General features: G+C 39.5%; 2 protein-coding genes across 3 annotated transcripts; one reads left to right on the plus strand and one right to left on the minus strand.

Annotated features, from left to right (window-relative positions):
• The first annotated feature begins 4,018 nt into the window (after positions 1-4,018).
• On the plus strand, positions 4,019-7,479 carry DNAJC19 (DnaJ heat shock protein family (Hsp40) member C19). The gene is made up of 6 exons (XM_069864793.1): positions 4,019-4,107; positions 4,291-4,342; positions 4,624-4,697; positions 5,058-5,134; positions 5,429-5,499; positions 6,778-7,479. Exons 1-6 carry the CDS (start codon positions 4,105-4,107, stop codon positions 6,846-6,848), a joined length of 348 nt encoding a protein of 115 aa, XP_069720894.1. The 5' UTR covers positions 4,019-4,104; the 3' UTR covers positions 6,849-7,479.
• An 841-nt stretch (positions 7,480-8,320) lies between these two features.
• Positions 8,321-44,617, minus strand: FXR1 (FMR1 autosomal homolog 1). 2 transcript variants are annotated; one of them, XM_069864790.1, is made up of 17 exons: positions 44,480-44,617; positions 34,824-34,876; positions 30,958-31,051; positions 29,626-29,697; positions 27,785-27,933; positions 27,237-27,330; positions 26,243-26,359; positions 25,976-26,146; positions 20,935-21,013; positions 18,147-18,256; positions 17,119-17,205; positions 16,179-16,386; positions 14,468-14,671; positions 13,590-13,790; positions 12,768-12,848; positions 10,171-10,262; positions 8,321-9,338 (listed from the first exon to the last, which is right to left on the minus strand). In XM_069864790.1, the coding sequence occupies exons 1-17, from the start codon at positions 44,528-44,530 to the stop codon at positions 9,168-9,170; spliced, it is 2,034 nt and encodes a 677-aa protein (XP_069720891.1). In that variant the 5' UTR covers positions 44,531-44,617; the 3' UTR covers positions 8,321-9,167. The 2 variants fall into 2 exon arrangements, with proteins under 2 accessions (XP_069720891.1, XP_069720892.1); XM_069864791.1 differs by lacking the exon at positions 12,768-12,848 and having other exon boundaries at positions 44,480-44,616.
• Between the last annotated feature and the right edge of the window lie 27,472 nt (positions 44,618-72,089).

Genomic DNA, 72,089 nt, shown 5'->3' on the forward strand with positions numbered 1-72,089 from the left:
TCCTCTTCCTTCATTCCATTTTCCTAAAGAGAAGGAAAACAGGTCTTGCAAACTCACTCTATAATATTGCTAATTCCTAATATGCTAATATCTCACATCAGCATTTCAATGGGTTTGCCTTTTTTTAATGTGAGGGAAGCAAGTCATGCTTTAGAGGCGCGAAAGTGAGGACAGCGGTTACCTGTGCCCTAGCGCAGCTGCAAATACTCTCTAGGCCTTGGTGTGTGCCTTCAATTAAAATGCATGTGCCTTGCTCAGATGGAAACTGAGGGATTCCCTGAAGGGATGTCACAGTCGGGACCTGAAGGAACGTTTCAGGCAGCATTAGAAGGCAAACCCAGATTACACCCCTAAAAATGCAGTGACTTTCTCATTTCACAAACAGGTCGCTGCTAAAAGGCACTGAAATGGAAGGGGTTTGCATGTCAGAGTGACGTCCCTAACCAGCCAGTAGAATTTCAGTGTGAATTTGCAGCTTGCCAGACCACTTGTTATGCACAGTTTTGGTGTCATATTCATTTGACAGATTTCCTATTAATATCAGGCTGTGTAGGCTCCTACATGATCCTCACAGGGACCAATTTCATAGGGACAATGAAGTCATAAAAGGGATACTTGAGCCAAAAGTTCACCAGCAATAAAGCTGAGAAGGATAGAGATTTCCTTACCCTTGAGTTGAAGACCAAAATCTATCTGTTTCTTAACCATCCCTCATTAGCAGTACCTTTAAGCACAAATTCAAAGAAGGAAAAATAAAAACAACCCACCCAAAACTTGCACCACATATTCTGTCATGAAGTATTACATTATGCTCTGTCACACAATCATTATTTTTCCATCATGGAGGGACAAATTCTGGTTTATGTATGACAGGCAGAGATTAATCAACCTGTGCATAGGATACAGTGAGATGTCCCAGGGTGAGGCTGATGAAATTAGTCAGCGATGAGGGAAATGCATTCTCTGACATTTCAAATAATTTAGAAGTATTTACTGGAATGAAGAAACAAGCCTCTGTCTCTCCCACAAGCCAGTGGCTAGAGCTTTTATCTGGAACACAGGGGACCACCACACAGGCTTTATTTATATGGATTTATAGAAATTAGCAACAATCCTTAATAAAAGAACAGAAGATAACTGTGCCAGTGTCAAATACTCTGAGAAATAGTGTGTTTGCTGAAGATCTGAGACACCAGCAGCAAGTTTTCTGATTTTGTGTTATTTCTCCTGCTATTGGTGACCACACTTACTACTAAGTTTTCTTAAATACTTGATTCTGCTTGCAAAGAATGGTCTGGTAAGGCCCCACCTCCCCAATGTCCATACTGTAAGGAGAGATTTAGAGGTGTCCCTAATCCTTTTCTCTCCTTCCCAAATGAGGTGTTCCAGAAGACCTAGACTACCCTTTAGGCTTCTCCCAGAAAAAAAGCCAGTTGATGTGCTGATCTCATCTTGCTCCCTTTCCACTTGATGGCTGCATGTCACTACTGAAGTGACAGCAGGATGTGCTTCACTGTTCAGCAGTCCATCAGAGAGCAGGTTTCTTCCTAAGTGAAATCCAGATAAGCTTGCATGTTTCAAGAAAAAAAACAAACCAAAAGCAACAACAAAGCCACAACTGAAAAACTTACAATACTGCAGACACATATCCTCTGTTCCACATATACCAGTCTCTCAGCAACACTTTTATTCAATAGTCCTAACAAAACAAAGCCGTGAAAAGGTTTACACACAAATTATTTCTTGTCGGCTATGTATTTAGAAGGTAATGTTTTTCCTGCTTGGTTTCAGTTAATTAAATAGCTGTTTGGGTTGAAACAGTCTCTGCTTAGTCCCTAGGAAGTTCTCCTTCTTACCATTTAAAAGTCTGACTGTACGCCTCCTAATCCTTTCAACAGTATCCACACTTGAGCAAAAGAATGCCTGTTCTTTGCTGAGGCCTTTTCATTTCTTTCATGCTCTGCCTACAGTCTTGAGTCTTCTCTCCCAAAGCCAGTCAGCTGCTCTTTAAAGAAAAGGAGCAATCTCCCCCTCCCTCTTGAGGGTTCTATGTAATCCAGCGATTCTTGTTAATGCAATGTAACAAGCAAACCAAGAGCAACATGCAAGCCCAACAGTGCCTATTACAGCTTCCGTCATCAACCTGCACATTGCAATTTGAACTTTCAACCTTAACATCACCAACAAACCTGCAAAACTCTCTGCTCTTGCCTCAGAAAAACAATATCTAGAGAAAGCTCCCTATAAACTCATGACTGAAGAACACCAATAAAGCTTTCTTCTAGGCCTGTAGCTTTCTTTTTCCTGCTCCTGCCCCACCTTCTGCTCTCTGCTCTGCTCAAATTTTCCTTGCTGGCTGACAATGTTGACATTTCAGTTGTATTCTTTAGGTAGAAGAGAAGCAGGTTCTGTTGCAAATCTGAACCTATGTTATATGAAGGAACCAGAGCATACCTGATAGCTGATTCAGGACTTGATCCTGTGATGATCTTCATGTGGGGAAACCTAAGAATCAGGACCATCATTCTGGAGAATTACTCCTCAGTACAATTAATTGTCAGCGCACTCTTTCCAATTTCTTTGCTACAACTACCACAAGCTTGTTTTCCTAATAACAGACTTTCACAGCAGGGACATGCAAGTTTCAGCACCACATCAGGCAGAATGTCAATTTCAGAAATGAAGACTCAAGAGTAATAATAACATAATAGCCCTACTGAATCAAACATGTCAGCATTATCTCCTTTTTTTTCCCTCAAATAAGAAGCATAACTCAGGACAAGACAGGTAAAAGATGGTAAGTATCAAACAACTTCAGAAATCATTGAGAGAGAATGTATTCACATCTAAATTCTGTATTTCTTAGTTAATTTCCAGGGACTTTGTGACTAATTTACTAGCAATTAAACACCATGCCTCTCCATCACTTTCCAACAATCATACCTGTTTTTTAAATGAGCTAGGAAGTCAAATAATGCCCACTGCGAGTCAGACAGATTCTCTTGTGATTGTCATGAGCATGGATATGCTACCTGCCACACACACACACTTCACACCTTGTGTCAAATGACAGTGAAATCTTGCTTTTTTTCATAAAAAAAAAATCCACAACCATTCTTACCAAGTGAGAGAATCTCAGTTTATAATTAGTGTCATCCACACTATGGTCAAATAATTATGATTATCGATTTAACGACACAGTGATGCTACATATACCATGGTAATTTAGCCACAGGTAAGAAAGCGTGGCATTGAATGCTGACACGATCTACAGGCATGGAGCATGACCCTAGAGCTTTTCACTTCTGCAAACTGAATACTAGTCAGAGCTTTGAGTTGTGACCATAGGGCGAATCACTGCCATGGTCTCACTGCCGCGATTTTCCATTTCCAAAACTGTGACTTCAGACTGGAACCACAGTCAGACAGACGGACACTCGACACTGCATTATTAACAAACGACACTGTTATTGATACTATTCAAACCCAAGTGCCAGGTGTGTAATTCTCCCTGATTTTTGTAGTAAACTTAAGCAATTAAATAACTGGGCTTGTCCATCTGGAAGCAGTGCCTGGCACCCCATCATCTCCCCAGGCCGCCCGGAGGCTCCGTCAGCGCCGAACCCTTGGGAGCGGCGGGCAGGGCCTGGGGACAGGAGGGAGGCCGCCAGGGAAACGGGACGCTCAGAGAGGGGGACGCAAATTACGATGGGTCTTTTCCAACCTGGTGATTCTATGATTCTATCCTTCTATGAAAGACAAAAAAAAGGGGGGATGGAAGAAAACCTTCTTTTTCTAAAAATTTAATCCGGTGGGCGAGAAGGCTCTAGATGAGGGACAGAACCGCACAGCAAGAATGAGCTCCGCACCATCACCTCTGAGGCGCCCCGGCCCCACGGTTGCGGCCCCTCCTCTGCGCTCTGACCCTGTCCCCCCACCACCCCGCCAGCTCTGCCCCGGGCTCTGCCCCCTCCCCGCTGCCCGCCCTGCCCCGTCCCCTCCCGCCGCGGGGCGGTGCCCGCCGCTCCCTCCCCGTTTTACGACAGCCGGCGGCAGCTTTGCGGCAGGCCCGGTTGCCGTACGGCGCGCGGGGCCGGCGCGGCCATGGTGAGCGCGGGCCGGGGCCGTCGGGTCCCGAGCCCTTCCCGGGCCGAGGAGCGCGGCTCGGGGGTCCCCCGGCGCTTCTTCCCCCCAGCCGCACCGAGCCCCGCGTGTCCGCTGTCGGAGACCGCCGCGGGGGCTTTTTACCTTTTCCTTTGGTAAATAAATGCTTCTGTCTCCCCCCCGCAGGCCAGCACGATGGTGGCGGTCGGGCTGACCATCGCGGCGGCTGGATTTGCAGGTTTGTGGGCGGTGGGAGGACGCTGGAGGCTCGGCTGGTCCCGGCGGTGCCCGCTGCGGCGCTGAGGGCTCTCAGGGCAGTTCAGCAGCTGATAGAGGACGCTCTTGGCAGGGCCTGTGTTAAGAAGTGTGGCTGTAATGATAGAAAAGGTCAAAGTTATTACTTTTTTATGTCCCCGGCAAGTTTATTCTGCATCCTAATCCAGAAGTTACCAGTTGCACTGGGTTGCTAAATCGTTATTATAACTTGACTTGGCCCTGTTCAACACTGTTTCCTTCAAGGTCGCTATGCCCTAAAAGCTATGAAGCAAATGGAGCCACAAGTAAAACAGGCGCTTCAGAATCTACCAAAACCTGTAAGTTTTTGTTTTATCAGTAGCACCTTTTTATTTAAAAGATTACTTGGTGAATTGACTACACGCCATTGTCTCTGTATGGCTTTGCTGTATTTTCTTCTAATCCTCAACATAATTTTGTTTGTAATAACAGAATGAAGCTCAGCAATTCTGGTGGTGGTTGACAAACAGAGAACTTGTTTTGACAAGTTTACATACTCATGTAATGATACTACAACTGAATTTCTTAAAGTGCGAAAAAAGCTTTGTGGTATTCTTACAGACTAAAAGCTGAGTGGCTACTAGGGCCATAGTGAGTTGTTTTAACTGATGAAGTTAAACGTGAAAGTGATTTTTAAACGAACAAGTTTTTTCTTTCAGACCTTCAGTGGTTATTACAGAGGAGGATTTGAACCCAAAATGACTAAACGAGAAGCAGCTTTAATACTAGGAGTGAGGTAAGAAATGTATTAGAAATCAAAGCTAAAAGGGAGGCTAAGGTGTTACCTTGGTTTTGGCCTGGTTTAAAAAGGAAGTAATTCTCAGTGCTTAAGACTGTCCCATGCCCAACTTCCCCTGGGAGCGTCATTGCCAAGTCCAGAAATACGAAGCAGCCTTTCAGGATTTTCTGTGCTTGCTTGGGATTCCTTGCTTCCAACTCTTATCTGGACTTGCATACATCTTGCAAATTGCAAGCAGATTCCAGACCTGCATACAGGTTCCTTTAAGTCAGGATTTTCTCTCTTTTAAAGCCCTACAGCCAACAGAAGTAAAATCAGAGAAGCTCATAGACGTATCATGCTTCTGAATCATCCAGACAAAGGTATGTAAATTGGCACTGATTAATTGTACATGTTTATAACACAGATTACTAGAACTCTGTAGGGGAGAAGTGACTGGTATTTCCTCAGCTACTAAAGAAACCCCAGAAAACACTAAGTGAAAACATGTCAGAGTACCATAATCCTTGTAGCTTTGGAGCATATTTTTGTATTTGAATGCTCTAAAGCAGGCAGGCAGATTCAGCAGGTTAGCTTGTTACTTGCTCTATTTTCCCTGTATATAAAATAAGATTTGTTAAAATGAGATTTAAAATTGTCTTGATTTTAGATGAAAGGCCAGCGTATGTTTGTGCACTTTATGTACGAGTATGAGTTTGCCTTTGTTTAAACAAGTGCGTTGGGAGTCCACCATCAGTGCAGGTCTTGAGCCATCTGTGCCTGCTGAAGACACTGAACTACAAAATATTTGTTTGTGATACTTGGGAAGCTCAGAATCTCATGCTTTAAGTTAATAACTTAAGGCATTTGTACCCGTTCTAAAGTCTGTTAACTTCTTTTGAGTCAAAATCATGTGTTAGTGCTTGGCATTTAACTTTTTAATCCTCACTTAAAGGCAGAATGGCTGTTGAACTTCCTTACTTTTATGCCCCAAAATCATCCTTGGGATATGGCTTTAATAGGTAACATCTAGTGGAAGTTAACTGCAAAACTAACTTTATTGAATATGCAGAACCTTAAAGACTGCTAGGAGGATTTCACGTTTTACATGATCTAAATAAGTTAAATTAAGCTTCAAGTAAATAGAATAATTCTAGTACTAGTAGAGAGTTTACATGTTACAGATCTCTGCACCTCATGGCCAGTTACGGGTTCTGTTCCAGTATCTTCACAAGTCATTTGTGTGCAGTGTGAAAACTGAACCAGCCCACTGGTACAGCACAGTTCACATGTTGGCCTTGAACTAGGGGGGGGGAAGATTCCTCTGCAGGCAGGCTGGTTAGTTTAATGCTTTTCTCTTCACAGCAAACTGTGCCAAGTCATTAGCAACCAATTCACTTATGAGTGATAAAAGTGGAGGAGAAAAAACATGCCAATATGCCAATAAACAAAGGTAACAGAACGGGAATGAGCTGACTGCACATGTAACAACTGCAGTGACTGTATGTGTAAACTTATGTAGCCTCAGCCATAATGCAGTTAGTTCTGAATAACTTTCAGACCATACTCTCACTTTTCTCCTGTGTATAGTGGCATTATTAACAACACATCAGATGAAAAAAATATTTTCTTTCTGTGATGTGAGCTTATCTTTCTTCTAGGTGGTTCTCCATATGTAGCAGCCAAAATCAATGAAGCTAAAGATTTACTGGAAGACCAAGCTAAAAAATGAGAAAATCAAGAGTGTTTGTTCATGCAAATGATTAGTTTTTTATAAATTGCTTAAGAAAAGTTCTAATGTCAATCTTTGACTTACTGTAAATGAAGCTGGGAATGTGAATTCAGGGGAGGTCTTTCCCTCCCCACTCAGTCACTTTTTGGAGAAATGTGTGAAGGAGTGAGGCTTAAAGGTTTTATTTTCCATAGCTGATCTTTATTAAGCAGCAAAATCTGCCACTGCTGTTTTCAGCATAAGAGAGCAGTAAAATGGTTTGACCACTGCATGTTATCAGATACAGGTAGACTTAGGTGCCATTACCTTATTTTTGTTAAGCTATCTGTGTTTAAAGCTCACACTGCTTTATGCCAGAGTTAGCATGATGACCCAGGCTGGGGAAAGGGTGGAAAAAAACCAAGAGGATTGATTTGATGGGAAGGACTGGGACAGATGTGTGGTTGTCTCTGAAGAAATAAAGTATAGGAAACAACGCATTCGAATGTCTTTGCCTTGTGAAAAACAAGGTTGATTGAGTTTCTTAAGTGTTACTGATGGGTCTGGAATGGCCCAGATTTTTTAGTACCTTTCAGTTTAAAAACTGAAATGGATTTCATAGCATTTAATAAATTGCAAGTTTGTAATACAAGTGCTGTAGTTTTATACATCATTTTACACTACAAAGTTAGAATTTGCATCCAAAGGTTTGCAGTGATAGTGATTAGGAAACAGGAACTCTTTACACAGACAACTGATGATCCCTGAGCTGGATTTACCATGCTGCGCGAAGCCTGATCTACCCCAGCAGCTGCCCTGGTAAGCCCAGGAGCTCTGCTAGACCCCAAGAATCTTGCGCCTCTTTCTGCAGCTATGACAACTGCTCTGCAGCACATGGCAATGTTAGTGCCCATCCTTCAGCATAGTGTGAGCACTGGGTGCCAGCACTTCAGTCAACTTAGGCACTTGCATACCCTTAAGTGAAATACATACATAGCCCTAGCAGGCACAGCTCTACTGCAGTTGCAGTCAGACTGGTTCACAATACCTGGTTTTTGTCCTTACTTTTGACAAAATCAGGCAAGACAGCTTTTTCCTTTTCCAAGGCAGCACAACTTCACTCCCCCTTTGCTTTGACTTCTCACAGCTCCCTCCTCCCAGCTGTTTTTCAATACCTGTATTTCTGGCTGCATTGCTCCTGCTCACAGGCCTGAAGAGATGAGTTAGCAGGTCATGCTTCTACTTCTCCATCAACAACTACATGTGGTTAACTCCCATGGATGTTAGTCCAGGTTAGGTGATAAATAGTCTGTTTTAGACTTGTTAACTGATGTTTTACACCATTACCTTAAAGAATGGAAGATTAGCATGTTATAAGACTCTAGGGTTAAAGGTTCAAGCTGCCTCACAAGTGTTTCAATTGTTAAGTGCTGACAGCTTGAAAACCTTAAAGTCAATCGTATTTTATATTTCTTATAGAAACAGTCAACAGATGGAAGATCAAAGTTTATTTTCTTTTACTACCAGCATACAAAAAAACATATTGCACATCAAACAACCAAAACAAAAATAAAAATACTCTACTAAGGACTAACATATGTAGTTTATACAGAATAAACTTTCTGGAAATTGATCTTTTCAGTAGTTCAGGTTATGTCTTAATGGACATGACTAATTCAGCTTAGTGTTAACTAAAGCTATGTTTGATTTTTAAATACTGTACAGTTTAATAAATAAACCAAACAAAGCCTCAATGTAGAACAGTCACTGCCAATGTCACCCAGTATCCCTGCAGATTATGAGATTTAACAAATGTATTCCAGTGGTCTGCAGATTTTTTCCTCTACATACAGCATTTAAAAAACATGTATTAAAACAGACCAGTTTCCAGACTAAACTAATGGAGAAATTACATTTCAGTGCAAAATATTTTAGACTGCATTTCTTTCTAGTATTCCTCAGGTGAAGAAGTGGTTGCATATTATTAAAAATGTAACAAAAGCAGCTAATGCTTTCATAAAGAGTATTATGTTAGGGATCCCCCTCACATCTTTGCCATATTTTGAAAACAAAATAACATTTCCTCTAGCCAGCAATTTTGTTTATTTAAATGTTACATATACTATCTCAAGGCACATCTGATGATATATTTATAACACAGTAGGTGTCAAAGTATGTTTAACATATGATTTCTTCAGGATCCCTCCCCTTTCTGTATTCCAAAATGGAGGAACTGAAAGTGCGGTGTCAAGACTGGCGATCCATATTCTATCTTTGGCAAGCTTATACAAGCACTATTTTAAATGTAATGTAAAAGAACTGTAAACTAGGAACATCGGTTTATGAAACACCATTCAGCACTGCTTCTTCCTGATTATTTCCATCCTCTTGAACAGTAACTTTCTTTTCATCAGGACTGTGCTGTAGTTTAGAAGGCTCATCCCCAGAAGCTGTAGCAGGACCATTAACGGCCTTTTCGGAAGGGCTGTTCTCATCAATCGCATCTTTTGCCTTGCAAAACCAAAAAGAAGATAATAGTAAAAATTCCGTGAAAACATAGCGTGTAATCTGAATTTTGCTCTGGCTCACACAGCAACATTGCAACAGGAAACATCTCTTGTCTGTCTGTGCCAGTATCCCATCGTCTACAGCATCCTATTACTTAGCTTGTCATTTATACGGTACTTCTGTATTGGGTGTTTCCAAGGAAACCATGCCCAGGTAACTCTCAGACAGTATACCCAGAGCAATTTATTTCTATTTTTCTAAGCCAATGCCATTCAAAGTCTATACGAAGACTAGATTTTGTTTATTTTATAGCAATGGATCTTTCTTATTTTGCTAAACTCTGACAATGTGGCAGTAAGTTCAATGTTACTCTAGAAGTAAAAGAATTCTGCTCTATTTAGTTCTGAATATTTTTTTTTAATAATACACAATGCCACTCTAACCCTTTAAGGAGAGCAGAACTTGAATCTATAATCTCTGCAAAATTATTTCTAAAATAATTTCTACAAGTCACTAAAAGTTCTCAAGACTCACCCATAGATAATTTTCACATTTTATTATATAATGCTGTCTTAGCAAGTGTAGTATTTTAAAATGCATACAGCCTGAATGTGAGCATTACATGTGGTCCCTGAAGGCAGCAGTGACAGTTTATGAGACAAGGTCACTTCTGTTTACTCCAGGCCATTTTTGCTTTCTATGATTTATTTTTTAACTGAAATGCATTTCTAATCAAATGAGGGCAATCTAAACAAAGCACTCCTTTACAGTTGTGCTGCAGGGGAAGACAAAGAAACATACAGAAAAAGAAACATACATTAAAAAAGTATCTTACCGTCTCTTTCTTGGTTTTGGCTAGTGTCTCCTTTGGAGGGTTTCTCTGTCTACTTTGCGATTCAGCTCGTGATATATAATCAGCTACTGTTACTGTTCAAGGAAAAAAATTAAGAGTGATGCTCACATCAGAAGTCTAATTTAGCATTACGCTTCATATGACTTTTCTGTACAAGCTACGCTGTAACTGGGAGACATCTACAAAAGGCCTTCCGCTTACAGGTACCAACTACATAGCAAGGATCAATTTGTTTCTGTTACATTCAACTGTCACTAAAATTGGTGGTAACATTGTGATCTGAAGGTGGAATCTTAAATTTAATACAGCAGTAATATTGGTCCAACTGTAAATTTTAAGGAAAAATAAGGGCTTTCTCTAATGGGTTTGAAGAGATCAGACTGCAGGCTTAAACAGTCTGTAGTTTAGTCACTAGGGTTCTACTATCCTGAGCAGTGAAGTTTCACAGTAATGAAATGGAGATAAAACATGAAAAGAATTGGGGGAGGTTCAGAGTATGGTATCACTTACGATAGAGCAGCATTCAAATCTTTGTTACTTCATGGAGCAATTGGCAAGAGAACTCGCCCTCCTCCTGGTATTCAAAATGCAATCCGCACAGTTAACTCTGGCTTGTGGGTGGGTGGATTAGTTGTGGCATGTGTACAGACACTTGAAGACTCTATGAGCCAGTCCATGCTCAAAGGCTGAACAGCCATGTTTGCACTGTTAGGGCTACACTTACTGGATGATGGCCAGGAATTTTCTGACCCCTTTTTCTTCTTACCACTTCAGCATATCTCCTTGTAGCCTGGGTTTTGTCTTATCCTGCCCTCTTATAACCACACCAATTGAGAGTCAATTCTATCTTTAGAATACATAGCACTACAAATTTAAATAACGCTTGTATCTTTGATGAGCTAAAGCATATTAAGAGTTGGCAAGCATTATCTATTGAACAGTACAGTCAATTTTATTTAGTATATCATGCATTCAGGTGAACTATTTTTCTGGATTTAGGAATGCCTGTGTGAAACCCACATCAGAATAGGAAGGGCAGCACATGAATTTTCTGTTACAGTAACTGGACTTCTTACAACTGGGTCCTTGTACAGCTGTCAAGGCTGAGTGGGTTTCTGCAGATGGAAAATTACTTCTTTAAAACAAGGTTCTGTACCGAACTCCTCTAATGTAAAGATGAGGCGCGTTCATGCACGCAGTGTAAGACAGCAACGCTTAATATGCATGTATGTAGTAGGAACCCAAAATGCAGAGCAATGTAAATCAAGTAATACAACTAAATGACTGAAGTACATTGGTAGCATTTAAGGGAAGAAGTTCCTTCTGTCTTAATTTCACTCACTATGCACTCCCTAAGTATTCGTGAAGAGATTAAATTATTAGAGCATTTTTCAAAAAGAGAGTGTAACAACTACCAATCCTTTTAACTGATGTATTTAAAAATACTTAGTATGCAAACTGAAAATGGTAGTTCAAACAAAGATGTCACCAGGAAAGAACCCCGATAAATCTTGTTTGTGAAATTTTGTTTTATTCTTGGAATACTTAGATTTAGAAGAGAAATACCATGGCTTCTGTAGAGATAACTAACATCTGTGTTGCTGGTTGAAATCACTTTCTTAGAAGTAAATAAATCCATTTTTCCTTTTTCTGCCCCCTTATAAACTCGTATCTCTGTTATAAAACTAGAATATCAAGAAGTAATGGGTCACTTTGGGTTTCGTTTTTTTAGCGGGGTGGGATGGATTTTTTTCTGCCCCCAAATTTTACTTTGTGTAACACAACTTTTTTCTTCTTCATCAAATGCTGTATGAGCACCACAGATCCAAGGAAGACAAGGAGGGGTGAAATTTTGAGCCTATCAATCTAGAAGACCTGTTCCTACCTTATGCCATGTATGCAGAAGCATTTTCTAAGTAGGGCCTTATTGAACATGAGCTAGTTCACCTTTAACATTTCGAGTGTTAGTACACACAGAAGTGCAACAAGCCACAACAACAAAAAATTGGAAACATGCATTGTCATTTAAATTCCTCCTCCTTCCCACCCTCAATTTGTAGATGACTTACAAATATTCGCAAAAGCCGAGGACTGATAGCAGCAGTTTGATACGAGCACGGAACTGGCAGACGCCACATGAGCTCCCTCACAGTGCTCTGCCAGGGCACCCGCATCCCTGCCACCCCAACTCTTGGCTTCTCAGCCCGTGCTGAAAAGGTTGTGTCACATTCAGTGCAAGTGCACAGATGCAAGTGAGTGCGGATCATGAACCTTCATGTTTGCCTTGATCCCGGACGGCTGAAGTCAACAGCGGTTTTGCTATTGACTGCAGTGAGAACTGGATCAGAAGCGTAACTCGTATGTCCAAGCAAAAAGTTAGACATTACAAATTAGTTTCATTAGACAGATTAAGAACTTTGATAAGTTCTCACAGTAGAAGAAATGTCTTTCATCTTTATCTAGTAGTCTTATTAGTTATTGAGTAACCTTTTTACATTATGCAGCTATATGTAAAAGAGCAGACACAACATTCTCTCATGCTTTTGACCTGAGATTACCCACAGCTCCACTCGAATTACCTGGCTGTCTATCTTCTGCCTGACCCCTGAAGCGACGCCTGCGGCTACGATTGCGTCGCTGGGGTTTTTTGTCACTATCATCTGCAATTGCAAAATTTACCATGAACTATTTCTGATTATAAAATAAATAAATAAATTCTTCAGCAGTTGCATGGGGCATTTAAAATAGTTTCTGTTAAACAGACAAGCTAAATAAGACAGGCTGAAAGAAAAACATTTTATATGGAAAGCACACAATAATGCAAAAGCTAGATTTTACTTTTTTGCTCTTGGCTCATTAAAACATTTAGGCATATGCTTAATGACCTCACATTTAATTTATTTAATAAATAATCATATATTAAATTTTAGCCACATAACCCATAAGAGAGGGTTTAGTTTTTTTTCTACTTTATTAAGAGATTATATTCTTGTCTCATAATTCAGAAAATTTACTGAGGGAAGTCCTTAAGCAGAAGCTAGGTAGAGACAAATTAACAGCTACTGAAGTGGCTCTCCTTCACCAAGACTGCGGTTACAAAGGACAAAATAAAACGCTGACCCAGCAGTACTATTTCTATGAAAACAGCAGTACTAATGGGAAACAAGTTAGTCTTTTGTGTCTCCATCAGTTTTTACAGAAGAGGCATATGAAAATACTAGTGGAGCTCAGTAAACAGGAGATTTCATGGCAAAGCCACGGAGGAAGTCTTTTTTAATTGACAGCAACCTTTAACAGAACAATGATTCATCACTAACAAAAACAAGTGTTTCACTACACTTACATGGACAAAACATTTTTTCATAGCTTTTGCTGGGACTGTCATCCGAGCGTTTACATACCTAAACCATTCTCATTAACAGAAGCTGTATCAGACTCTGTCATTCCATCCATAAGAACAGCATCTTCATCAGTCCTTCGCCGGCGTGACCTCCTGCGCCGGTTACTACTGTGGTGAGATTCACTAGCATCGGTATCCACAGTCTGGTCTGACTCTGTGTTATCAAGCAAGCTGTAGGGGTTGCTGTCTGGATCTTTAAGCACTAAACAGAAAAAGAGTTTCCATCTTAAGACACTGTAGTTCCATATAATTGCATTCCTAGGCTGACTTAAATCTGCGTTTGAAAGTTTCAAAAAACAAAGGAACCTTACGAAAAGGGGTAACACACACAACTACAGTGTGTATAGTTTCATACCGGTTCCTCTCAGACTTAACCCAACAGCAAGTATTCAGAGGCACTGCAACAGGCACTTGCATTATTTCATCACAAAGACTTCCAAGGTGAGACTTAAGAGAACTCTCACTCAAAACTGCTAAATGTGTACTATAGCTTTCACTGCCCAGCAGCACAGGACTTTTGACACCATTCAGGCGTTACAAATTAGAACAGTCAAATTCTAATAAAACCTAACTGCCCTTCTTTGATTTCTTCCCTCATCCCACATCTAAATGTAAGTGACCATAGGTAACATGCCAAAGATCTATAAACTTGGGATAGTATCATCATGGTGTTTGTGTAGCACAGGAAGGAAATTAAGAACATCATGAGCGGAAGAAGAATCTAACACCACAGTATGATAAACTGTCACACAGCTCCACTCAAATCCCAGTGTATTAAGACTGTAACGTATAAAAGGGTGTATTTTACAATAGTAAGAAGTTATATAGAAAATTGCCAAGAATAAAAACTAAATAGAAAATACGTTTGAGGCACAATACCAGAGCTAATGGAGGACTTGCCACCACGAGGTCCACCACGCCCACGACCTCCAGACATACTACGTCCTCGTCCTCCAGGACGTCGTCTATTGTCACGCTGATGTCTGCTTTCTCTATCATCTTCTCCTGCCAATGACCAGTCGCTAAGTTCATCTTTTCTCTCAGATTCTGTTTCGGAGGGATTAGAGAGCTCAGAGTTTGTACCTTGTACAAGAAGGAAAAGAAAATTGGAAAGGAATATATAAATGTAGATGCAATTTTATATTACACAGACATTCATGTATAAAAACATGCTCTATCTATATTGTATACAAGCATATTAGTTGCCTTCATTTCTAAGATTCTCAACATAAGCTTGTTTCTAATAACATCAGAAAAAAGGCCTCAAATATTCCCAAAACTGTAATGTACGTGCATGGATAAATCAAGGACTAAACAGCATTCCTTCTCTTTGTGTATGCACTGCAGGCATTTGGTGCAGTTTCTAGGCAACTTCTCTGAAATTTCCAAGGACAACTTTGCCACCTTATAGCTGGTGGCTGTTGCTAAGCAACCTCTTCTGGCTGTTGTAATGCTGCTTGAAAAATTTAACTGTTTATATTAAATAGCATCCATAATATCCCACTGTCTCTGAGCAAACCAAATCCACATAGCTTTTTACTACTTAAAAATTCAACACTACTTATTTTAAGCATCCAGAAACTCTCCTGACTAACCATTCCAGAATAAAGGTATTTAGACCCATATGGTTCTACCATGCAATTCTTGCCATTTGGGGCAGGAGACCACTAGCAATTTTCCCAAATGCAAGTCTGAATGTATATGAACAAACTGAACAACCTTCATTACAGTTTAGTCAAACAATTCATTGGGAAAGAGTAAAACCTGAAGTTATGAACATTAATATTACCAGCAGAATCAACCTGACCAACATGGCATGATCCTGGAAGCTACAGTCAATGGCAGATTATATAATCCAAAACAAGAACTGGTCTAACTTTGTAGCAGAAGTGAGCTACACGTAGATGATCAAGTCTGATTTACTGTGTGGAATAAACAGATTATTTTTTGGTAATAACTAGGGCACCAATGTTTCAATGTAGATTTATTTCACAAAGAAATGCAGGCTGTCTCCATTTGGGAAGCTGCCACTGAATGGAAAGAGGATGCGCACCACTTCCAGGAAACTGAATAACAGTTCCTCATGAATTTAAAAACACATCAGAATATCTCACTACATCTTAAACAAACCCAGTGAGTTCCTGATAGAATTTTAAAAAAGCCAGGATTCTGTACTGTCTCCATTTTAAGTTATTGTGCTTTACTTTTCAAAAGAACATTCCTAAGATGGACATGATCATAGAAAAATGTTTTCTCTCCTCCTCAATCAGAACAAATAACACTAGTTTCAAATGTCTGTTTTGACATGCGTGCCCCGAACAGTATCTGTAGCTCTTTCTCTCTCAGCTTCATATGACGTAACTACTATTGCTGAAGGCCAAGATCTTACCAGTCTTGTTTGCTCATTTTTTCAATTCAAAACTTAACTCCAACAAGAATGTAAATCTACCTAGGTGTTTTGTAAAAAAGGCAATTCTAAATTTTCACTCCTACCACCGCTCAACAACGCTCAACACACAGGAACCTAGAGACTGTTATGGATTCAGAACTAAACCGAGGATTTGCTCAACAGATGCTCAAGGAAACTTACCGTATCCAGATGTGTAATTAGGGCCCCTGCGGCCTCTCCCTCTTCCACTGTAGGATCTGGAACCTTGCACTGAGGAGAGGGTGCTCTCATCAGTTGTATAACCTTTTTCTTTTTCAGGAACTCTAGCGGAAGAAGGTCTGAAACCCATACCAATTTGGCGCAATTGTTCATCAATCTGGAGCCTTTCCAGTCTTAGTTGTTCTACCTCCTACACAGAAGGAAGCAAAGAAAAAAAAACACTGATAAAGAAATGTTCTTTCCCCTCACAAAATACCATCGTCCATCCAGTCATCTTAAAAACTAGCATTCCTGTAGGAGAGGTAACACCATCTTGAAGGTGACTGCAAATGAAAAAACTCAACTAAGAGTTCTGCAATCTCTGAGCTTTGGAAGAAATCTAAAACCAATCTCTTAAATTACTATTATTACCTTTCTTAACTACACTTCACAAGTTTTAAGTTAAATTTAAAAAAGGCTACCCAATAACATAACCTACTCACATTCATTCATTATTTCTGTTAAGTCAACACCACAACTCAATACAAGGCCAACTGAACTAAACAGGTAATTGTTCTAATCCTACATAGTATTAGTGTGTTACTCTTAAAGTTTATTGCTCTGAAAGTTAATGCTCTGTTGGGGTAGGATGGAATTTCTATCACAGACAAAAATTGCATATTACTTTCCAAATGCCACTTAAAAAAAAGTGTTCATCACTGTCCAATCGTTTCAACACCAACAGGACAAAGCAACCATAATAATATTTTTAAAAGTCTCCAGAACACCTATGGGCAAGGGGTGCTTGTAAAGCACCAAACCTTAAATCCTGGTCTAGAGAAGAACACTTTATGAACTGCAAATCTCACCAAATCCGTTGCTCAAAAATCCTGTTACTTTAATGACTTTCCTCTACAGATTCTGTCTTCTGAAATACACTTACCTTTAGATACGCAATGTGGTATTCTAAAAGAACTTGGACATTTCCAATGCTTTCTTTAGTACCAACAAATACAAATGGTACCATTCCCTGTAGAAATAAAACATCAAATCTTATTTTCAGGAAAGAAGTCATTATCAAAACACTGCTTTCTGTTTAAATTATTAAGAAAATCTGTTTACATTACAAAAGTGAGCTATACAAGCAAAGATCATAACTGGATTTTGGGCTGCAAAGATGTACCAGAAATAGCTGAGACTGGAGTGAGGGCAGAGGCTTATATGTTAAAGACTATCCAGCCTTCCCAACAACCTATTCTGGCAGTTAGGGTAACTTGTCACACATTGCTTATATTCCCCGCCATGCAACAGAACTGCTTTCACAGTAAGTGTGAAGAAACATCCATACTTCACCAAGTAGCATCCAGTGGTTAATTAAACCAACTTTACATGATGATGCACCTTTACAACATTTTCTCTTATGTTCTCATGTATTTAAAATATGCAAACATTACTAAGACTATCAATCCCAAATTAGTTATGCAGCTAAGGTACAAAGATTAAAAAAAGGTCTTACTTCAGCAGCAAAAAAACCAAAAAATCCTTTCTTCAACTGTTTAATAAAAAGTTTGCTGCAAGATGCCAGTTTGAAAAAAAACTTAAAAATTGCTCTCTTGATAACCACAGAAAAGTTCTAAGACTAGCTTTGTTAAATAATCCACAAGCATCTACCCTAGAAAACCTCAGAGATGCCCCGTTTTCATAACATGGACATCATCACTGTTAGAGGCAGGTCATGAGAAAACTGTGCACAAGCCACGAAGGCTGCGTTTATGAACTGCACAGTGATGAAGAGATGAAACAGTGATCCCATTCTGATGCTGTAAGGAGGCACTTTAACTCATTTGAGTCATGCCCCAGAAATTCACAATTTCTGCATATATTGTCCTACATATTCTTTGTTAAAAGATTCCATGTGACTGGTTTTGAAAATAAGAACCTAATCATAGGAAGAAAGAATAAAGTACTTACATCTTCACGGGGCAGTTTATTTTCATTATCTCCTTCAATTCTCACCCTGACGACTCCAGACTTGTCTACAATCTCCTGAATCACTTTTCCATTTTTTCCAATAACTTTTCCTTCAGAGGGTAAGAATGGTTAATTTTGCACCCACGTGCAAAATACTTTAATGGTTTTTTTTATATTTTAAGTTATGTATAACAATGTAGCAACCACTTGACTCTCCTTTACCATTCACTTTGTAGCAAAGTTTTGTCCTATTTCACAGAGGTACAAAAAAAAAAACAAACAAAAAAAACCCAACCCCACGCTGTGCCAGGAAAAGTAAAAGCTTCGAAGACTAAACTATATATGCATACCATGTAAAGTATTGATGAAGATCACCACTACATACAAGCTTCAAGCAGAACCAGACTAAAAGTAAAATGGCACGGAAGCTTTGCAAATGCCTGCTTTAAATTTATATACCAAAATTATTTGGACTCCCTGGCTCCACAAGTACCCTTACTCAAATTTCCCTCAGATTTTGACTGGCATATACAATAGACAGTTGTTCAGAAACCTCTGAAAAAAAAAAAATCTGAAAATTATTTTTGCCTTCACAGCAAACATGACCACTACCCCTACTAGTATATTACCTTTAAGATATTGATTTTGAGATAATGCACTCAACATAAGCCAAAAGGTTGTTCCTAACTTGTAAGTTTAGATCGCAAAAAAGCGACTCCTTTGCTCCCTTACTCAAATATTTTAGCTCTCCCTTACACTACAGTTGTATGGAAACATTTTTCCATCCCAGCTATAGGTATCTGACCTTTTGTGTTTAAATTATGAGTGGAGGAAGGTAGCACTTCTGAGAAAAGCATGAAACAGCCATAATTGTGTGACAGAAGGCTGCATAAAGAACATGTACAGCAGATATAAACACAGCAAAGTGCAAAAAGCATTAAAAATTGTTTTCTTTCCTCAACAGTTAAAGAGCTCAGCAGGGTTTGTTTGTTTGGTTGGTTTTTGCTATCCGTTTGTCTTAAAAAAAAACTTGCTACAGCCTATCATTCTGTATGCCTACAACTTTCTTCGCACAGTGATCCTGCTACTACTACTAAGATAAATCACACTCACTCTACTGCTAAACATCTTTCTATGGGTAATGGCTAGCCAGTATTTGGGAAAAAATCCTCAGTGCCAAGAAGCTTCAGTAGCTAACACTGGCATTTCAGCAGACAGCACTCTTCTTTCTCAGTACAGAAAGAAATGCACTGAGCATGGTGCAAGATCTTCAACCTGAGTCACTAACAATCACTACTGTTCTTTCAGCTTGAGTGTCCCAGGCTCCCCAAGAAAGCGATCATGGCACCAAGCCTGACAACAGTCAAGAAGCACTTTGGCAATGCACTCAAGGCATACAGTGTAAATTTTGGGTTTGTTCTGTGCAGGGATAGGATTTGGACTCTGTGATCCTTGTGGGTCCCTTCCAACTCAGGTCATTCTGTGATAAAGTGTCTCTAAATGTCTATTTACATGTATGACATCTGCTGTGGAAAGGGTGTCTGCCTTAGTCTTAAACTTGTATGTAATTGTTTTAAAGCAGCATTTTCAGTTAAATGCACTGCTGTGACTACTGCCATGGTTCCTATATGGGCACAGGCACATTAGTTAAAATGCCATCCAAACCTCCCCAAAATATTGCTTTGTAGAACACTAGATTTAGCCAAGTTCCTTGGTTCAACTACGTTTGCTGAATGAGATTAGAGGAAAAAAATTGGGTTCATGTACAAACTAAAAAATTATTTGCCGAATGTTAAAACAAGCTTTAAAATTTAGCAAATAAAATTTGCAGAGATCCTATTAAAAAACACAACAACAAAACACTAAAGCTTTAAGTTACAAACCCTTGGAAGTGTTAATTTTTAGGAGTTTGCATGTGAACTATTTAAATATTCAGTCTGTAATATGCAAGCTCTAAGCCCAAAATGACAGGAGGTTAAAGCACAGCTGCCAATTTCTGCTTTGGATAACTCAAACTGCTGTTGAACAAGGTACAACACTTGCACTCTTAATACTCCCTTCATACTAGCATTGCCTGCAAGCTGGTAACGTAGAGCAGGAAGCTGCCAGACTCAGAAAGCACAAGAAGCAGGTAGGTGGAGAAGGAGACCTGGAAAAAGTACTCTGCAAAGACTAGACTAGGGAAAAATGTGTTTCTCTTGTAGGGGAGCAGAGATTAGCCTCACCTTTAGGCAGCTTATGATACAGAAACTACCATAATATGCATTTTCAGGAGACATGGAAAACACCCATTCTAGGCATGAGATGAGATTCTCTAGGATGAGACTGACAAGTGCTGCTTGTTAAGACAGCAGCCCAACACCACCCAACCATCACCTCTAACAAACTGGAACCCAGGAGCGAGCAATAATGCCAGAATTGTCTTCTGTCATTCTTGCAACTTAACTGCAGCACTTCCACATTTCATTCTGGAATTTCATTTCAGCACTTCTAAGTAATCAATTTAGATACTTTTCTTAGAATCTGAACTTCAATTATTACCATTAAATGAGAGAGTACAAGTCCATAATCAAACCATTTCAAGTGCTAAAATCCCGACAAAGTACTATTTAATAATAATGGATGTAATATCTACATAATTCCCTGATACATACAGTTTTAAAAGATTAATCACTTCCTACTCAGATAGAGAAAGTGAATATTGAACTGGCATCTAAATCTCCTTTGCAAAGTCATGCTGATTAAGCTCCCTTTCCCCAAGTTTTCAAGTTTTAGCAGTATTACATACCAACAAGATTTCTGGGAACTTGAATAAAATCCTCCACAAATTCCAAGTAACTTCTAGCCTTTTTTACGGCATCAGCAGTCTGGAAAGGAATTAAAAAAAAAAATTGGGGGGGTTTTAACATATTACATTCACAAATAAAAATAAAACCTTGTAGCAACAGCTGCTAGCCTTCCAAACATTAGAAACATCACAAGAACAGAGATAAGATTCATGTAGTTTTGACTCAAATGTAAAGGAAACAATTAAGTAAAATGCCCAGAAACAAAACAGTAGCAAAGTAAAGCATCAGTAAAGAATAAACCAACTTTTCCTATGCTATTTGGAGACATTTTAAAATATTATCTGCACCTTATCACAAGTAAACCCCAGACATAATGCATGTTACAGATATATCCTGAAACAGTTTCTGGTAGACATTAATTGGGAAAAAAACAGCTAATTGTATTCCTTTTCTCTGAAATAAAAACACAATTTTCATATCTAGAATCCATTTTTACGCAAAGCAATGTAACAATTACCACAAAGATTCTGTATTGAAAAGAAATAAATCTGTAAGATGTCCTACCAGCATTCATAGAGATTTCCTCTTACAGAAATATGATGTTAAAAAACTTAGGATCCTACATCTCATTTCACCTGATGTTGCAGTGAACGAGTAGTTATATGGCTACAATTAGAGGGACAAGCCACAAAGCTATAGTTTAATCTCTGCATTCCCCTCTAACTGCTTTGGATGTATCTAGTTTTCCTCAACAGAAACTGTGCTACCACTGATATTGTCAGCAATATGAATTTATTTTGCAATGTTTGAAGTTATTTATAATGTACAATACACATTACTATATTTCCCAGAGGAACACGTGGGAAAATGGGGAAGGAGAAAATGAATTTTAGATTAATTTGTCTCTTGACAGTACCTAAAGATTATGTCACCTGATGAAGATAAAGCATTTCCAAGGCTGAAGGGCAATCTCTCCACAAAACTTTACAGACTCACTGTAAGTAGTGATTGGCTTTAGTGTTTTCTGTAAGAAAGGTGTACTGATTTTTCAGAATAGCCTAAATAAAACAGCTGTTACAATTTCGCTCTTCTGTGAGGTTTCTGTTCTCTTACTCAGCAGTCAAGAGAATGGAAAGAAATCAAGAAAATACACCACAGAACCTTTGCTGTAACAGACAGACCCATTTTGCATGCATGTCTTCATATCAAGCACTGCTGCTTGGTATTCACACATAGAATCCTCAGTGAATAAACGCTGCCAAAATTACAGAAGTAGCTACTCCTCTAGGTGTGTGCACTCACAATGCTTGCCCACCACACAACCCGTTGGGATTTTCAGGAACAGGACTTCCTGGCAGAGCAGAGTGGTCTACACAAGACTGGCAGCAGTCAGGCAATGCGGGGATTCCAAAGGGCTACACCACTGCAGGTATCACAGCTACAGATACAGCAGACCAAGCCTTACTAGAACTGGCTATAGGTAGGACATTTTCAATTTTCTCTACAAAAGTTCTTTTACTTCTGTTTCTCTCCAGTCTAATGCCTGATAGGAAGCTAAACCTGAACCACAAGCACCTTCAGACAAACAACTCTCCTGTAACTGTGGGCAAATCACACCAGTGCAACCTGAAATCTATAGTGACTGCTAAAATAGGGTACTGCATTAACGAATCTATCCTAATCGTATTACCTCTACATTGCAAGTAACAACCCAGGCACTCCTCCTTACAGAATGCTGGTTTCTGGCCACAGTTCATTTACAATGTTGTCCAAAACATGTCAATATCATTGGTTAGCAAGGAGAGCTCCTATGCTCTCTTATAGCTTTATTATTACACAACCAAAATTAACTGACAGTTAATTGAGGTTATGCAGATGCTGAATCAAGAAACAAAGCTTCCAAACAAGTGCAGAATTAAGGAAAGAATATCAGCACCTAGTCAGAAATGACAGCTTCTGTGCAGAGTTTCCATTTTACACTGATAACCCAGTCCTTTCACCTGCCATTTTTTAGGCAACATACACTATAGGAGTACCACCAGCTCCTGCATATTTCAATCACGTTAGAGAAGTCCTAGAACAAAAGATTTATATACCTCTACTTCAGCCATATGTTAAAATGACAGCACAAGAAACATGGTCAAATTTGATTTCAAGATAATGAAACAAGCAATAAAGCATGAAAGATTGCTGAACAGGAAGTCGAAGGAAGCAGAGGCTACGCTGCATACTCAAAGCACTGTTGAAGTGATACACACTTCAACACACATCAGCAATTTTTCACCTTCAATGAACTCCACAAATAGGACAATTAATTAAACCCTTCACAAAGTCCTGCCTTAGACGTGTGTTTACCAATTCTTTCCCAAATAGAGATGAAGGAACACTGACTGTTTTCACAGAAGCAGAGCCAGAATGAGAAAATAAACCACTGCCAGTAAACCCTGTTCTCCAGCACACCTATATACCCATCGACACTTTGCCACAAGTGCTCAGGATTTTCATGCAGGTACAACCTGTATGACTGACTCACATGGCAACAGGAGATAGCATATAACAGAATGATTTGGACAATGCACTCTCAGTTCCTTACAGAGAGTAACTCAAAAAAAAATAAATTTCTCTCTCTCTAAAAATCAGTGTGCACATGGACTGAAGACCTTGAAGAACTCCAGTTCCTAGTAACTACCTTTCTGACTTGGAATGACAGTCTACATGTCCATTCTTGCTTTGGTCACCCCTTACAATCAAGACATGTCCAGGTGACCTGAAAAACCTTTAACAGATAGAGTAAATGCCAGTTTTTCCAAACTCGGCAATATACCTTTTGCAGCAGCAGACTTCTACATGGGAGAACCAAACAAGAACTGCATGGCTGGAGATTTCAGGGAAAATGTTTTCTACCACAATCACTAATGCAGATGTAGGGGCTACACACTGGTGGAATGTACTCCTATTACAAACAGTGGATCTGTCTCAGGAGTCTTACACCAGTTTGAGACAAGGTTTCAAAAGCATGTCCAAAGTCCTGATACCTACTTTAGACTTTCCATAATGGACAAAACAACACTACCTCTGGGAATCACTTGAAGACTTATCCCATAGAAATAAAGACAAAGCTGTCCAAAGTCATGGCAGGGAATAATGCTTTTTCCGTTGTAATACAAGTCTTTTTTCAAGAAATAAAAAGGCATAATACTCTCCTACTGTAAATGGAACTGAACGCATTAAAGTTCCAAAGGAAAAATTATTTTACTTGTTTTCACCAAATGGAAACCAAGAATTAATAGTCTCCTTAAAAAACCAGGATAGATAGAACCTTGTTATCCATCTGTCCAAAGGAATGGTTATCATACAGTCATGCATGTTTTAAAAAAAATGGTATAAAAGGCTCAAGTGTTAAGAATTGCTCAAGAATTTAATGTGATTCAATTCTGCCCATAATGCAGCTTTCTAACAAGGCTCTCCCTCTCTGGGGAAGTACAAAATTTCAGAAGTAGGAATGGCCACTCACTGTTCAAGCTCTGAAGTTCACAGTACTGTGGTCTCTGAAACAGGTATTGCAAGCAGCAGTTCAAGCAGAAGTTCAATACCCCTGCTCCTTCCTTTAAAGATTCTGGCCCTGAACAACACTGAACTTTTATCTGTAAGCAAAACATTAGCTACCTGAGACAGTCAGACCATGACTACAATGTCAAGGTCACCAGATCACTACACCCACACATCTCACAGCCTAAAATTGTATGCCCATGAGTTCAGCCATCAAGGTCTGGCTGCTTGCCGACTTCAGCTGAAAAGAGGCAAAAAGAGTAAACCAGTATACATGGACGCTGAAATCCTTGTCACACGGAATATTTAGGTTGCCTGGCTTTTTTAGAAGCAGCTATCATTTCTAGGAAAGGCAAGGCCGGATGTGTCTGTCTGAAGGCATTTTTTTTTAGGAGGCATCTGGTATTTATAATCATTGCTGTGCACTACTGTAAGAGGCTGGTGACAGTCACAACCTTTCCACAAATTTCAGCATCACATCATTCACATAAGAGATCAAAACTGGAATACACTAGACATTGTACTGTGTTTAAACTTGTCTGATTCTTCTTCATGAACTGCAAGATGTCATTTACTGGTAGTACAGGGTTAAAGAAACATGATACCACCGTGATACCCTGGAAATCTTTAAGGGTTCCAAAATAAGGACAGAACTTCAGAGATACTGAAATTTGTCTCTCCCTTCACAATATCAACTTCATCCAACCCCTTGATCACAACCAAGTTCTACTCCCGACATGCGTGGAGTGTAATTCAAGACCACAGGTTTCTGAAACAGCAGACACCCAAGGATTTCTAAAAGTGCTAACACCAGACACTCAGGTGTTAGTAGCACCTGTAGAGCTAGTAACACAGGATAAAAACACTCAAGAAGTGTTCAGGCAGGGCCCTGGTGACAGTAGTGTCTCTTGAACAGATCACTGCTTTGGTCCAAAGACCAGCTAAGTTTCACAGACTTGTGAAATTTAAAGCACATCAGTTAGAGTGACACAAATGGAGTTTACTTGGAGCAAACCAGCATTATTTTGCCAAAGACAGCGTTAATTGCCAAAATAAAAGGGATAGAAGCTGAAGATAAATGCTTCAAAACATTGGGCTAGGTCAGAGCAACACAAACCATACAGCAAAACATATGAACTGAAATGGGGGGGAAGAGAAGAACCAACAAGAACAGCATATACAGTCTGAAGGAAAAAAACAACAGATCTATGGTCAAGTAGGAGAGCAAGTGATACTTCTTTGACCAAGACACACAGTGCAGTTATAGATTTTGTGCATCAGCACGTGGACTAGTTAGAACAGAACACATCTTACGGAGGTCACTGCTGCAATTTGTTTCAAACAGATGTAGTACAAGCTGCCACTGCACAAACACAGACACTCAGATGACTACTTAGTTATTTCCAGTACTTAGTTCTGGGTACAGCTCTTGCCTCTCTAAAAGCACGTATACAGCAAAATGCTCAGATTCATACAAAGTTTCCCCCTTACCTCTCCATAGATTCTGAAAGTACCAGTATCTTCCTCAAGTTCGATGGCAGTAACACCTGGAACCTTTCTGGCTTGTTGTATGTTACTGCCATGTGTTCCTATAGCAAGTCCCATCAAATCTTCTCTGACAACAAATTCCTCATGAAATGCCGCAGCAAGCTGTTTTGTGCACTGCAGAGAAAAAGTAAGACTCATTCACATGCATTCAATGTAACGTACAGTGACATGCCCAGTTTCAAGCAATAAGAATTACAAGCCATGGCTTACTTCTAAGTGTTTTGTAGCTTCTTCATTTCTTGACATAAGCATAAGTTTAGTACGAATGCTGCGCAAATGCATGTCACTCAGTATATTCACTCTCTTCACTGTTGCTTCACTGGCAGACTACAAAAGAGAAGGAACACAAAGTTTCATTTTTTAAGCAAATATACATGTAAAGGATAAATCAGGAACCTATTTAAACTAAAATAAATAATCTACATTTCCAGTACTTCCATGGACATTTTTCTTCCTCCAAACAAAATATGAGAAATTCAGCACTAACTCTGCAAACCAACAATTTTCTGCTTTCACTCACATCATATTCTACACTAAAGATTTTGCTACTGTTGCATAGTAATTCTTTACCCCGATATTCCCCAGCCAAGTATCGTTCTACCATATATATACTTGCCACTCACTGTCTGAATGGCACAGCTAAATAAGCAAGGAAACAATTCTGGAGAGTGAGGTTCAAACAGATAATATTCAGTAAAAACTGTGTAGAGAAACTAACACTTGGAAAAGTCTACATAACAAGATAAAATTTTAACAGAAGAATCTAAGTGAACAACTCCCTAATGGCTATGCTGAACTGCTGCAGTTCTTCATGTGGAAACACAGCTGTGGGTCAAACTGCGGGGTGTAATACAGTAGTGGGGGGAAATCTACTGCTCCAGAGCAGACTAAGCTACAGTTAGCTCTGAGCCACCTGTAGAAATCAGTGCAACAGCACTCGGTTGTGGATGACAAAAATCATAAAAACAACAACACTGAAAGCTGCTCCTAAATTTAGGCTGCATGCAGTGCAGTACTTGTACCCCTCCAAAAGGCCTACCCCTTAAATTAAATTTAAAGACATTTACTTACATTAAATCTCTCACAATTTACACAGCCTGACAAAGTCAAACCATTTTCCACACAAATATACAGCCGACTACATAATTTCCATAAATAATATACTGAAATTTTATGCAATAGTTACATAGAAAGAATTAGTTACCAGTATTACTAGTTGAGCAGTTTCAGCATGATAAAAAATACGACATGCTCCCACAGCTTTCTTGAAATCTTTATGTGCATTTTCATTAGCACATCTAAGGAGACAAAACAATTTGTCATTTCAACAAGCAGCAAAATACAGTATGTAATAACATGAATAGAACCAAGAATGCTTCAGAGTAGTTTGTGGCAAAGACTGTTCAGAAACTGGAAATTTCACATTCTCCTTAACATGGTTCCAGAGCTAACTTCACTACAGACTGCATGTCATCACTATTGTAAGTTCCAGAGGCTCACTGTGACTGTATCACCTGCACAAACCTAAAGCAAGACTGAAGTTCCCACCTCAGAACTCACTTTTTGCACTTTTTGTTCCCACCCCAAAGGTTCAGCCAGGATCCTACTCAGTAGCTTCTAAACCAGCTACTGCAGACATAGCCACTCTTAGGGTTCCTTGTGGGCCTGCAAACTGGCCTCTAAAATATGGGCCGAGTGTTATTTCCCCCTCTCAAATACAGTAAATGCCTTAAAGTGCGCAGAGCTACTCACGCATCTCTCAGATCCTCAGGAACGTCCACTGTGCACTTGAAAAAGGTGTTCTTCTTGACAGTTTTATTTTGATTCACAGGTCGGAGGCGTTCATAAGTGACTATTTCATTGTAAGTGGCATCACAAGCAGCATATTCAATGACATAAAACTATGAAATAATTTTTTTAAAATGGTCACTTCAGTAAGGAACAACAAAGACATAGTAACATTACCAACATCACCAAGGAATTAAAAAGCATTTCCAATTGATTTATCTCATGCCTGTCCCTCTTCAAATACCTATTTCAGACCAGTTCAAGTTCCAATATTCAAATTGTTTACTGAAGCTCTAATTCTAAAAAAATACTGAAGAAGCACAAATAACTCATTCTTCACAGAAATATCTGCACCACAACAGTTAAAAAAAACCAAAACAGAACAAAAAAGCAAGTCCACTGATTCAAAAGCCAAAATAACCATGAACCATCAAAGACTAAAAGAAAAAAAAAAAATCACTCTTTTTTTATAGACTCATAGAATAGTTATGGTTGGAAGGGACCTTAAAGATCATCTAGTTTCAACCCCTCTACCATGGGCAGGGACATGTCCCACTAGATCAGGTTACCCAGGCCCCATCCAACCTGGTTTTGAACACCTCCAGGCATGGGGCATCTACAACTTCCTTGGCAATCTGTTCCAGTGTCTCATCACACTCATGGTGATAAAATTCAACCTTAAATCAAGCTTAAATTTGCCCCTCTCCAGCTTATACCTGTTCCCCCTAGTCCTATCATCACAAGCCTTTATGAATATGTAAATTTTTGATACAGACTATCCCAATTACAAGAAGGCGAGAGAACCAAGAAGATTTAACAGCTACCAATAATCTACTCCCACACTTCTGCCCAACACATGCAAGTAAGAAAAAGCTTGTGTGCCCAGTATCTCCAAAGCCTGGCTTTGTGTTAGTGATACAGCCTTCTCTCCTATCCTTCCTTCCGCCTGCGTGCAGCAGTTCTTTCTCCTCTTCCTCCCTCAAGACTGGTATCTGGTTTAGTCAGACACAATTTACTCAAGTATCAGGAGAAAGTAAATCACTATGATCACGACGTACTTTTCCACCAGCTATTTTCCAATTTCAAATTTTAAGTCCAGCTTATGTATCATCTGTCTACTGGCAGTTTTTAAACAGTATCAGAAATTTTTCTTTCTGATCCCTGCTTCCTTTGGTTTTAGGAATCCAATACAGCAGAAGCATCAAAACACAGGACCTTTGCCAATGTGAAAATAAATTATCTTCTTGTCATTTCACAAAAAAAAGCTTTAGTGAGATTGCAGACACTGCCATAGGTCTATACACTAGAGTGTCTGAACCTACAAGTTACTTTGCAGGAGCAATTCTTAACAGTCAGCAGTAAAATACAATCTTGACACATGTAAAAATAAATGAACCAATGTCTTTCTACTACACTTGACAGAAATACATACGTAAAAAAAGAACCCACAGCAACACATATCAATAGCTAAAGTATCTTTAATTTATGGAGTTTAAACACTGACTTTAAACACAGACAAAGCGTACTGCTTAACCTGATTTTTATCATCAAGTCCACACAGTAGGTTTGTCAAGTCCTGTTCTTGGGCACACACAGTCCTCCAAGCATTAAACTACTAATAATCGAAGTGACTTGCTCAGCTATTAAGACACAACCCTCGGTTTTGTAATGCAGCATGGAATTGTCTCTTATAATTCTGTTTTGTCATGTTTTTGTACTGGTAGTACTTTATTTATGATACTCCATCACAAATACCTTTCACATATTCGGTATTTAACATAACAGCAGGTTATAAAGTAATTTACCTCCCCTTTCATCATTCGAACTTTTGCCAGCCACCAGCCACAAGGTTCTTGGTCATTCGCTCTCGAATAAACCTGAAAGAGAAAGCAGGAAGAATCACTGAAAGCACACAGACATAATTCACTTGCTTTCACATGTAACCAAGAAATAACAACCCAACTTTTCTAATTTTCATTAAACTGCAACACTAATCCAGATAGAAATAATTTCTGTACAAATTATCCAGGCATATACTTCTTGCACAGATTTTTATTATTTTGTACAAGGACTATGAACAGCTTTTCATTGCTGACATTCCTAAATTAAGATAAAGCCCTGGCTCAACACTTATTCAGGGGCAACTCCTCCCTAAATTAAAACTGTCTTCACATTGAAAGTTTACACACAGAAGTAACTCCACTGCTAAGATTTTTTTTTTTTTTTTTTTTTTTGGGCCTTGGCTTATTTGCTATACCTAGCAGTACTGAAATGAATTAAGTCATCATATGACTACATATTCTGTACTTAACGAGCACTACTAAGTTAATGTAAGATCAGATACAGAACAGAAGACTTCTAAAACTTTCATTTTACGCATCTTCTGTATATTTCATTTACTCCTCATGCAATTCTGACAAGCCAGTCATTTACATGCAGACTACAAAAAAGTCTGCAATAGCAAGGATGTAGAAAATAATCCTTTACATTTAAACCTCTAACAAAGGCAACAAATAGCATGTATTTCAAGGAAGATAACAGGAAAACCCACTATTTAGACTAATCTTAGATTACTAGCCCGAAGCTGTAACAGCATGCTACACAAACTCATTACTTGTCCTTAAAATCTAAGTAAAGCGAAAAGCAGAAGTTAAACTAATCACTAAATTAAAGGTACTACAATGAGTTGGGAATAGGACACGCACCATTCAATTTCTCAGTTAATACATCATTTCTAATTTACACTGTTTCTCTGTAAAACCGTGTAATTCACAGAATTTCCTACCAGATTGTACTAGGTATTTCATCTGGGTTAGAACTCTTGTTAATGGAAGAGCTGTATGATAACCTTCACACAAAAACATTTCCAACAGTTACACTCCAGATAAAAAATGAAAATGATCTAATTTTGTTTCTGATTCTGCAATATTCTCAGTAACTTTCAGATTCTGAGAAAGTTCCACTGCTAATTCTGAAAAAAACCTGAATGTCACAGTTTCACTGAAAGCCTCATAAATCCACTACTAGAGACATCCTCCATTTTACATCTTCACTTTGCTAATGTATTTAGCATCATCATTACCACCTCCAATGGACAATCCATCATGTATCAGGTCAGTTCATTAGGATAAACTCACCTCCACTTCATCTCCTTCACCAATTTCTTTCTTAATATCAGGGGGTGGTGGTAATCTGACTTCATTAAAGGGTACCTGGCGCTCAGGTTGCCAACTGAAAGTTGAAGAGACATCGCACATTATTTCTAGAACTTTCCTGTTGTTCTTGTAGTTTTATTTTCAGAACACCGAGTTTCATCAAAATTCACTCTTTCCATATAATCAAGTCTATTTCTCCATTGCTAAAAAGCAAACCTTATAAGCAAAGGAACAAAATAACCCTGTCAAGATAAAAATACCTAGGAAGATATTTAATGACAGAAGTTCTAAATGAACTTAGAAATTTAATTCCACTGTGTTCACTAAATGGCTATCATAAAATCCCAGTTAGATGATGTACTTGTATTTCTGCTGCTCCAAGTCATAAAGCTGTTATACAGATATAAGCTTATCTTTGCAGTCCACCATGGGGTTCATCCATTTCTTCACCTCATACTTAACATTTCAATGACTTACCATTTATGTTTTAAGTGTTCCAGGAAAATCTGACTCTGATCGTTAACACAACTTTACATTTCTACCTACAAAGTTGTTAACATTCCCCAATAAGCATCTGGCAGACAGATTCAGTTGATAATATACCCTTACATCTGCTTATCAATACCAGTTATTACTAGGCATATAAAACTAGAACTTTACCTTCTTGTACAGAAAGGCTACTCATTTTACCATAGCTGACTCTACAAAACATTTTACTCTGTGCATTTTACAAAGACTACTGGAACAATTCACAGCCTCTGTGTCCTCCTGACATTCCTCTCTTTTCTACTCTGTGAATGACACAGAACACCATCAGCTGCTCCTCCCTCTCTTAGTCAGAAACACAGTCAAATACTCTACAGAGGTTGAAATAAAAGCAAGGGGGGAAAAATTCATTAATCTACAATATCTGAGAGACTTGACAGGATGTCTGTTCAAAGCACCCCAATGCCCATCATTTCTGCCCATTTTAAAGTTCACATTAGATACAGACAGGATCCAGAACCAATCTGTAACACTAACCATTACGGCAAGTTATTTGCTTTGCTAACTTCTAATTGCAATTAGCCAGAATGGTTCAAGGTAGTACAAGAAGCCTCAGCCCTCGAAGGGCTTTTCTGCAACTCTCTACAAGATGGATACATTTATATATTTTGCAAAAGACAGCTCAGGTTCAAGGGCCTCACTTAATAGTGCCTAGAGCAAAATTATATGGATATCTTGTATCATTACTACACACTTTTTTTCTTCTAATAATAGGAGAGCTTTGAAAACAAAAAACCACATGATGATCATGGATAGATTTTGTTGAAGTCAGAAGGTATTTTGGCCACAAAACGTTATTTAAATATCATTCTATTTCTGAGACATGGTAGAGGGGTTGGCAAAAATCACTTGCAATTCAGTTGCCCTTGTCACAACCATAATGGTCACTAAACTCAGGGTTTGGGTTTTTCCTTCCCTGCCCTGCCTTTGTGAAGCTATTACTCTCAAAGATGCAAAGGCAAATAGCAAGACTTGAGGGCAAAAGACATTCCCTAAATTATAGGGTATACAAAAATCCAGTTTAGAAACAGCATGAGCATAATAATCATAACTGAGCAACAAGCTCAAAAACACTGTAAACTCAAATGAGCTGCTTAAAGTTCTCCTGAGATTTTCAATTGTGCCTTGCAGTTAAAGAATCTAGCAAACGGAAGTTTAGAGAAAGTTGTAACTGCCCATAACGAGATGGTATGATTGAAGAGACCTCGTACCTCCAATAAAATCCGCTTGAAGTTGCAGTAGGCTAATTTTGTTCCCATCTCTAATCATCTAAAGCAACTCCATTGTCTAGAATCGGATAAGCCAACAATCTGGTACCTTATCAGATGCAAGATGCTTTGGTATTTTTTTATAAAGCAGTGGAGGAAGTGCACAGAAGGCTCTGTTTTCAGAATAAGACAAAGTTTTGATGGAAACAAGTGCAAAATTGGTGCATTTCACTGCTGAAATGAAAAAAGATGCTTTAAGAAATGACTTATGACTAGCTACAAATTACCTGCTGAGAGGATCAGACAGAACTGACACCTGAAAGTCAGAAGGATTACCCCAAATATCAGGCACAAATTAAAAAAAAAAAAGGGGGAAGTGCTTCTAACAGTAGAGAAGTCTGCTGCTTCTACCTCCAATGGGCCTATATGAAATTGCACTTCAAGATCCAATTCTCTATCTTATACAGTAATAAAGGTTTCCAGTTCCTGAAGCTTCCGTTCTCCGCCTCTTTACCTCCAAAAACTGGCTCTTCAAGGAATCAGGGATTTCTGCTCAGAGATTTATTGCTATGGCCACAAAATCATCATTAGCAGTCTGTGCTAGTAAACCAAATTCGCGAACTTCAGCTGTAAAGACTGGTTAACAACAGCAGAAAATGCAAACTGACCATTTAGACCGCTTTTAGCAGAGTACATGTGTTTACTTCATTAATGCTGACTGCTATCACAACAGAAAGATGCATTTGGGGCAGGACACTTGCCAGCTTTGGTTCTACTAAAGCCCTTAAGAATTTAGCTGAGCAAAAAGGCTAATAATTTATCAGCTTTACATCACAGAAAAAATTGACTAGAACTGCCTACACACTTCCAGATAAGACCTATTTTTGAACAAAATGTTTGACATATGTTGTAGACCACCCTTTCTGGAACACGGCTGCTGCCGCCAGACTTTCTGTAAAACACATGGACACCACACACTACAAGTGCATTTGCCAACAATCAGACCCCTGCTGTGAACCACGAGCATTTCATTTAGCTTATGTGGTCTCTGATGTATAACTACATGCTTTGAAGGCAAAGAGCCTCCTACGTTAAAGAAAAGTAATATGGATGTAGATGGATCACTTCTCCTCAGACCATGGACAGGATGAAGGACCAAATTTAGGATTACATATTTAGGATTATAAAATACTGTCTATAAACACACTCGCATGCCTTCTAGTACTACTTTTATTACCCAGCAATCTTTCTTGAAGAAAGGCTCAAAGGCTAATCTACAGGTTGGTGTGGTGGGGTTTAGTAACAATCTTCATATTGAAAGCTGGCATATTTTTAGGATATCCACCTAGCAACTGTAAGGGAAACAGAAAAGAGGATGTAGCTCCCAGAATACCTTAAGTCAGCCCTGCAATCTCCCAGGTAATCCATGGCATTATCAGTCTGAACGCTGAACAACAGGTATCCATCTGCACTTTACCATCCCATAGATTACCTTTGACTTGCTACTACGTAGCATTCCTGTGCTTATGTATTAAATTAGAAGGGCCTCACAGATGATTCTTTCTCCAGATCTGCTTATATATTTGCACTCTCTTCTACTGCAAAACATTCGGTCTTTGGACTGTATACACAGGTATATTTATTTATTTAATAGTTAAAAAGAAAAAAAAATTACCATCAGGATACTTCTACCTACTTCTCTGTCTGAGAAAACTGGTCAGCATTCCTCGGATTATATATAGAGAGAATAATTGATTTAATAGAAGTACTTCGGTATTTTCCAACTTTTTCTGCTTTTTACTATAGAGAACCAGGCCCCTGCACCTACTTATTATTGCAATTAAATTTCCTGTAATATCTGCAGGCATCACTAAAGATATCAAAAATGTAAAGGACTGTGTAAATGATAAGCTGAATTCTGATACAGTGATTCAATAAAGTAGCTGAATAGAACAGTGAGCCTGTACTTCTAGAACTACACCTTGAATGAAATACTCCTCTGTGAAAACACACAAACAAAAAGCAATGCCAAAACCACAAAAACCAAAATGACAACTTAATACTCAAAGGATTATTTTTTAATAAACTACTTACTTGTTTTCAAATACGACTGTGAGTGAGTCCTCATGAACATCTTTGATAAATCCCTAAAACAAAAACATTTTTGTTATAAGAATGTAAGGGAAGCCAAAAGAAGGCCATGATTTCAATACATCCTGAAATAAAGCCAAACAGCAGACCACCGCTAGTACTACGGTTCCAATTTAGGAAACTTCCAAGACACGATCCCGCTGTTCACATGAGGTGGCTGATATTCTTAGCTGGCTATTCTAAGAAATACAGTGCACAAGGTTTGTTTTAAATGGCGGCTCAAATCGAACCAGCATATTTACAATTGAACACTTCCTATCAAGATTCATTATTTTATCTACAGGTGCACACAGCTGTTTTACAGGAGAAAAAAAATGAGAGGCCCTGGTTCAAGCAATTAGTATGATTAACAACACAACTCAAATAGCTGTGCATAGCACTATCTGCTTTATAGGCGGCGTTCTCAACATGAAATTGAATCCCAAACAACTGTCCTATGGAACAGTATGATAGAAAGTCTGGATAAAATTTGGTGACACAGGATGCCATAGAGCTAGTTATGGTATCATCTTTCAAGTACCAAATTGGGGACAGTATGAGGTATCTATAGGACCTCACAGGAATACAAAGAAAGAGTACAAGATTTCACTTTTTTTGTGTCACATTATTATGATCTCAGAAAAACCGAGGGGAAATCCCCCTTCCTTTTCTTACTTTTGAAAAATAACAGGCTTCTTTGGGGCTACTGATTATGTCAAAAACCTAAAGACTAAGAATAACCTGACAGATGCAATTGTACTCAAGTATTTATGCAGAAATTACGTTTCTACATCTCTTGGTTAAGAAAGGTGGGCAAGTTGCAAAAAAAGCAGGTGAACAGACAAGTAAAACCTTTCAACCTACTCCTACTTTTGATATAGCCTGGTATTTACCCAAGCTCAGAACATCAAGGAGGAACCTGTAGTTTTAAAGGAGCAAGAGAGTTGTGCAGCTATGTTAAGAGAAGTTCCAGGAAATCTGCTGAATGGATTATATCCACTTAAGAAACTGCCAGCTGAGGAGGATGAAGATTGTATCAACCGTGCAAGGAACAACTAGCCCACAGGGGTATCGTGTGTCAGCTCAAGGAAAGATAAATTTTGATACAGGAGATTCCCTTAATGTAATGACGGACAGAAAGGGAGCTCGCACAGACAGCAGTTGCAAAGGGCCTATATAAACAAATCGGCCTTTACCTTAACTCATATTTGGACAATGATGCAAAAGCATTTGCTCAAAACCTGCCCTTCTGCTCCCTGAGCTTCACTCAGAACCATCTGCCAGCAACACAGAAGACTGATTCCAGCAGAAAGCATACTGGTAACCCTGAATAAGCAGGTCACCAGCAATCACAGAAATCTCTTCATTGAGCTACCTACTGTGTCCCTAATAAAATAAACCCTTTCAAAGGTTGTCCCACCACTGGAAACCTCTTTCTTTGAAAGGTAAGCAACTGAAACAGTTGGCAATAAAATACACCTGTAATCAGGGACTTTCAGTTTCAAGAAATTTTGTGGACAGGAATACTTAAGTTAGGTCTGTTCAAAGATGCAAAAAGCATACGAATTTCTACTGTCTGAACTAAGTGTTAGATAACAGGCAAGGCAGAACTTCTATGGAATTTATGCCACCGATGTCCCCTTTAAATACAACCCGACATGGGGATGAATTAACATGGCATAAAATGCAGGAGATAAAGAGCTGTTCAACAAACTCATTCAAACTCCATCCAGGGACAAAATGCCCAAGTCAGTGCTGCGCATGGAGTTTACGCAGTCCAACATTCTGCAAAACGACAGCTTATCAACAGGAAGGTATTTAACTCCCTATAATGGGTAGCCATTTATCTGCATTACAAGAGTCTGTGATTCAGTATTAGTCTTTGCCTCATTATGCAACTTTATTTCATAGCTGAACCTTACCTCTATTTTCACAGTACTTAACATGAGGGGGGAAAAAAAAAATCTATATTTAATTTCTAAGGTAAGCCTATAGTAGCTAACAATTTATTCTACAGACCTGAATTACCTTTCCTTTGTGAAAAAAAACAGAACTTCATAAGACAGTTTTGTAATCAGGCACCATAAAACACCTGAAAAATATTCATAACAATGCTCTGCATAGCTTAGAAAATTCTGAATCCACTGACTAGCTGCAAATTGAATTACTAAGACAAAAGAAATGGGAAAAACGTATCCGAACTGCACAGAATTTCCAGGATTTCAGACAATCAGACCATAACTAGGTAAAGCCTAGCTTTCTGCGTAACGGCACACCAAGGTTTAATATTCACAACTGATGTTCAAGCCAATGTCTGGCTGACGAATGGGAAAGCTGAAGTGGAACAATAATGCAGAGATATGACTAGCAGCAGACTAACAGCTGACACTGCACTACCCTCAGCTGCATAAACAGGAACACTGAACACTTTCCAATAAAATTCAAAGTACGAATTCCAGCAAAGAGTCTGAATGTTTTACACCACCACGTGGGTTTCAGGGAACTTCTTTACACAGGAAGTCTTTTAGTTCCAAGTGTGTGCACTGCTCTTCCCATATGAGAATATAACGCAGACTCATGGCTGGCAGACATGCATGCAGTAACTCGCTTGAAGTTATTTGAGCAGCATTTTCAGTTTGCATTCTCAAACTCTTTCACTCCTTCCCTGGAGGTGTTCAAAAAACATCTAGACGTGGCATTTCATGACATGGTTTAGTAGTCATGGTGGTGATGGGCTGATGGTTGGACTTTATGATCTTAGAGGTCTTTTCCAATCTCAGTGACTTTATGAAACACCGCAAAATCAAATACAGTGTTTGTTGGGTATGCACTTCAAGTCACAAACATATGTAAAGCACTGAATAAAATGACATAATTATTTAAGTAAATATATTGTTGTGAGGCCTGACAAGAGTCTGATCTAATTGTACAAAAAAAGAGTGAAGGAGCAACACGGAAGAAGTAAAAAATTCCAAGTATAATTCCTTATACTATTATCAATTTTTCTACAGCTGTGGGGAAGAAATCCCACTTACAGGAAGCACAGCAGTCTAGACAGGCATAATAGATTGTATGGTCCATTTATAATGCAACTAGAAATAATCAAAATTCAATTTAGGTTTTAAATACAGTTTCATAAGAAATCATTCCATTATTGCCAAGAAATATGCCAAAAGCATCACTGCATTTGTTAAAACTAAAAATTCCTGCATACTACTATCCTGCCTACAACCCTGACCTTCACTATAAGCATTAACAGCTGTCACAACTCCAAGATAAGAACAGAAATAGATTTCACACGTGTCAAGCTGAGATTTAGTTTAATTTTTAAAGAAGTATTCCAAAAGTCTAGAGATTTCTCTTTTTAAAAAAAGGTTTTTACAAAAAAAACCTCTGACAATAGACATTTTGCAATTCTAAGATTTTTTTTTTACATTAAAAATTATATAAAATCCTATAAACTCACAAAGATTTCTTCAGAAAGGTTGTGATGACCAAAAAATAGAAAAGTAAATATCCTGGTTTTCAACTAGGAAGCTGGAAAGAGTTCTTGATCAGTGAGGTAGCCCATATAAATAGATTCGTACGCTAAGCTTGCACTAGCTGTTTCTATACTGTATGAAAACCATTTCCTACTACATAAAGATGCCTCCCAACTTTTGCTTAAATGAACAAGGTACTCCACTACTGAAATTTAATATAGCCATGATGCCCACGATAGGTAATGTCAATACCTAAGTTTGAAATGTTCTACGTTCCTTACACACCATTCCATGTATCCTCATTCCAAACAGTGGTGATGAGGCAGAGCTAAAAGACCACCAAACACATCAATAAAGATACTGGCATCAAAACCACACAGTGATGAACTGTATTATCAGCAAGTAAGCTTACAGATACCATGTGTGTGTTTTACACCACACACACAACTGTGGAGTACAGGAACGGAAGCAACACTGACGTGACTTCATCTTGCCAGGCCTCTGATTTGGACTGTGCAGATATTAGTGTCAGTCACACAACTCAGGCTGTGAGCTATGTCTCTTGAAGTCCATGTATGACTTGCTTGCTGCAGCCCAGCTCCTGAGGGAGACAGGAGCCTGTACTGTACTACAGTCTATTAATGTTACGCAGGCTCCTCAGGCACTGTGGTACAGACCTGTCTCTGCCACTCACTTGGTGGAAGCCACGCTCCCAACACTATCACCAGTAAAACGAGGGGTAGCATTGCGAGGACAGTTGCCTAGTTTGGAGATCACAGATGCAGCAAATCTAACACAGGGCCATACAATGTTAAGTATGAACAAAAGAACAGGGAACTATGAACAGATGATTTGCCACTAATATCACTGCAGTTGAGATTTCTTCATCTCGTAACACACACACACATGCTTTCCCTTTTACCTGGGTTTTGCTCATGGATTTAGGATTAGGATCTGCTGATAACATAAACGGATCAAGACTTACAGAAATGCCCTTACTGTGAACTTTACGTCTCTGTATATATACACACACCTTCCAGTTCCAGGCAAAGTCGTAAGAGCCACATAACAGGCAGATGCAACGCAAGTTCCCTCTTCATCCCACTTTCTTACGTTTACCTGGCCTCCAAGTAGAATAGACCAATCTAGAAATGAGGTGCTGTTAGTTCAGCTGCAAACATTCTTGCCAGGGATAGCAACTGTGTTGGCTTTTGAGTCACACATACCTGCACACTAAAAACTATACTAAGATCCCACTGCCCATTGCTGAGCAAATTTCAAACAGTAAATGTTTTGACATCTGGTACCACCGACTGTTTCTGAATATGTCACATAAAGGTCAAGAGGCTGAAATCAGATTACTAACCCTTTCACTCTTTTCAGAAGCAAGAACTGTTAGTAATTTTAACTAATATTCATACACAAATGTTTCAGGTAACAAATACATGAAATAATTATTACTAAGAGATGTATCCTAATGCTGACACCCCTCTCCAATAATAATAATAATAAAAAAAGTCAAAGCAATCAGAGAACTTGTTAATAACCACATCATTGGACAAAAAAGACTAAATTTCATAAAGTATTATTTTCATTAGAAACTATTAGCTGCACCTCCTTATACAAGAAACTCCTAAAAGAAAGCAGATCTAGGCTGCTGCAAAAGACAAACATTACAAGCAGGCACCAGGCAAGAAGGAGATCCTGCACTATATCAATTTTAGCAACCCCTTTCAAATCTATGGCATTACCATTCATTATCATAATTGTTATATATAAATTCAAGAATCTTTGTGACAGTTATGCAAGAACTTCAGCACTGAATCCCCTGTTTTAGGCTTACTGGTGAAAGTCTAAATGACTTGCATTACTGCTTTCTTCAGAGCACATTCCCAAAGGGCAAAACTTCTGAAAGATACCATCCACTGATTATGTACATGAACGATCAATAATCACTGCCTGTGGCATCTGCCTTCTGTCAGTCTAAAAGGGTCAAGCAAATGGCTTCTCAACAGCAATAATGACTACAGATACTCCCCGCACCAGTCTACCCAAGTTTCGAGAGGTCGGTAACAACTTGAAAATGCCTGAAATTCCCCACCCATTAGAGTCAGATACAAGAAATAAGTGCTAAACACTGTAAGGCAGTTGAGAACTTCAAAGGAAAAAAAAAAAGTCATTCCAGTTACCATGTTTCCTGGTGTAGTAACTGGCTACAAACAGCTCTGTAAGCTATACTCTTAATGACAGTTTCCTTTTTTAATAGCTGACAAGCTAAACACCATTCAAACTCACAGTTGTTTTCAAAGCCACTAATTAAAAATCAAAAACCTATTATATTTTTTTAATTGATATATAAACTTCTCATACAGAATTGCTCATCACACTTTAACATTATATGTGCAGAAAAACGCTTTGTACTTCCCTCCCATCATCTTTTCCTTTAGCAATATTTTGGCTTGTCTCTACCTCTAGGCCTACGCCAGCTCCTGCTACCAGCGGTTTGGTTAGTCCTGTTATCAGGCCAACTGCACCACTTCAAAGAGGAACAGAGGAAGCACTCTAGAATCTGCAAATTAAAGGTTGAGTTTCATTCTAATTCACATTTTCATCTATTTAATGCTCTTGCACAATCTGAACAGCTACTACTCTAGCACAAAAAGATTGTGAGGGCACACAATGTACCCATCAGTTTTTCAGCACGTGGAAGGCCCTACAATGAAAAACGCAATGGCGCTTTCACAGTTACTCAGATGCCACTGAAGGACTCGGGTTAAGGAAGTTATCTGGTGTTCAATTTATGTACCTTGGTCTCATTTTATTGTAAGGCTCAACCTACTTCATGTAAGCTGACATCTGAACTCATGAATAAGGTGCAGAACCAGGGCTCTAATTTGCATACAAGTGAGCACACGCAGGCCGAGGGAGATACTGGATAAAAAAGAAGCTTTTGTCTCATTCTTGCCAAGAGCCGCACAGACACCCTTCACAAATGGCAAGGCCACAGGTAATGGGCACTTATTGAAACCACAAAAGGTTCTGTACAGACATCAGGAAATGCTTTTTTACTGTGAGGGTGACTGAGCATGGACACAGGTTGCTAGCTGCCCAGGAAGGTTGGGGAGTCTCCATTGTCAGAGATACTGAAACGCCGCGGACACCAGATACCAGACGTGGTCTTGGGCAACTGGCTCTAGGTGCTTAAACAGGGGCATGGACCAGATTACCTCCCAGTCTCTGCCTACCTCAACCATCAGTGATTCTCTGAATTACTTAGTGGTCTTAATGACACAGAGAAACATCATTCTGAAGTCACTGCTGTCATGCCAAGAGGCTGGGAACATAGAACTTTCTCTCTACAACCCACTTAGAGCCCAAAGAAATTCAGATATTTTTGGCATTCCACATAAAAAAAGAAATGTCTACTCTAACAGGCCAAAGGTAAAAACTAACCTGCAATCTAGCACACACCTAGAAAGTAGAACCGTTGTGCTCTCAGGAAGTTCTCACCACACCTCTAATATATGCAAACCCTTAACTAGCAGGGTTCACCAACCCTGTCCGTTCTTCTCCAACAAAAAACTCACTATTTTTCAGAAGATCATGACCACTTTGAGCCCCATCAGTGCCATCTGTTCTTTAAAGATAATGAGTGCTCAATATTATGATACATGCAAAGTCGTCTTGTGCTGCAGGGAGTGGCTAAACACTGGCTCTGCTCTATACTGGTATAGAACCTGGGACAAAATACAAAATAAATAATGTCCTGTTCTCCAGATTATATTACTTATTTAAAACAGAAGGGAAAAAAGGCATATATTAGTTTGGAGATTTATAAACAAAAGATAAATTATATCTTAACAATTTTTGTACAGGACAGAGCATAAAAAAATTATAGTGGGTGTCTACCACATCTACAGTTACTGTCCATTGATGTACCCACATGAAAAAATTGACTTGTCATGTATTTTAATATAAAACAATTTTCCTTATTAATTTATTGCAACCAGTGTATACATATAAACACACATAAAAAGAAATTCCTGTTGGAATTGAATTTTACTAAAAAGAACAATTATCAGGGAACAAAAGAACCTATAAAGAATATCATTTGCCATCTTCACTGAAAACCCCACTGTAACGGTCCAAGAGATTTAATCACTGCATCTGTTCTACCACAGCCAAGTTGCAGACTATATTAACAACTCATTAAAAAAAATCCTGTCATGTAATTGTTTATGTAATTATTTTGGGTTTTGTCTCTGTTGGCACAGCAGTATCCTTCTCATCTCATATACCATGAACCTGAATTCAGACTGTTCTGTGGAAAACCTCAGATTTCATTGCATCTTGCAAATTCTGCTTTTCTCTTCAGAAATTTTTGCCACCTCCTATATAGTGCATGGGGCTTAGACAAGATTAGCTTGTTCTCATTATCTTACAGATGTTATCGGTGTCCAAAATAGGATGTCTTCTAAATAAGACCGACACACCTCCTCTCTTTCGCTTCAGAAACTTTAAACGGAAAGTTACTAGTAGTGTCACTTAGCTCCAAGACACATGCATAACCTCTGCCTACCTCAACATTCAGAATCACAAAATGGAGTCACTGACACACACATTTCACTGCATTTAGCTCACAAGCAAAATCTTTTCAAATTGTGTGTTCGGTTTATTCAACTTGGAGGTTTTGCAGTTTTTCTGTGGGTTTTCTGACCCCTGCACATTAACAGTAGATTATTCCAAGTTGAAGCTTTGGTCGCTATGGATCCAATCCCTCTAGTCTGACTTCATGCAACATGAAGATGCCACCACAGGACTTAACCCACATTCCCACTGATCTGAAAGCCACTAATGCCATTTTTAAGTAAAATTTCTGCTTTTGTTTGCCACTGTTCACAGGGCTAAAACACAGGATGGTGGTAATCCAATCCTGATAATTCTCACTGATTTAGGACATTAAACACCATTGCCGATTTTACATCAGGCTTATTGCAATAAATTCTGAATATATAGATTCCTTCAGCCCAAGAATTCAGTACACTGCCTAATACACCCATTAATCTTACATTCCTCTTAAGCGGAAGAAACTAAATCAAGGTTTATAAAGTTGTTCAGGATCACAAGGTAGAATATGGAAAGCTAATAAGAATGTCTCCATATCCTGGGCTTCCTAATGGGCTGGGGAAGTGAGAAAAACCTCAACAATTCTATTTAAGAATATTGTGTTCTAAATGCAATTGTTTCTGATGTGGGCTTCTGTGGGTTATCTCAAGTCCAAGTAAAAACGTATCTGATTTATCATCTGCTGTATAAAATTTATTGTCTGATGGCTTTGGTAAAAATTTAAGAGGCTTACCTAGCAAGAGGATATAGCTTACCCCACTACATTCTTTCCTCATAAGAGTATCTCCTATTTGCCTCTTTTAATAGACACCCAGTTAAAAGCACTTGCTCCTGAAGTCAGCTGGTTACAATCCCTTCAACACCAACTGCCTTCGCATACTGTACAATTTCCACATGACTTCCAAGCCGAATCCACAGCTGCACGCAGGATATCCAGAAGAAAAAAAAGGATCCCCCCTGTGTAAGACTGGGTGTGCAATGCCACAGCGCCTGTGCCGTTAGGCACAATAGCTAAGGGCAATCCTGAGATTAAATACTCCCAGAACACGGCTACCCCCGTGCCCTCACAATAGTGGCTGGAATCAGCCCTTCTGGAAAGGAAGAGAGAAGGCTCTTGCCATAAAAAGAGCTGGGATTCTTAAACATCTGAAGCCAGGCTTAGGGGAAAATGACTGACGGGCAACAGCTGAGAGTATTTTGCATCGATCCTGTAACATCCTGACATTCCACGGAGGGTGATGGTGAAGGAAGCTTTCTGGTGACATAAATAAAACTCGAAATCTTCAAAGAATTATTTAAAACAGTTAAAAATTACCATTTTGGGCTCACCTCACCCCATCCCACCCAAAGCCCTTACTTCTTCCAGAAACACCCCCTCCTCCCCGCCCACTCCCCTTTCCCGAGATGAAGCGTCTCCCCTTCCCACAGAGAACCCCTCGCGCAGTCCCGCCGCCCCGCTCCATCGCCCCCCAACGCCTTCTCCCTAGCCTTTCCTCCCCCCTCGGCCAGTACCTTGTAGAAGGCCCCGTTGGAGCCGCGCACTTCCACCGTCAGCTCCTCCATGTTGCGAGCGCAAAGGACGCCGGGACGTGCTTCTAGAAACTGTCACCGCGGGGGGGAGCGCTCCCCTCCGCCCGCCACCCCCACCAGCGGCGCGGGGGCCGCTCGGACACCGCCCCGCCCCTGCTCCCCCTGCGGCGGGCGGTGGCTCAGCCCAAGCCGCGGGCGAACGCGGGGTGGGGGGGGGGGGGACACGGCCGGCGGAGCGCGGTTCCCTGCGGGCAGGGCAGCCGACCGCTGCCTCCCCTCCCTCCCCCCCCGCGCGGGAGTGGGAGCGCCCGGCGCGGCTGCGGAGATGGGGATGGGGATGGGGGGCGACCCCGCAGGGAGGAGGCGGTGGGTTAAATGAACAGCGATGGAGCTGGCCGGGCCTTCGCGGCCACGTCTCCTTCCCAGAGTCGCCCCGAGGCGGTCAAGATGGTGCCCGGCGTCTCCTCACATCGCTTTGTCCTCGCACACACACAATCCCCGCTGTCCCAGCCCCGCGAGGCTGCTTCCCCTCCCCCCCCCCGTGCCGCTGCGGAGAAAATGAAATGAAATGGCAGTGCGGTTCGGGCGCCCCAGCTCGCTCCGAGCTCGCTGCTCGCACAAGCTTAGTCATGCCCGGCGTGAGGCGCGGCCTGCGCCTCTGCCAAGCGCGTATGCTTATCGCAATGGCTTTAAATATCAATAAGGGCGCTCCCAAACGTCCTTGCTGCTGATCGTTCCCATTAGGTGCCAGACGGGAGCACAGGATGGCGTTTTAACCATCGAATGTTTCCGAGTTTAGTTTTAGTGTTAGGGGTTTTAGTTTAGCGACCTTGTAATACCTGGAAGAGGCTACGGGAGAGCTGGGAAGGGACTGTTTACAAAGGCTTGTGGTGATAAGACGGTGGACAATGGGTATAAACTGGAGAAGGGCAGATTAAGACTAGATATAAGGAAGGCTTTGTTCACTGCGAGGGTGGTGAGACACTGGCAGGGGTTGCCCAGAGCAGTGATGGCTGCCCCATCCCTGGAGGTGTTCAAGGCCAGGCTGGATGGGGCCTTGGGCAGCCTGATCCAGTGGGAGGTGTCCCTGCCCGTGGCAGGGGGATTGGAAGTAGTTGATGTTTAAGGTCCCTTCCAACCCAAACTATTCTATGATTCTCTGTGTTAAATCACAGAATCACTAGATTGGAAAAGACCCACTGGATCATCAAGTCCAACTATTCCTATCAATCACTAAATCATGTCCCTCAACACCTCATCCACCCGTCTCTTAAACACCTCCAGGGAAGGTGACTCAGCTGCCTCCCTGGGCGTCCTGTGCCCAATGTAGCCCTTTTGCCAGCTTTGACCATGTCAGATCAGTGAAGATTTCAGGTAATAGAAGCCTCAGGGTGTTGAGAGAGCTGGTTACTGGGTAAGGTGACTCAAATGTGCCACAATTGAAAGAAAGATGGGTTCAACATCATTGGCTTGCATGCTGCTGGCGAAGCTCCATGCCTCCCCAATAGATAGCATGCAACTCTGACCATGCTCCTGTTGCCCAGGGAGTAACTGGAAGGTGTGGGGAGGAGCTGGAAGAGTTCTCTTGGGGAAGAAGTGAATATCATAGGTAGAGCTGAAGTTACGGGCTCTGCGGACAGTAGAGACTTAAGTCATTGTGGTGAAGAGACACAAATCAATTTAGTAGAGAACCCTGTAGGCTTGGCTTGTTCCAGAAAACACCATGGGTTTTCCAGTCAATAAGTCATATCTTTCTTTGTGTGGGAAGTAGTGTTCAGAAAAAAAACAATTATGTGATCCACTCTTTTCCCATGTTATGTACATGAATATACTGATTCTTGTATAATATTTATTGCATAGGAAAGTCGTTTGTTTAGATCTTTATTCGGTCAATGGTGCCTAGGCCACCCGTGGGTATCATCCAAAATGGTAGGTGCTCCTATTCACAGAATCACAGAATCACTAAGTTGGAAAAGACCCACAGGATCATCGAGTCCAACCATTCCTATCAATCACTAAACCATGCCCCTCAGCACCTCATCCACCCGTCCTTTAAACACCTCCAGGGAAGGTGACTCAACCACCTCCCTGGGCAGCCTGTTCCAGTGCCCAATGACCCTTCCCATGAAAAATTCTTTTTTCTGATGTCGAGCCTGAACCTCTCTGGGCAGAGCTTGAGGTCATTCCCTCCTGTTCTGTGCCCTGTCACTCGGGAGAAGAGGCCAGCACCCTCCTCTCCACAACCTCCTTTCAGGTAGTTGTAGAAAGTGATAAGGTCTCCCCTCAGCCTCCTCTTCTCAAGGCTAAACAACCCCAGCTCTCTCACCTGCTCCTTGTAAGACTTGTTCTCCAGCCCCTTCACCAGCTTTATTGCTCTTCTCTGGACTTGCTCCAGAGCCTCAACATCCTTCTTGTGGTGAGGGTCCCAGAACTGAACACAGGATTCGAGGTGCGGTCTCACCAGTGCCGAGTACAGAGGGAGAATAACCTCCCTGGTCCTGCTGGTCACACCGTTTCTGATACAAGCCAAGATGCCATTGGCCTTCTTGGCCACCTGGGCACACTGCTGGCTCATATTCAGTTGGCTGTCAACCAACACCCCCAGGTCCCTCTCCTCCAGGCAGCTTTCTAACCACTCTTCCCCTAGTCTGTAGCACTGCATAGGGTTGTTGTGCCCCAAGTGCAGGACCCGGCATTTGGCCTTGTTAAACCTCATGCCATTGGACTCTGCCCAGCGGTCCAGCCTGTTCAGATCCCTTTGCAGAGCCTCCCTACCCTCCAGCAGATCGACACTTCCACCCAGCTTAGTGTCATCCGCAAACTTGCTAAGGGTGCACTCAATGCCTTCATCCAGGTCATTGATAAAGACATTGAACAGGGCTGGACCCAGCACTGAGCCCGGGGGACACCACTTGTCACTGGCCTCCAGCTGGATTTCACGCCATTTCCCACCACTCTCTGGGCCCGGCCATCCAACCAGTTTTCCACCCAGGAGAGCGTTCATCTGTCCAGTCCAGAGGCTGACAGTTTCTTAAGCAGAATGCTGTGAGAAACTGTGTCAAAGGCTTTACTGAAGTCCAGAAGACCACATCCACAGCCTTTCCCTTGTCCAGTAGCCGAGTCACTTTGTCATAGAAGGTGATCAAGTTAGTATGGCAAGACCTGCCTTTCCTATTCCTAACTGGCAAAGGGCACTCAGGATTTCCCAGGATAAGATAAAGTATGAAACCTGATAATATGAATGAAACCATTGTGCTACAAAAATTCTACACCAGAAGTTTTCATTTCCCCATGATGGCATAGCCTGAGGTTCATTCATTCAGCTTTGAAGACCCAGACTCTCAGTGTCAACTGCTAAAAAAAAAAAAAAAAGCTGTTAGGAGTTTTAAAAAAAGACAAAACCAAACTGTGCATGAGCTGCTCGTACTCAGGAGTAAAAACAGGACGCACATAAAAAAAAAGATTACTTCAGAACTTCAAGAGTTGCCTGGGTGTCCAAATTTGTAAAACAGAGTGGGGGGAGGTGGTTCTGGTCAATAATGATAAGGAGAACTGGCTTGAGCCAATGCAATCTGCATGTGAATTTCCCTGATAAAACTTGTTTTTCTGGAAGTGTGCACATGATAGAAGTTAAAGTGGCAGGGTTGTTTACTGAGGCAGATTGCTAGGTGAAAATGGGGGTAGAAGAAGGTTATTATTAGGCCGTGAGCCATAATAGTTTGTAGCACATCAGTCAGACTAATCTAAGGCAATCTGTTCTAAGCCTAGTTTTCACTTAGTGTAAGTTAGAAGTAACTACTAAAATGAATTACTTTGAAGTATTTAGTGAAATAAGAAAAGGGAGGATATTTTCTCTACTAATCTTCAGGAACTCAAGAGTTTTCGTGTGGTAGTAGGTACTTAGAACTTTTGTCACAAGGCTACATAAGGTGATTATTTATTTTCATTTTGCAACAGCCACAGAGAAACTGCCACCTACATTTCATAGAGCTGTGCTAGGCAGGGAGATGCTATGAGTAAGTCTAGTTGAACTACTTTCTGTCCTCTGTTGAAACCGTTCAGCAATGCAGAACGGAGAGCAAGCTTCATCATGCCAAAGTACAGTAAGCAAGAAATAGCAGGATTCTGTATCCTTCAGGCTCTTGGTTGGAAAAAAGCATAAAAAAGGGTTGCTTATTTAATTGAGCAAAATAAAGGGTGAAGGTTTAAACACTGAAGGGTCATGATTGTTGTCTTCAAATACATTGAGGCTCCCAGAGGGAATAATGATCAGTGAGAGACTAAGGCTATAAAAGACAGAAAAAAAGACTAGCAAAAAGACTCACAAATAGGTATAGGCTGACCATTAATAAATGTAGTCTGGAAAATGCAGCTTAAAATAGGAGGCTGAGGAAGTTTCTGGAACAGCCTTTCAGAATCAAAGTTAATAAAGCCTGCCTAATTTTAGGATGGAAAAAGCATTTATGATGGTGATATTTCATGAGCAATATAAACCATACTTTGAAGACAGAAGACTTTGAAAGTATTGATTCCAACAAATAAACAACCAGCCCCCAACCTGATCCTTCCAAACACCATTGTCTAAAATTCAGGAATTACGTGGACAAACTGGAGAGGGTTCAGGGGAAAAAAAAAACCAACACAAAACCAAGAACTGAAAATGTAACTTACGCTGAAACAGTATATTTTGAAAGAGGGATTTTTGGTCACAATTTGCAAGTACCCAGGTATGAGAAAAAGTCTCTTTAGATTCCTATTACTAGCAATTTTAAAATCAATTGGATATACTCTAGTGCATGCAAGGATCAATTCATGGAAATCTTACCATCTGCATAACCAAAAGTCAGAATGGAATTGTCATTCTGGGACCTTCTGACATAAAAATCTATTAAACATTCATCTTACCCAAAAGCAGACAAATTTTAGCCATTTTCAAGGGCTTGGGCAAGAGTGAGATGACTACGAAAACAGCAATATAACTCCTTAGAATAGTGATCTTTTATCTGTTTATATTTAGTTATGAAAAGAGAGACAAATTGGTAGCCCTCTTAAACTGCTAGTAGGCTGAGTTCACTTTTGACAATTTTCTGTAGTTTTAAACTCATCACTTACTTCTCTGCCACTGAACTTTAGTGCCTTTGTTGATAACAAAACAAGGGGTATTGCTGTGTTTTACTGAACATGTTCCCTACTCTTCAGTAAAGTAAAACCTCGGAAGCGTACTTTCTTAGCACATTTTAGAAAAAAAAAATCAGGCAAAAATCAAGCTCAACTGAATTCAGACTTGTACATTTACTTACAAACACAGAGTGTAATAACCTGGGTCTCACATTCCATTCAGTGAAGGAAAATGCTGACGCTTAGCAACTTGTGCCATAAAAAAATAAAATAGTGCTAAAAAATTAATCTGGCTTTGCCTTTAAGTGGGTAAAAACCTCTTTGGTTCACTTACTTACTTTGAAATTTTGGCAGAAGTCTGATACCTATGAGATATGTCCATCCAGAGATTCCAAACTTTAGCAGCACTAAGACCATCTATAAATTAGCATGCATCCCCTGTTCTCAGTGGAGACAAACAACGCAGGTGAATGTTTGAAGGATATTACAAGATAAGATCATATCAGCCTCACGTCTTAACAAATGACAAAACTCCGCTACAACCCAGAATAAGTCTTTTCCTTTGGAAAACTACGTATTTCCCAGTGTGGGGGCTTTACTCATTTATGTGTAAGTTTACTTTGTCCCACATATCGCACTGGGTAGCAGAAGGAAGTTTGTGAGAGAAGTAAAATCAGTGCCAACAGACTTGTGCAAGCAGAGCAGGGTATCTAATATTCTGTGGCACTAAACTGGTATTAAGGTATCTGGTCTTGTGTCCTGTTGAGCTGCTGCTGTATGAAAGACCAGTGGTTTGTTGTAGAAATGGAAAGAAAACTCCCAAAGAATAGCTTGTGTTTTATTTATTTTGTCTTTCACTGTGATTTTTGCAGTATTTGAACACTGAGCTGAAGAATTGTCTCTACCAATTTTCAGGAGCCTTTTACAAATGCATTGCTGACCTTTACAAATGAATGAATATTTGTCTGGAGGTTAGCTGAACTGAGTGCGCCATACCCAGATACATCTGCAAGTACTGTAAGCAGACACCGCTTCTGAAAATAGGATCCACAAAAGGTGTTGCTAAGTGAGTGAGTGTAAAAACATTTTTGTGCAGTGCAGTTTAAAACCCTCTCTCTGGTATGGAAATCAGAGAATGAAAAAATCCAAAGTGTTCCTATAATTGCAGATAAACATCTGCAGTTATTGACACCTATCTTGAAAGGGAAAAATCTTCAGAGCTAGTTTATTTTGTGTGTATTACAGCTGATAGCACTCACGTTTATCTTTCTAGGTATAATGAACTTTAAATGTTTTACAGTTATAGGGTTAACCCCTCCAAGTTTAGTATGATAAAAAGTGTTAATAATCCACAGAATGCAGCCGGTATTTACTATTCATTCTAGTTCTTGTTACTGCAGTCCAAAAAAGAAAAAGACACCAAGCTAATTAAATTATATAAGGAAGATGTCAAGAACCAATATTAAAACAAAATTGCTTTTGATTACAGTCTGTATGTATGCTGAAATAATGATGATTCACGTTTCATTTGTTCAAAGTCCACAAGATAATGTGCATGCTCAGCAAAAGAAAAATATACCTCCAGGCTTCAGGCTACTATATGAAAGTAATTTCACGCTGAATGTCAAAGTATGAACCTTGTTTTTTCACACTGGATGAACTTGGGGCTTACCATTGCTTGGTGGTCTTCCTATTTTTGTCAGCAGTAGCACAGGAATTAAGCAAATCAAAACTAAAAGTTTGATGTCATTCTAAAAGCAAAGAGAAGCACTAGACAATGCCTGCTGTAAGCACATTGTTCATTCTGGCACAATGCAAAGAAACTGCAAAATCATTTCACTGAAATTTTAATGAACATAAATGAGAACACTGCTGTTTAATGGACTTTATAGTCGGAAGCTCATCCATTCACAATACAACTTTTCATGGGGTTGGCTTGGTTTAGTAATTTTCATTATCACTTTACATCTGCCTCTTCTGCATGCTAGAGTGGATGCAGCTGATCAAAATAACCTGGCTTGTGGTTGACTTTGTTCCAAGCCAGAAAGTGAAATGCACTGAACACCAGAGAGGGACCTCTGTGGTAGCGTGAAGTCACGGTGAAGTAAAGGTGTGGAAAGGCCTTTAGACGTGCAAGCCTACAAGCTCTGATCTCCAAGCATTACAGGCTATATCTTTCCTATTACTGTTGTTACCCACACAAACCCAAATTAATAATATCTGTCTTCTGCATACTTTCAGTGGAAGGCAGGAGAGGAAAGTACTACTTCTCTATTGCTGATCCAGTTTTGGTGTTTGTTTGATTTTGATGAGTCTAGAGCACCTTGGTTTTGAGTTGACACCTAGGCGAACTTTTAGTGTCATTGTCATGTACAGAGATATCTGCATTTCTAGCGTTGGAATGGACCAGAGCAGGATCTCAGGTAATGTAGATTTATGCAATATGAATTCCTAGCTACTTCTTGCAAACATAAAGATGTGCATGTCTAATCCCTCATTCTGAGTATTAGCATGTCATTTCTGAAAGTCAGGACCTAGTCTAAAAAAAAGTCAGTGATGTTCTGAGCAAGATTTGCAAGAAACAGTGGACAGCAAGCATGATGCTATCATAAATACATGATCTGAGTTATAAGAATTTAGTGCCACAGGATATAAAAAACCAAACCAGCAGCACGTAAGCAGAGCTGTACCTGGAGTAGCAGAAGGATACACATCAATCCAAGTGAAGAAATGCAGTATGGAAGAGTGAGGAGGGAACTCACAGGGAGGAAGGTTAGTAATACATCTGTGTGAAACTGTAAGCAAACTGAAAAGCTTATTTCTGTTCCTATGGGATTACCTGATGTAATCTAAAGTACAAAATAGTCCATTTCAAGAAGAGATCAGTTGTCAGTTCAAGGTACTCTGCTCTCAAGAGTTCCAAAAGCAGGTTTCTATCTTGCCACATGTTACTTTTTGAAGGCTCCAACACAGCAAAGTACTTAGGTAGGTACTTTACTTAGTATCTGAATGGAAGAGATAGAAGAATTACTTTAAACAGTTGACTTAATCTGTGTTTTTCCAGAAAAGTAAAAGAAATGAGAATAAATTTTTCTCATAATTTGTTGGTACAGCAATAACGTAAAACATTCTGAATATACATATTTTCAGGTTCCTCTGAAATGTCCCACCACCACCACCAGATATATAAATACATTTATATGCACATATGAATGTGTATATATGTAAAAAGGAACAGCAAATAAATAGAGTCTCAGTGCCCTAGGAACAAAGATAAGGATGTTGATTAATCAATGTCAGGATCTCAACATCAATTGTTCTTCCAAAATGGATTGTATTCAACTACCTAGAAAAATCAGAGGAACTTTGTCTATTACTTTAATCACAGACACAGACTTAAAGAAATTAAATACAGAATAAGGTATTAAACATGCATATATTGATGTTTGCAAGTCATTGCTGATTACATATAGATACAGATTACCCAAAATCCTGCCTTGCTGTTAGATGCAGTGGGGCAGTATGGTACAGACAGAATCTCAGCAAAATGAGTTATCAAGAAATTGAAATATGTTTTCTGTCGTTGCTGTCTTAACTGAGATAATCTTCCTCTGGTATGTGTGTTCCAGTTGTATCACAAATGCTATTGAAGAGGGCGGGATAAAATCTGAACACTTGTCTTTTTCTTTTTTCCATCTTTCTAAAAGTACCATTCCATTAATAGCATAGTATTTTCCCCAGACTACCTATCTGTTGAGATGAAAACAGGGAACTCGTGAAGCTACTTCGGTGATAAAGTAGACAGTTCTGATAAATACAACAAAACTGACCATCCTTTTGATCTAATCAATAATATTATTGCACAAGTGCTCAGGACGTCCTGTCTTTGGCATACTTCCACTTCCTTTTTTTCAGTTGTTTGATACCCTGGTACCAAATGCTCTAGACTGTCTGGCATATTAGACACTGCAGTTCCTGATTTCACCAGTGACTTGTTGCCACAGGACTCGTCATCTGAGCCCTAAAACCTGAGGGAGCTCTTTCCACAACTGTACATGCCCATATACCTCCAGCCCTGGACTGAGATAAATGGGTACTTCAGAAAGGAGCTCCTCTGCTAAACGTTTAAAATGCTGCTTTAGACATTGGGGAAGAAGTGGCTAATTGTCAGAATCCAAATACGTTAAAGAGCTGTCAAAAGGAGATGCTGAGGAGGATAATTGCAAACAGATGAACTATGCAAGAAAAGAAATAGGAACAAGGAGGAGACTTGATAAAAAGAGGAAAGTCAAGAACAGCAAGAAAAGAACAGCAGAAGAAAGTCCAAACAACAGAGAAAGAAAGGTTCAAAATTTAGGCTTTGATGGAGAAAGAAAAGTTTGAGGACTGAAACAATAAAAAAAAGATCAATGAGGTAAGAGAGGAAGATAGATAAAATGGGTGATAAATGAGGAAAGGCAAGAGAGAAAGAACAGTTCTAGGGAATACATGAAAATACATGACTGTCATCTGTGAAATTCACACTTTATGAATTCCAATTTCTTGCCCACTTGGAGCAGGAATTTGATTGTGATTCTTTCACTGTCTGAGCTGTACCACATGGCTGTACCACACAATTAATGCTGCATCTGAATGAGTAGGATTTGCATGGGAAGCAACACAGCCACCTAACATAGTGTTGCACCAAGCTAAGATACCCTGCTTTTCAGTAGGGTGCTTAGCCTCTGTGAAACTCCAAGTAAGGATGGACAAAGTGTTTCCAAGCTACCTTCACAAGGTAGCTTGTTTGGACATCCTTGTATATTAGCACATTGCGAAGATGTAATTTCATCTTTTTCAACTGAAGCTATTTCACTTCCGAGAAATACATTAGTGCTTACAAAGCTACAGAGCATTTGAGAAGGACACTTCAGATTTTGAGCCAGTGAATCCTTGCATACTGATAACAAGCACAGATACAATGGGGTTTTTTTCTGTATAAAATATCCAAATCAGCTTGCAGAACTGGAAACTTGAAAAAATTCACAAGTTCTACTTTATGGAACCATTTTGAACAACTTTTAATTCACATGACAAATGTTTTAAGAACTGAACATTTTCATCCTTAAACAACATTTTATTTTAAATTAAAATAAATTTTAAAAAATGTGTTTTCTAAATATATGACAATAAAGCCTGATGTCTCTGCTACTCATACTTGTTCCTTTGAGAAAATAAAGTCTCACATACCCTGAATTCCACACACTGGAGCAATTTAGGTCTCCTTAGAGATCACAGTTTGAACTACAAATGCAATAAGGGCTGCATCCTGCTGTAAGTGAAATCCTTCGTAAGTCTCCTTCTGCTTTTCAATCTCTCTAATTTTTCATTAGATCAAGAGTCACACATTTTTGTTGGCAGTAAAGCAATTCCAATTTGAACTGCCTTCTGTCTTCAATAGGAATTTTCCCAAAGTACAGAAATAAAAATGTAAAACTTCGCTGTGTTTCATTACTTTCATTCTTTTGAACATCGCTTCTCTGAAAGCTCTGTGTGAAATTATTAGAAGGTTTTGAAATGCTTGTGAAAGTAGATGCATATATGGGACTCAAAGGGCCTTATTTAAAAAAGAAATTTGCCAGTTACCTAGATCTTTGGTTGGTTATGCCCATTCAAGGATACAGAATCCATCATTCGTATGATTATTTTTACATCTGAACTTTTTTTTATACTCGATAGACTTGAAACTTTTAGGGTCATTTGCCCAGCATGTAGTTGAATGTCCTGTGCTATAGATTCCAATTAGCAAGACCATGTTCAATGGTCCTACACCACCAATGCTGTCTAACTGCTTTCCACTTGGCTTTATATGTTTCTTCTTTGTTGCAGCTGCAACCAGGTCTATCTACCCTTTGATAGAAAAATTTCAATTACCCCAGGGAGAAGCTTTTAGCTTTATTAAGCATTGAAGTCTACACATTTGTTCTTCTGTTGAAGAGCAGTTCAAAAGGAGAGTTTCTGAGGAAGTAATCTGATAAATTAGGATAAATCTTGTGGACTTTCACCGCTAATGTTTTTCCTGTAACCTGAGCCTAAGAATCTGCCAACTCAATGTACGGTTAAGCATTTCTTTAACACTTTTAGCCCCTGACAGATGCTTCTTATACTTTACAAGTAAATGGCTCTTCAGTGTTTTTTGAGACTGCTGTGCTCTCGGCATAAAATTGGTGTCACAGAAGGCTGGGTAGCGGAGCTCTAGCCTTGATAGAAAGTGACAGAAAACTGTTCCCATCTGGTAGCTTTGTATTGGCCTCTGAGTAAACTAATAGTTTCTTTTCTTAGATGATGGGTGTCAACTTATCACCTCCTTGTTGCCAAGAGTAACCTTAGTTGTCTAGGAAAAAGCCAGGACTGCATAAACCAGATCGCTCATAAGCCCTCACTTTGTTGTGATTGGCCCCGGTGAGAGTGGGGTGGATGAGTGACGTGGGGAAAAAGCTCGCAATAACGCGGCTGTAAGTCACATCTCTTTCTGGATAACAAAAAGAGCTTCTCTTCTTAATGCTGTCAATCTTGTATTTTACTTCATTGATGCGTTCATTTATGCAAGTAAATAAGGGTGTCATTTAGGCTTTTTAATGTTGGAAAATTCCACAAAAATTTCACATCAGTGATTTGAAATCGAATCTTTCATTATTGTCTCTATCTTGCAAATTAATTTATTACTGCATTTGAAGTCCTAAATGCCTCTTGAGAGAGCTGAACATACAGTCTAACAATCTACCCATAAAGAGCAAACATGAGTTACACATTTAAAGAAGATAATCTTTCAGTTGTATGGAGATCCTGTCACTCTTGCTTTTCTGTTTAAGCTTTATATAATAAAGCCTTTCTTTCTGTTTTCAGGGAAGTTTTGAGTTTTCCTCACTCATCGTTTTTCTGTGTGACAAAGAAAAATAGCACATTGAGTCTGCGTAAAGGGCACGCAACTAAATTGGAAGAACAGTAGAGTTCTTGGATGGAATATATTTTTCTAGGAATCCTCAATAAAGAGCAAGGAGACCTCCAAGCCCACAGTCCTGTGTAAGTCTGAAGCTATGGTGTGCCTTTTTTTGAGCACTATTAAGTAACAGCCACTATGAGTTTCAAACACAGATAGCAGAATTTACATTAGCAAATCTCATCTGGCTAAATACTGCCCTATAAATATATGTATTATAATCTGCTATTAACACACAAGATTACATTGTCATAATACATCAAAATATTACAACTGGGGATTTTGAATGAATTACCACTCTTCATTGGTGTACATTCATCAGAAGACCGATATGCCACCTACACCTCTCTTACAAGACACTTACATCCTCTATGGTCGCTCTGGACAGAGGCATTTCCCTTTTTCTCAGCAACCCAACTAACAACAAATACTTCCACTAAAACCAAAACAAAATTGAAAAAAAAAAAAAAGAAAAAATCCCCAAACTGTTTGCTCTTTCTTAGCAAAACAGTATTTCATGGTGCAATTTAAAATATCAAGACCAAGGAAAAATAATTAGGATTAATTCTATGTCAAATTCCGTGGAAGGAGTCCTGTTGACATCAAAGCTTTGGCTTCTCTTTGATAATGAGATTACATATCATACTTGAATTTCTACATACTCTTCTCTACAGAGTAGATGCATTATGACAGTCTGCTGATGATTCTGTACAAAGTTCTATCAGTTTAAAGCAAAGGATATATTTTTTGTTCCAGTGGGTTTGGAAAACCTGCAACCCAAAATGTGACACCATAGCCCTGGAGTTGAAACCCTGGCTAGGGCTTGGTTTCCAGTGTTACACTATGTTGTCCATGCATAGTATTTTAGGCTTTCATTTCCAGTCAGTCAAGTTCTCTGCCTTTCAAATTTCAACTCGTATCATCTATCCATCTTCATTCAATACATATGTACACACATAAACAATGAAACTTAGTGAACAATTGTGTTGACAGGATAAAAAAGTGGAAAAACTGCTGTCTCGCTCCCCTACCTGGTTGGGCCTGAAAAATTAGCTGGAGAAAATTGCAGCTGGAAGACAGTAGATAAGACTGAACATAGAGAAAGAGTTAACTTGTTTATGAAAAAATTATCTCTTTATCCCCTCATCAGAATAGAAAAAGTATCATAAAACAAATACCAAATCTTACTTTGATACTTTCCATTTTCTGAGTAGTCTGGTAGTACAGTTTGGTGACATTTTGATGTTTAAGCTCTTGAGAGATGACTTGGTAAGCTGAAAGGGAGAACAGTCCTTTCAAAACTGTATTTGGCTCAGGTGCCAAGTCACTGTTCCAAAATTCAGGTATGTGTTGCTGAATCAGTCATTGCTAATACCTGTGTTTACAGCATTAAGAGAGAGAAAGTACTGGAGGAAAGTCTTGCACGTGCCAGATAGAGAGATGTCTATATTAAGACTTATGCTGAATTGTTAACTTTTTGTTATCAGTGAAACCAAACTAAGAATTTGTGTGCTCAGCTGAGAACATTATTGGTGCAGCTTGTTTGTGCTTTAAAGATTATAGTCACTTTTGGTTTGAGCCCCTGAGTTCAAAACATACTGCTCAAAGTTGGTTATTAAACAAGTGATAACATTTTTGAAGTCTACATCAATGCAAGATGTACTGAAGTTTCTGAGACTTGGAGTGACTCAGTGCTGCCTGTTTGTCTTGAGAGGAAAGGTTTGGTTTTTTTTTTTTTTAAAAAAGCATTTAAAATCTAAGTTGGAACCATAACATTCATTACTGCTGAACCCAAGCTCTTAAGTTCAGCAGAACATGCACTGAAGAAGATCATCATCTCAGTTGGGTACATCTGACCTGTAGGTGGAGAAGGCCTAATTCATTCTCCATGTTTGAAAAAATGACAGTATGTTGTGGTCTGGCAGGCAGCTCTTACGCTGGAGTTGGTCCATTAAGTACTTCCATCCTAGCTGAGAGCCTCCCCTCCTTGCTGCAGACTCTCCTCTTTCCTGCCCAGACCTTTCGCCTCCTTCCTCTTCCCTTCTGCAGCAGCCTTCTACAGATGCAGAAAATGAGATCTAGTAGCAGGGACTTACAGGAGGAGTGGCAGTGGACCGATCAGTGAAGAGGAGAGTATCACTGCTGGCACGGTGCTGGTGCTGGTTAACTGCTGAAATGAGCAAGGTGCTGCTCTGTGCCAGTGTGTAGAGGTTGAAGCCTGCTTGGGCAGGTTTGAGAGCTGCTGCCTGGTGAGGAAATGAAGGTGGCTTTGACTGCTGCTGGAGAGAGAAATGAGAAAGGGACACAGACTGCAGCTGTAGGTGGGAAGAAGGGGTATAAGTTACAGGGCTTTGTAAAGCAGAGATCCAACTCACAGCTACCAAGGCTGCACATCTCTGCTTTGCATTATCACACAACAGCAAACAGTAGGTGAAGAAAACTTCAAATGAGCAGAACAGCTCTATCAGAAACTTTATGCTGATCAATACAACAGATAATTGGTTTCAGCACGGTGCTTTCACCCAGGTGATACTTTCTTCTCCTGATACAATGATTTATAATTTTGTTTAAGTAACTTTGATTCATGGACTTCTAATGAAAGATCCTGTCATAATCATTTGTACCAGGGAACAGTTTAGATTACCTGCATAAAAGTCCTCCTCACGACATAACTTTCATATGATATTAAGCAAGCATCTCTTTATTAATTAAATATTAGTTGGAGAATTTCCCCGCTCTTAGTGGTATTTCCAAGGCGCTAACATTAACGAATATCTACCAGAGGCAGATCAAGGTGCTGGTAAATCACTTTCTTTAATATTTGTGGTTACCCAGTGTAGCCTACAGTGTGAGACTGTGGATGAGGGTGCCTGTGTCTCAGAAATCACATGAATGATCTACAAAGCATCAGAAAAAAATAATTTAAAAAGTGCTGAAGAACACTTGAAAGAAGCCAAGTTCTAGTGCAAGGGTTCTGTGGCAATCTTAGCCAGTGCTTTTAGCATCTTTAGTCATTGCCTCGTTTCAGTAAACGAAGACACCTCTGTGCTCCGTCATTATAGCAGTTCACAAAGCAAGGAGTAATTTACGTCTCTGTGTCTAACGATGGTACCTTCCAGCTGAAAGGACCACTTCAATGAAGTGGCATTGTATCTGCAAGCTGGGCACTCGTGCACATACAGAAAATGTTTGTGTCTTAATGCATTTTTTTCCTCTCCAAAGAAAACATACATTCTATAGCCTTCTTGTATCATTCCTCTTCCTGCATTACTCCACTTCAAACATTCTTTCTAGCACATAAGTTCAGTCCCTTCTCCATACAGCTAAACAGTATGCCAGACAGTAGGTAAAGTTATTATAGTCTCAGGCACAGGAACCCTCCTCTACAGAAATATTCAAAGTCATTGCAATGAAGAAGAAATAAACAAAATGATGAACCCTGCTGATTAGTTTCTTGCAGCATATAGCTGCTATTCAGCTGACAAATTAAATGTTGGGCAGAAAATAACACTACTAGTATTACTGTATATATTAATATGACTATAGAGAAAGCAGCCCTTGCCCTTATCCAATCAGCACCATTAGCTGGCACCAGCTGATTGGATCTCTACTATCAAGAGTTGTTCAAGCCTTAAAAGAATCTATTAAAACCAGAGAACAGAGAGATGATAGCCAGGTGAAGGACACAACACCCTTACTTTCACTGTGCTTTTTCATTCCACCAGTAAAGCAGCTTTGCCTGTGAGTCTGGCTTTAGGACGGAGGGAGTAAAATAGAGAATGTGTACATAGACGTCTTGCAAATTTAATGCCACAGTGCTAAGTTCATCAGGAAATTCATTTTAATAGCAAAAAATGCTATTTCCATGGAATCACTGTCTCCCTGGAATGCCCCCATCCACTCCTCCCAGCAGGTACTTGGGGCTAAGCTATGTCAAATCCTTGGAAAACTCTCATCTCATACAAATCACTGGCCTGCAACCAGGAAGTCACAGAGGATCACCAAAGACGTAAAGCTTGTAGCTTGTTTCACAGTCCAAGTGGCACCTCGTAGTTGCCGGAAAACAGAAACCTCAGCACATCTAATTGCAGAGCTTCAGAGCAGTCTGTGCAGCCCAGTACATGGGCTGCTTTCTGCAGTGTTAAGAAAGCCCATAGTGAAGCACAGTGCCAGCACCACCACTTGGTTCTTGGATCACTTCACCTCTTCTTCCAAGAGACTATAAGAACAGAGGAGTAGCAATCTCCAATATTTGCTTTTTCCTTTATCTACTTTTATCCTTGTTTTTCCTTGGTGAGAGACATCAAAAATATTTTTAATTAAATTTTAGGATTTGAAAATGGAGGCAGGCCTGTTCAGCTGTAGTTTATCTGGGAAATGTGGCAGACTACTTTATTATAGTTCATGTAGTCTGAGACAATAATCTTACTTTGGAGAAAAGAAAGGCATTAAGCCACCACAGAGGAACTGAAAGGAGACCTTTATACTTTTCTCAGAGATTTTTGTTCAGGTGCTAAAGGTTGGTTGTTTTTTTTTGTTTTCATTTCCCTATCAAAATATTAACCACTTCTGTAACTTCTGAGTCACAGATTCAACAGATTAAATTCTTTAGATGTTTTAAACAAAGAGCTCATAGTGAATTATGTAGAGTTTACTATCAGTCTTTGGAACTGATGATCTGATAATTAATTAATTTCATGATTTAATTTCAATCCAATACATCAATAGCTAACAAACATCTATTTATATAATAAAATACTTTTAGTAGTCATTCAGTAAGTGGACTGCCTTAACTTTCACTTTAGCTTAATACTGGTGATACCAGCTCAATTTAAGTTTCCTGTTTTCATTTTTTTCCCCTGGAGAGATTAATTAGTTTTTAAAACAAAGTAATAATTTAATTAAAAATCCACTTACACTTGGTGATGCATTACACTGACTATTGCACAGTCTCTGGTGGACTCCTTTGGCCAAAACAGCAGTAAAACTATACAGGGCAGACAACTGCAATGATCTGCCTGCTATATTTAAATAATTTACTATACAATTTTATGTAACCTCATATGTTAGGTAATGATTTGAATATGAACATATTCCTGGACAGCATGAGCTTTTCATCCAGTTGGGACCTCATCTCCATCAGGAGAGGAGAAAGCAGGGGAGCTGAGGTTATGTGGTCCCACCTCCAGTCCCTCCTACCTCTACCTCCAGATCAGCCTCCAGCTGAGCTGGCACCTGGGATGCTTTCTATTCCAGCAATACTCAAAATGAGCTTTACCAAAAATTTGTATAAACTAAAGCCAATAGCCATTTTTCACCTCAAGGTCCTTTGACCAGACTCGGAAGTCCTGAACTATTACATGCAAAAACTTTTATTTCCAGACTGACTACATACTATGGTTACTGTTACTGCTTCCTCTTGCAATAGCTGTAATCCTCTTAACAGGCAAAAGGAAGATCCGTGGCAGGCAGGCACAGGCACCAGTTTGTAAGGATCAGCACACGAAAGCTGACTGGAGAGGTGCCATCATTTACCTCTTCTGCACATCAGATTGCCATTTGTAAACCCCAGAATATTCCAAGGCTGAAAAAATGTTGCCTTATTCAGAAGTGATTTACCTCTAATTGCACATGATATTTAACGATCATTGTTAGGTGTTTTCCTTCTTTTGTGTTGGGAAAGTGCCTACAGGAAATTGCATGTGCTGGCCAAACCCCTTTCCATCATCTTCCAACAGTCCTGGAAGACTGGGGAAGTTCCACTGGACTGGAGGCTGGCTGATGTTGCGCCCATCTACAAGAAGGGTCTCAGGGAGGACCCAGAAAACTACAGGCCTGTCAGTCTGACCTCAGTGCCAGGGAAAGTCATGGAGCAGGTGATCTTGAGTGCTATCATGAAGCACATGCAAGAGAACCAGGTGATCAGGCCCAGTCAACACGGGTTCACAAAAGGCAGGTCTTGCCAAACTAACCTGATCGCCTTCTGTGACAAAGTGACTCGGCTGCTGCATGAGGGAAAGGCTGTGGATGTGGTCTTCCTGGACTTCAGCAAAGCCTTTGACACAGTTTCTCACAGCGTTCTGCTTGAGAAACTGTCAGCCTCTGGCCTGGACAGGCGCACATTCTCCTGGGTGGAAAACTGGTTGGATGGCCGGGCCCAGAGAGTGGTGGGAAATGGTGTGAAATCCAGCTGGAGGCCAGTGACAAGTGGGGTTCCCCAGGGCTCAGTGCTGGGTCCAGCCCTGTTCAATGTCTTTATCAATGACCTGGATGAAGGCATTGAGTGCACCCTTAGCAAGTTTGCGGACGACACTAAGCTGGGTGGAAGTGTTGATCTGCTGGAGGGTTAGGGAGGCTCTGCAAAGGGATCTGAACAGGCTGGACCACTGGGCTGAGTCCAATGGGATGAGGTTTAACAAAACCAAATACCGGGTCCTGCACTTGGGGCACAACAACCCTATGCAGTGCTACAGACTGGGAGAAGTCTGTCTAGAAAGCTGCCTGGAGGAGAGGGACCTGGGGGTGTTGGTTGACAGCCGACTGAACATGAGCCAGCAGTGTGCCCAGGTGGCCAAGAAGGCCAATGGCATCTTGGCTTGTATCAGAAACAGCGTGACCAGCAGGTCCAGGGAGGTTATTCTCCCTCTGTACTCGGCCCTGGTGAGACTGCTCCTCGAATCCTATGTTCAGTTCTGGGCCCCTCACCACAAGAAGGATGTTGAGGCTCTGGAGCGAGTCCAGAGAAGAGCAACAAAGCTGGTGAGGGGGCTGGAGAGCAGGTCTTATGAGGAGCGACTGAGAAAGCTGGGGTTGTTTAGCCTGGAGAAGAGGAGGCTGAGGGGAGACCTCATTGCTCTCTCCAACTACCTGAAAGGAGGTTGTGGAGGGGAGGGAGCTGGGCTCTTCTCCCAAGTGACAGGGGACAGGACAAGAGGGAATGGCCTCAAGCTCCGCCAGGGGAGATTTAGGCTGGACATTAGGAAAAAATTCTTTACAGAAAGGGTCATTGGGCACTGGCAGAGGCTGCCCAGGGAGGTGGTTGATTCACCTTCCCTGGAGGTGTTTAAGGCACGGGTGGACGAGGTGCTGAGCTCGATGATCTGGTGGATCTCTTCCAACCTGGTTTTTCTACGATTCTATGATTCTATGACCTCTCCAACTTTAACCTCCAAAAACTTGAAGGGGCTGCATATTTGGATACAGCGTGAATACAATGAATCTTATTTTTCTGTATTTTGTGATGCTGCTGCCATCTAGAGTATAAAAGTAATATTGTGTCAAGAAACACCATCAGCAGCATTTAATTAATGGATTTGGTATTAACAGTGAGGAAGTATAATCATATTCATACATTTTTCTCTATTTTGTTCCACTGCTGCCACCTGCAGTTATAAAACAAGTATTTTTCTAACTACAGCTGTTTAATTAGTGGCTATTTATATTTGTGGGTGATACCTTACTTTTCCACAATTTTCTCATTACTTTGGCTTGTCTCTTTGTCCTGAATGTCAGTATAACACGAGTTTTGTATCTAATGTTCTAGTTTTAAAAAAAATTAACCAAGTGGTTAAGCCAAATAATTCATTTGTTACAATTTTAGGTTTTTAAAGGTAATCTTTAAAGAAGAAAATATCTTATGTCAACCTGACTTTTTTTTTGGCCTTAATAGTCATAAGAGACCCCCTAATCAGAATTAATAGGGAAAAAAAATAGGCTGCCATTGTCACTAACAATGACAGACAGCTGCTGTTATTCCTGTAAAAAAACCCCAAGATTATACAGAACCTTTTTTTTTTCTTTTTTGTGGCACAGAAAGCAACACACATGCCTTGGGGACTGTAAAACAATCAATAAAAGAAAATAACGAATAATAGGCTACCAAATCTGCAGTCACTAGTGCATGTGACCTCCTTGTATATTTGAAGGTTCAAAAGAAGACTCCTTTGATGCCTAGTAGGTAACTACAGAATTTCCTGGAAGAAATCCTAGGCATTCTTGTTCTTTTAGTCTATTTAATTTTTAGACAGCTTTGGATGACTGCACTGGAGGTAACAGCAACCCTCCAAGATCAAACATCCACCAACTCTTTACCTGGATTGTTCCTTCCTCTTTGCTGATGTAATCACTTTCATTATCCCTCTTCAGGTGGCCTTGACAGCTTACTTTGTTGGGAATCCTTAGCTTGTCATGTCTAGTGGAAACAGTAGCACTTTCTATATCTTTGTTTGACAGCTCTATTACAGTGCCTCAAAACTCAGGAATTTAATACATAGGCCTCCTCAATATCTCTAATGGCAAATTTCATGAAAAAAACCCCTTTTCTTGGACTTTGATCACAGAACTTTCTTTAGCTGGCTGTTCTTGGTTCCTAGTTCCTCTAGCTGTGCCCCTTGCCTTCTTTCACCTTCCTATAAAGTAAAGCCGATGTCCTGGTTTTGTCTTTTCACACTACCTTTATGAAAAGTAGTCTCAGCTCTTGTCACAATGGCCTCACCTTAACAGCAACATGAAAGTCACGCATGCTTCTATGTGTTCTCCAAATAGCTCACCCCAGGAACAGCGCTGCAGATAACACAGGTAGCCAAATGAAGCAAGGTTTTATTCTCAGGTTGGTGTCATTTGTCTTTTTGGTTGTAACATGGAAACTTTTGAATAATACATCCAATCAGTTTCACAATTTCTCAAAGAACATCCTAGGCATAAATGCAGAGGTATTTACAGAGTTAAGCAGAATCAAATGAGAAAGAAAGCTAAACAGGGGATATATGAAGCTCAGGTACAGAGCTGGCAGAACCAGAAGCTTCAATATGTTCTATAATTGTCTATAGATCAAAGATATTAACAGCATGCAGTATAATAACTTCTCTGCTTGTCTTCTCACTGCAGGACTAAGAGAATTAATAATGGCATGAAAGATAGGTCTGGGAGAAAGAGCCACAAGAGTCCAATATGTGTAAAGAATGAACAGCAATTGGTGCAGGGATGGAAAGAGCACTTGTGAGGAAGGATTCCCACCTGGCAATATCCGGGCACTGAGAGGGCATCCACAGTGTCTGACACAATGGAGAGAGGCATTTCAGGGTGTCCCTGAAAATTTAGTAGAGTGGGAAAGTGGTGGATAGGACTTTTGCAAGCTAGATAGATAAATATAAAAAATGGCTTAGTGTAAGGAAAGGCCTAAAAAGCAGTCTCCTGAAGTTCACCCTTGACAGTGATTACTGTATGAGATTATAAAAGAAAAGTAATCTCATGCAATCTTAGAAATAGCCTTTGTGTTAGAGGTATAACAAAAGCATTGGCTATAGGCTGTTGTTATCTCCTAACCTCAGCTATATCTGAATAATGATAAAAAAGGTGTGTAAACTACATAATCACTATTTCCAGTAGCTATTATAACCTCTTGCTCATACTGTCTACATCCTCATAGACTACCCTGAGTTCTGTTGAAGGAGCTTCAATTCTTCCTGTAAAACTTACCCAGAGGTGAATGATAAGACATGACTTCTATGAGAAGGGGCTGTTATCTTCCTGGGTTAGCAACCACTCTCTGAAATTTATCTAGTTTTTTTTCAGTTTGAAATAGAGGTCATTTGTTATCATGTTTCATTGGGTCTGCAGTCAGTTTTGAACCTCTTGTTTTTGCTAGGCATTAGCAACATCTTCCTTTTACTTTTGCTTCTAAGTCTCAGATCTGGTAATTCTACTGATACTCTCACGTTAAGAAAAAAGTACTAGGTTGTTGATACTTTTTTTTTTTTTAATTTATAAAAACCTCCAAACTATTTATGCTGATTTTTCTTCAAGTGTGACCATTAAAGCCAGGGTGTATTGTACTTCCACTGATATAACAGAGAATAACAAAAATGAGGCAGCTGTAGCTTGTAAACCATTATCTATGACCTTGCATGGAATTCCATATTGGCCAAATTATGATAAATGTTTGTTATTCGGCATGTCCTATTATAAGTCAATATTTAAAATGGGAATTGATCAGAACATTGCACCATTGCATGACCATCTAGCATAAAGACTCATCCTGTACAAGCTTCTTGAGGAGTTTTTGAGTTTGGTTAGATTTAAAGCATAATCAATAATTTGTTTTTGTAATTTCCGCAAGGTTTTTTCCTGCACCAGTCCCCCTGGTAGCATATCATTCATACTGCCCTCAAGCTCCAGCCCGAGTGGAACACGCAACTGCTCATTGCCCAGGTACCTCTGCATATAATGTTAATTTTTAAAGGCGTACACCTTGGTGTGTGTAACTGTCCCTTCTTTTTTGTGCTCCGATGAAGTTGTCAGTGAATAGAACTTCTGTGTATTTAGTATTGTTCATCCTTTTCTGACGTTTAGTCCCTGCTATGTGTAGGACAGTCTATGTCTTAAAGTATGGGACTAATTAGTTTTACTTCAGATAAGCAGTTCAGAGATAATTACTTATTCTTCTTCTAGAACCCTAAAGATTCAGGTCATGGCATTTGGATGGCTTGGTTAAGGCTGAAGAGAAAATTTGGAAAGAGGTATCTACTAAGAATGGATGTAACACTTCTGAACCTACTTTCCTAAGTTGGTTCTACTCTAATGGCTTCTTTTTTTTTTTTAACATGAAATAACAATTCTTCTGCATTTCAAAATGCACTCATGGTATCTGCCACTGTCTTTGCATCCTCATCTTGTATTTTTCAACAGAGCTTATTATTAACTTAGTAAGTGTCTGAATTTATTCAGTAACTATTATTTTAACCACTTAGCTTTCTTATGGTGTTAACAGTTCAGTAAAATGGAACTTACATCAATGTGTTACCTCTTGCTGAAAGCACACAAAGAACTTAACAAAGTGTTTAAGAGGTTTAAGAAAGACATTTGAATGCTGATCAGCAGACAAGATCTGCCCAATAAACACAGTTGATAATTTGATTTTGCAGCCTGCTCTTCAATCCAAATTCAAATGCAATCCCTGTTGCATTGTTTCAAATACTATTTTCATCTTCGTGCAGTGTGATTCAAAGTGATTCAGACGTAAGAGTCCCCATTCTGTTTACACTATTAAAGAAGCATAGCTTTTGCTTTTGACAGCAAGTGGTCAGGCTCATAATGTCTCTAGTAATTATCTTTAACTGAAGACCAATATTTATTTTGAAATTTACATCCAGGAACTAATCAGGTATCAAATCTTGCTTTGAAAATGTGTTTAGAACCTCATAGAGAACTGCTCCCATGTGATCATAGCTTTGTCCTCAAGCTGTTTGTCCATATATGTGTGTTTGCTTTTACATCCTAACAATTTTTCCTGAGTGGTGCACATTTGCATTATATAAGCAGCTCATACAAAGTGGAGAAAGGTAGTAGAATTTAATAGACCACATACTATAAATGGGAAAAAGCAAGCTTTTCAGTGCATATCCCTGTCTTTGGGTTTGAAATAGTCACAGCAAAATTTAAGCTGAGTTTTAATACAATTATGCCAGCTTAGCTAGACACGCTATGCATCCCTTTTTCATGGAGCAGTTTTGAAGTATTTTACAGTTGTCCTAAATTTATGAAAACCAATTTGTTCTTTTTAACCTTTCACTAACTCTGTTTCCTGTAGTTGTGCCAAGTAATATGTTTCTAATCAATGCAGTTGAAGTCTGTTACTATTTGCTAACACTATCATGTGGAAAGAAGACCTTTTCAGTACCTCTCAAAATATACAGTCAATTTACTGAAATAATTGCTTTGGCTTCTTTTTCCTTTTTACCATAAACATTTGGTGTCATCAAACTCATATTATGTAGATACATTGGCTAGTTCTGAACTATAATAATTAATGATCTTATCTAACAGTTTATTATAAAGAAAAAATGTTTTTACAAATGATGTTGTTGCTCAAAAGAGTCTTGAAATACGTTCCCTTTAAAACCACTGTCAGCAAAAACCCCCATGTTCCAGCTCCCGCACCAGGGGTGACTTCAGTACTCTTCCCTATGACTGATTATTGAAAAAGACACCATTGGCTGCAATGGGTTGAAAAGCAACCATTGATTTGAAGGATCAGTAGATCTAATTCTACAATAAATAGATTATAAATTCCACCTAAGATTTTTTTCATCACACTAGTCACAGCTTGTACCCCAGATTTTATCAGAACTGCACATTTTTTATTTTTACTATTGTGGTTGTCTCACAAGGTAAAAAGTTTAACAGTAGGCAGCATGGGGCAGAGGGTGTCAGTGTCCACATTACCTTTGAATAAACTGCCAGTCTCCAAAAGGCAGCCCCTGGGGTCGAAAAGGCCTGGTGTTCCATCAGTTTATCTAAATTATTTCAAAAGCAAGCCTGCAAGTCTTACAGAATTTAGTTTTGCCTGGTCAACAAAAAATAATCAGTTAACTCCATCTCCAAGCAAAGGTAAACCCTTTAATTTAAACACAAGCCCAGTCTAAAATATTAGATGCAGGACTGCATCACCATGTTGGTCTCCCTAAATGGTTCTGCTGAGGTGACAAAAGAATTTTGTACAATACTGCCAGCAAGCCCAGAATTGACCCTTGTATTTCAGAACAAACCCATGAAACATATATATTTACCAAAAAGCTGCAATGCTTATTTTTACTGATGGGCAACCACATTACTTCTAAAGTAGGCCACTGACAGAGTCAGGCGTTTCTAAGCAGTGCTGTGGATTCCAGGAATAGCCAGGAATTCAGAATAAGAGTCTGGAAAGCCAACTAGCATCTTAAAAACAATGTTTACTAGATGTAGTGTAATCCTCAAATGTCTTCCTCTATTAAATTAAATAATGAAAGTGTGCTAATGCAGAAAAAAACATTGCTTGAATGCACTTGTTTAAATGTCCAGACTGCAGTTTTGTCTAAACAGGGGATCTTCCAGATACCTATGCTTTAGGTATCCCAGTATATTTCCTGTTGTAGGGAATTTTATTCTAAAATAATAATAATTTCCTTTCAGAAAAATATTGTTATCTAAACCAGAGAGGTTGTTTCAGAATAAAGTCACGTGTAATCAGAAAGAAATTACTTATGTGGGAGATTACTCCAGAATAGCAAAAGTGAAATGATTATTCTGGGGTACTTATGCGAGCCAGTTTTAAAATGTAGCCAGAGTATGAGTCAACAGAACATGCCGCAAATGAAGCCTCTTCTATTCTTGAGGTGGTAGATAAATTACAGCAGTGAAAAACCAGGAAATTCATTGAAGTCCTGTATTTGGATGGCTATTTCTCATGCTATTAGCTATGTTTGCAGTATCATTATGCTAATTTAATCATTATATTGTTTTGCTATAATAAGTCCAGAGACTTGACTCAGGCCACTTGGTTAGGTGGTGTTCAAGCAGACTCCATGTGGCATTCCCTTCTCAAAGCAACCAGGGAAGCCAGGTAAGTAACAACAGAAAAGTAGTAAATTCAAAAGGCGTTCATGTAGGGTGTTATCCACTGAAGTCAAAGGTTTTAGGCCTGAACTTAAAATCAAATGGATTTTGTCCTTAAACGAGAGCTCTTCCCCTATTGCTCATTTCTTCTTTTTCTGTTGGACTTCATCGTGAAGACACAAAGCTGAATTTGCAAAATTGCAGCCGTTTCCATGGCAACAGAGTATGATGTTATGATGTCCACTGTTGGAGAAAACAAAACAAGCAGCCAAGCTGTTTGGATAAGGAAGGAGTAGGAGCACTTAATAACCTTAAAGATGTATTTCTAAAATCATTACTTGTTGGTATTATATCCATTCCATTGACATCTACTACCACTTTCCCTCTCAGGCCACGATTCCTTACAGAAGTTAAAATGATGAGTTAAAAGGCTGACCTAATAAGCAGTAAAGTCAACAGAAAACCTGCTGCTGTTTTTTGGTGAACTGGATTTGACAAGAAAGCATGAATGTGACATAGGTAAAGTAGCTATAAAATAACTCAAGGCCATGTGATTTACCCAGCATCATGTACTAGATCTCTAAAAGATTTGTCATGGGACTGATGAATGACAGAATTTTTGTCTCATGTTTTAATAAATTACAATCTAACTTTAATATTCTACTGATTCTTCAGTTTTCCATCTGCCCAGTAGCATGAATTCTACTTAGACATAGTGATTTTCTGTTTTCCTTAGGAGAGACAATGCTTTTCAGTGTTACGGGGTTAAATTTAAAATCTGATTCAAAGTTCAAGATTAAACTCACAGTGAAGTTTGAAATAATTAGGATAAGAAAAAAACAGAGGAAAAAATGAATTCTGCTTCCTCACATTAACAACTAAATTGACTGAAAAATTTTTGTAGAAATATAAATATCTTTAAAACTATAGAACTCAGTTCTGCTGTCATTGAAGCCAATGGAGATTTTGTTTCAATCATCCTCACTGTCAGGTTTATATTTTTAAAACATTTTATTATAAAGAGATATATATTTTAAAAGTGCCCCTTTGATAAATGGCAGCAGCAGAATGGAATCTTTGAATAAGCTCTTTGAAGCCTGCAGTTTTATGAGCTCAGTGCCTTCAGAAGCTTCTAAAGTAGTTATAGACAAATGGAGACAGCTAAGGCTTTGCACGCTTGCTTCAAACATAAGTGAGTGACTAACATAAAATTGTAGTGGCCATTAAAACTTCAAAGGAGAAGTGTGACCTGAATATTACTTGTCATAGCACAGGATTTGTTACTAGAAGATCTGAACTTTTAAAATTATAGTATCTCCACCAAATGCCAAGATCATGACTTAGATAAATTTTTCTGTCTCAAATAAAATTTTATTCCTGTGACTTCAGTTTTGATACCAGTGAAAGCAAGCACTTCCAGCTAAATTTTGTCTCTATCTTGGTAAAGCTGCTGTCCCCATAATCTATTTTACCTTCTTCCTAACTCTCACAGTATCATTGTTCAAAAGGCCTTTCCTTCTGCTGCAGGCCACAAAATTTTCCTCTTTTCTTACAAATTCCACTTCACAACTCACTTTTTCCCCAGGATTTCTTGAGCTATGACCAAACTTTCTAGCCGTTCTACAGACACAATTATACAAATACTTAAGTTAATCAAGAAGATTAAGAAGTCACTGTTCCCAACTCAGCTGTTGGTTATGTCCCCTCATTAGAAGTGCAGTAGTTGCGTGAATTGAGAAACCTTTGAAAAAATCTAGTGATCTAGTAGTCCTGCACATGTTTCTCTTCCCATTCTTTGCCTGCTGGATGTCATTGGTTTCTTTGTCAACTCCTATTGTATCTCTTTTAGACTACAAGGTCCTCAAAGGTAATGACTTCTTTAATTATATTAAAGAAAAAATTAAAAATATGTATAGACATACAGTGATAGTAGTGGTGTTAACATCTTAGCAGTTATGCTTCATTCTCTGAGAAACAATCAGAAACAACTACAGAATTTGAATGACTGATCCTTATATACATGGAGAAAGAAAATAATCTGGTCTTGTACTATTTCTTTAGGCTTCAGAACTAATCGTAAGTTTTTATAGATCGTCTGTTGTTGGATTCAAAAAACATGACCTG

Source organism: Phaenicophaeus curvirostris, chromosome 10 (genome assembly GCF_032191515.1).
Source record: "Phaenicophaeus curvirostris isolate KB17595 chromosome 10, BPBGC_Pcur_1.0, whole genome shotgun sequence".
NCBI lineage: Eukaryota > Metazoa > Chordata > Aves > Cuculiformes > Cuculidae > Phaenicophaeus > Phaenicophaeus curvirostris.

Excerpts from the sequence above, each read along its gene's own strand:
- DNAJC19 (XM_069864793.1), top strand. Across the intron at positions 4,343-4,623 it reads CGCGGCGGCTGGATTTGCAG|GTCGCTATGCCCTAAAAGCT; the intron begins GTTTGTGGGCGG and ends GTTTCCTTCAAG. Across the intron at positions 5,500-6,777 it reads TCTGAATCATCCAGACAAAG|GTGGTTCTCCATATGTAGCA; the intron begins GTATGTAAATTG and ends TCTTTCTTCTAG.
- FXR1 (XM_069864790.1), bottom strand. The coding sequence starts at position 44,530 with ATGGAGGAGCTGACGGTGGAAGTGCGCGGCTCCAACGGGGCCTTCTAC. Across the intron at positions 26,147-26,242 it reads AAGCTACAAAACACTTAGAA|TGCACAAAACAGCTTGCTGC; the intron begins GTAAGCCATGGC and ends TTTTCTCTGCAG. Across the intron at positions 21,014-25,975 it reads CTTTCAGAATCTATGGAGAG|ACTGCTGATGCCGTAAAAAA; the intron begins GTAAGGGGGAAA and ends ATTCCTTTCCAG.